This window comes from Panthera tigris, chromosome D1 (genome assembly GCF_018350195.1).
Source record: "Panthera tigris isolate Pti1 chromosome D1, P.tigris_Pti1_mat1.1, whole genome shotgun sequence".
Lineage (NCBI taxonomy): Eukaryota > Metazoa > Chordata > Mammalia > Carnivora > Felidae > Panthera > Panthera tigris.
The window spans coordinates 70,617,724-70,689,812 of record NC_056669.1 but is presented as its reverse complement, the minus strand read 5'-3'; the positions used below and the strand labels follow the sequence as shown (position 1 = coordinate 70,689,812).

General features: G+C 41.5%; 1 protein-coding gene across 4 annotated transcripts; it reads left to right on the top strand.

Moving 5' to 3' along the window:
- Positions 1-25,609: 25,609 nt before the first annotated feature.
- Positions 25,610-67,907, top strand: LOC122231152. 4 transcript variants are annotated; one of them, XM_042958376.1, is made up of 6 exons: positions 25,610-25,648; positions 26,498-26,577; positions 27,280-27,534; positions 28,070-28,210; positions 30,264-30,355; positions 40,651-40,894. In XM_042958376.1, exons 3-6 carry the CDS (start codon positions 27,352-27,354, stop codon positions 40,856-40,858), a joined length of 624 nt encoding a protein of 207 aa, XP_042814310.1. In that variant the 5' UTR covers positions 25,610-25,648; positions 26,498-26,577; positions 27,280-27,351; the 3' UTR covers positions 40,859-40,894. The 4 variants fall into 4 exon arrangements, 2 of the variants coding, with proteins under 2 accessions (XP_042814310.1, XP_042814311.1); XM_042958377.1 differs by having other exon boundaries at positions 25,626-25,648; positions 26,574-26,577; XR_006208324.1 differs by lacking the exons at positions 28,070-28,210; positions 40,651-40,894 and adding an exon at positions 67,436-67,907.
- Positions 67,908-72,089: the final 4,182 nt, after the last annotated feature.

The following is a 72,089-nucleotide window of genomic DNA, read 5'->3' as shown; positions in this document are numbered from 1 at the left end:
AGCCAGCCAGATCTAACAGACATGTACAGAATGTTCTATGCAAGAACATTCCATGCGAAAGCAGAAGCAATGGAATACACATTCTTCTCAAGTGCGCATAGAATATTCCCAGGATGAGTCGTATGTTAGGCAACAGTGTAAGTCTTAACAAATGTAAGAAGATTCAAATCATATCAGCATTTTTCTTTTTATTTATTTATTTACTTACTTACTTACTTATTTATTTCCCCAATTTACAGCCAAGTTAGCCAGCATACAGTGTGACAATGATTTCAGGAGTAGACCCCCAAATGCCCCCCACCCATTCTGCCCATCCCCCCTCCCATAACCCCTCTAGTAACCCTCTGTTTTTTCTTCATATTTAAGAGTCTCTTATGTTTTGTCCCCCTCCCTGTTTTTATATTATTTTTGCTTCCCTTCCCTTGTGTTCATCTGTTTTCTATTTTAAAGTCCTCATATGAGTGAAGTCATATGATATTTGTCTTTCTCTGACTAATTTCGCTTAGCGTAATACCCTCTAGTTCAATACACGTAGTTGCAAATGGCAAAATTTCATTCTTCTTGATTGCCGAGTAATACTCCATTGTATGTATGTGTGTGTGTGTGTATATATATATATATATATATATATATATATATATACCACATCTTCTTTGTCTGTTCATCCATCAATGAACATTTGGGCTCTTTCCATACTTTGGCTATTGTTGATAGTGCTGCTATAAATATTGGGGTGCATGTGCCCCTTCGAAACAGCATAACTGTATCCCCTGGATAAATACCTAGTAGTGTAATTCCAGGGTTGTAGGGTAGTTCTATTTTTAATTTTTTGAGGAACCTCCATCCTATTTTCCAGAGTGGCTGCACCAGTTTTCATTCCCACCAGCAGTGCAAAAGAGATCCTCTTTCTCCGCATCCTTACCAACATCTGTTGATGCCTGTGTTGTTCATTTTAGCCATTCTGACAGGTGTGAGGTGGTATCTCATTGTGGTTTTGTTTTGTATTTCCCTGATGATGAGTGTTGTGGAGCATTTTTTCATGTGTCAGTTGGCCAGCTGGATGTCTTCTTTAGAGAAGTGTCTATTCATGTCTTTTGTTCATTTCTTCACTGGATTATTAGTCTTGTGGGTGTTGAGTTTGGTAAGTTTTTATTGATTTTGGATACTAACCCTTTATCTACATCAGCATCTTTTCTGAACACAATGCTATAAAATGAGAAATAAATTACCAGGAGAAAAATGAAATATTCACCAATATATGGAGATTAAACAACATGCTACTGAACAACCAATGGGTCAAAGGCAAAAATCAAAAGAGAAATCATAAAATACATTAATACAAATGAATATCACACTACAACATATCAAAATGTATGGGATGCAGCAAAAGCAGTTCTAAGAAGGAAGGTCATATAAAGGAAGGTCATATAGAGTCATATAAAGCAGAAGGTCATATAAAGGTCATATAAAGCAGTTCTAAGAAGGAAGGTCAAGTAAACTGTCATTATACCTAATGAAACTAGAAAAAGAACAAACAAAGCCCAAAGTTACTAGAAGGATGGACATAGCAGAGATCAGAGTAGAAATAAATGAAAGAAGGCCTAAAAAAAACAAGTAAAAAGATCAATAAAACTAAGAGCTGATTATTTGAAAAGACAAGCAAAATCAACAAACTTTTAGCTAGACCCACCAAGTAAAAAAGAGACAGAACTCAAATAAAATCAGAAATGAAATTGATGATACTACACTGATAAATACAAAGGACTGTAAGAGACTACCATGAACAACTTTATACCAAAATAGGACAAACAAAATAAATGGATAAATTCCTAGAAACATACAACCTACCAAGACTGAGTCAGGAAGAAACAGAAAATCTGAACAGACTGACTTCTGAAAAGGAGATGGGATCAATAATCAAAAACCTCCCCACAAACATAAGTCCAGGACTAGACAACTACAATGGCAAATTCTACCAAACATTCCAAAGAAGAATTAATACCAGTCCACCTCAAACTCTTCCAAAGAAATGAAGCTGAGGGAAGACTTCCAAACTCATTTTATAAAGGCCAGTTTTACCCAGACACCAAAACCACACAAGGGCATTACAAAAAAATAAAATGACAGGCCAATACCCTGATGAACATAGATATAAAAATCTTCAATAAAATATTAGCAAACCAAATTCAATGATACATTAAAAGGATCATATCATGATCAAGTAGGCTTTATCGCAGATATGCAAGGATGGGTCAGCCAATCAGTCATTTTGATATACCACATTAACAAAATGAAAGATAAAGATAATATGATCAACTCAATACATGCAGAAAAAGCATTTGACAAAATTCAACATCCATTTATTATAAAAACTCTCAACAAAGTGTGTATAGAGGGAATATTTCTCAAAATGATAAAAGTCATATATGACAAGCCCATTAATTAATACTCAATGGTAGGAAGCTAAAAGCGTTTCCTTTAAAAGTAGGAACAAGCCAAGATGCCCACTATCATCACTCTTTTTCAACATAGTATTGGAAGTTCTATCTAGAGCACTCAGACAACAAAAAAGCAATAAAAAGCATCTAAATTGGAAAGAAAACCTAAAAGTGACCATCTGCAGGTGACTGGATATTATTAAATGAAGAAAATACTAAGGACTCGAACAAATTATCTTTTAGAATTAATAAATGAATTCAGTAAAGTTCAAAAAGAGAAATCAAGAAAGCAACGGTTACAATTGCATCCAAAAGGATAAAACACCTAGGAACAAATTTAACCAAGGTTAAAGATCTGTCCTCTCAAAACTATAGGACACTAATGAAATAAATTAAAGAAGATACAAATAAATAGAAACATATTTCATGTCTATGGCTTGGAAGAATTAATATTGTTAAAAAATCCATATTACCCAAAGCAAGCTGCAGATTCTGTGCAACACCTATCAAAATTCTCTGCTCTGTTCCACTGATGTGTGTGCAGAGACCGACCTTTATTATTTTATTAAATTTTTATTTAATTTACTTTATAATTTACATCCAAGTTAGTTAGCATATAGTGTAACAATGATTTCAGGAGTAGATCATCCTTAATGCCCGTTACCCATTTAGCCCATACCCCATCCCACAGCTCCTCTAATAACCCCCTGTTTGTTCTCCATATTTAAGAGTCTCTTATGTTTTTGTCCCCCTCCTTATTTTTATACTATATTTGCTTCCCTTCCCTTATGTTCATGTTTTCTATTTTAAAGTCCTCATATAAGTGAAGTCATATGATATTTGTCTTTCTCTGACTAATTTTGCTCAGCATAATACCCTCTAGTTCCATCCACATTGTTGCAAATGACAAGATTTCATTCTTCTTGATTGCCAAATAATACTCCATTGTACATATATACCACATTTTCTTTATCCATTCATCCATCGATGCACATTTGGGCTCTTTCCATACTTTGGCTACTGTTGACAGTGCTTCTATAAACATTGGGATGCATGTGCCCCTTCAAAACAGCACACCCGTATCCTGTGGATAAACACCTAGTAGTGCAATTGCTGGGTCATAGGGTAGTTCTATTTTTAGTTTTTTGAAGAACCTCCATCCTGTTTTCCAGATTGGCTGTACCACCTTGTATTCCCAACAAACATGACTTTCCACTGAACAGAACAGATTCTGTTTCAGTATTACAAATGTATTCATTCTTTTTAAATTTCATGATATGTGCCTTAATATAAAAGACCTATGCTTATGAAATTTATTTTTACTAAACATGAGTTACCTAATATCATATACAAAAACTAACTTAAAATGGATCAAAGGCATAAATGTAAGACATAGAGCAATTTATCTCCATAAGAAAACAAATTCTTGTAAGAAAACAAAAACTTCATGACATTGGATTTGGCCACTATTTTTTTAATATGACACAATGGCTAGGTAAAAATTCAAAATGGCCAAGTTTAACGTGATGAAAAATTTTTTAATTTGTCCATCAATAGAAACTACCAACAGAGCAAAATGGCAAATTATACAATGGGATAAAATATTTATAAATCATATATCTGATAAAGAATTAAATGCAGAAATTATAGAGAATTCTAAAAGAAAAAACAAAACACAAATATCCTGATTCCAATATAGTCAAAGAACTTGAAAAGACATTTCTCCAAAGAAGATACACAAACAGCCAGTAAGCAAATGAAAAGATGCTCAACATAGTTAACCTCTGGGGAAATACAAATCAAAAACACAATGAGATACCACCTGTCTCTTATTAGAATGGATACTAAAAAAAAAAAATACATAAATAAATAATAAATGTTGGCAAGAATGTGGAGCAATTGGAACTCTTGTGCACTTTTTGTGCATGACATGGACTGTAAATGACTGCATAGCCATTATATATCCAGAATGTAAAAAGGTATAGCCATTGTGGAAAACAATGTGATAGTTCCTAAAAAAATTTAGAAATAGAATTACCACATGATCTAGCAATTCTGCTTCTGGGTATATACCCCAAAAAACTAAAAACAGGGTCTCAAAGAGATATTTACATTCATACATACAGTAGTAGTATTCATAATAGATTAAAAAAATGGATACAACTCAAGTGTCCACTGATTAATGAAAGAAGCAAAATGTTGTATATCCATATAGTGAAACATTATTCGGCCTTAAAAAGGAAGGAAATTGACACGTGCTACAACATGGATGAAACTTGAAGACATTATGCTAAGTGAAAGGAGCCAGTAAAAAAAACCACAAATACTGTATGATTCTATTTAGATGAGGTGCTAAAAATACTACCAGAAATAGAGACAGAAAGTAGAATGGTAGTTGCTAGGACTGGGGGGAAGGGCTCACGGAGAGTTATTCTTTCATAGGTACAGAGTTTCAGTTATACAGGATGAAAAGGAGTTATGGAGATGGATGGGGGTGATGGTAGCACAATATCATGAATGTATTCACCACCAACCTGTACACTTCAAAATGGCTAATGTGGTAAATTTTATTTTATGTGTGTTTTACCCACACCCACACACACACACACACAGAATTGTGGGAAGAAAACACCTGCCAAAATGTGAAAAAAAAAAACAAAACATGACTTTCTGACCATGATTTCTTAAGTGCTTACTCAGCATCTCTTTGCTCTGTATTTACACATAATTCCAACAAGTTTTGTTTCTGTTCTCTTGAGTACAGATTGAGTAGTTGACCACAAAGACCCCTTTTATAGTTCTTGACCGGGATTTCCAGGGTTTCAGTTAATGCCTATTGGCTGTTTGTTTCTATACCATTATACCAAGCTTGGCTTTTATAGTTTCTGTTTTGTTGTTTCTTTCACCGCATACCCAATGAAAAGACAAGTGGAGAGAATGTTGCTAAAGACAGTTACAATGACATCAGCTAGGAGAGATCCTTGACAACCCAACCCGATGGGAAGAAATAAAATAAAATAAACATAAAAGTATATAGTTGTTAGACATCAAAAAGAACCAACAGCATGATATCTAGTTGGGGTTATCAGCCCTACATGTGTTACTCCCTTGAGGACAGCACTGTATTCAGGTCAACACATTAAGTGACGTTTTTTATGATGGTATCAATGAATCCTCAAGAAAGGATTTCAATTACGTTCCCTTTACTGTATTTAAGAAGGGAGAGGAGTGTGCAATGCATTTTACCTAGTTTTCGATTCAAGTTGGTACAATTTGTCACTTCCAACGGTAAGTTTTTGTTATAATGATAATAACAGCCCCTACTCTTGAGTGCCTCTCCCATGCCAGGCAATGTGCCAGGTGTTTAAGGTAAATGGTCATTAATCCTGCTGGACAGTGAGCCTGCAACATGGCCAGGCATGCATCTGACAGGTTTCCGGAAAGCAGATTCCTTCTACTGTGGCTTTGGCAGTTGGTTTTATTTTGAGAATTAAAGATACAGTGACTTCCTCTTAAAAAGGCAGAGTATGTACTGATTTCCTTTAATTTAACATATTGAGCTGATGCAGTTAGATAAGCTTTAGCAACAACAACAACAAAACAGCAATGGCCACCACTTTTAAGTATCTTCTCTGTGCCAAGCAACGTGCCTGGTCTTTAACATTTATTTTTATCTTTAACTTTACTCCTGCTAGGTACTTATTATATATTCCCATTTTATGTGGTGAGAAACACTGGTTCCAGGGGAGTATCATCTGCTCAAGGACAACAGGGAGTGACAGAGCCAAGACTCAACCCCAGTTGCAATAAGATTCCAAAGCCATGCTCTTACCAACTCCAGACAACTCTGGTTAGAAAGGAAATTCATTTAGCTGCACCTTATGGTTCCTGAACAGTGCCCTAAAGGAGTCACCTCTGCAAGGAGCTTTCTGGTACAGTGGAAAGGTTCCTATTTCTATCCCTCTTCTCCATGGAACAGTGTTTTCAGCCAGGGAGAGGAGAGCCATTCTGTATCGTGTGAGTCTGAGCCAAGGGAGAATTTTAATGATCGAAGAAGAACCCGGCCAGAATAATTTCTTGACGTCACCAGCTGAGTCCATCCACCTCTCAGAGTGACCTGGTCCTCCTCCACCACCCTCAGTTCTTTCCCTGGCAGCTGAGGACACCCTAAACGTGGTCTCTGGAACCTGGAAGGAACCTCCCCTGGTGCCCAGAGCAAAGAAGGTGCCTTAGGGTTGGGAGAGCAGCCCTTGGTGCAAGTTGACTCCACTCTGCAGCAAAGTCAGCTGGGTTTTCTTATTTTCCCACTGTGAGAGTCCAGGAAGGTCGCATGAACACAACATCCCATTCCTTCATTCTGCCATAAATGTCTCTCTCATTCCCTGTGTATTCTAAAATCCACTGATGTCATCCCTTTGGTTCTAGGCTCTTCTGGCTGTTGGAAGGCTAGCGCTGATTAGAGCTGGGTATTTCCCTTCCCCCTGGTCAGTTAGGGATGATATTTCGGCACATTAGTCTCTGGTTAAATGGTTTCTCCTGAGGGCAGGCCTTCTGAAGAAGCAGCTCTGGTATATTAAAAAAGTGGTTGGTTCCTTTCCCCTCCCTCTCGAGGAACAACACTAGGTGATTTTTCTGTTATTCATTTTGAGAACTGGGTACAGCTCCAGGAGGCAAATCCCACCAGTGGATTTTTCTCTCACATGTACTGTTGAGAACCTGGTCAAGTTCCTAGGGGTAAAATGCACATTTGTGGGAGTTTCCTATGAGTGAGTGTCTGTCCCTGGAGTTTTTAACTCTCAGAGTTGCCCACACTGAGCCTCCAGCAGCTTGCTGGTGACCTACCCCAGCACTAGCTCCAAGCACTGAGATTTGCCCTTGTTGAGCGTTTGCTCTGGTAAGACATAACTCCCTGCATTCATCTGCTTCTCCAATCTTGAGGGCAAAGGTTTGCTATGTGTTCAGCTCTCTTAAGGACCCTGCAGGGGTTGTTCTTTTCCCCTCAGTCTCTTCAGCTTTTCACTTATTGTTAGGACAGAGTGGCAACTTCCATGCTCCCTCCTTGGAGAACCCAGTGCAATCCATTTTCGGTGGAGATTCTCCAGGAAATTTGACAGCTCTGACTTTTCCCCAGGTTAAAGAGAATGAATTTGCGGTGTTGTTGCTACTGCTCCTGCAGTTGTTGTTGTGGTTTTGGTGTCATTGCTGAGTCTGTATCATACCCAAGCTGTGTAGAATTAAAGGAGCAACCCATTGGGTAGAATCCTTTTAAATGCATAAAAACTCACATAAGAATTTTCAATCAGGTACAAGACTCTGGCACACCCTGATAAATCATCTTTTAAAACACTAAATAAGAAAGTGCAGGAATCTGATTCAGAAGAATGGAAATAAATGTTACAGGTAGAGTTTATCAGCTTGCTGTAAAATTGTTTTTCCAAACTAGATTGTTTCTAATGTACCCTGATTTCCAGGTATAAAGCTATGAGATAAGATCATGATATCAAAGGTCAAATGGACAAATGGCTATTTTATTTTATTTTATTTTATTTTATTTTATTTTATTTTATTTTAAACCAACTGTATTATTTTTTAAATTCTAGTATAATTAACATACAGTTTACATATTACATATTAGTTTCAGGGATATACATATACATATCTATATCTATCTATCTATCTATCTATCTATATAGTGATTCAACAACTCTATTCATTACTCATCACAGTAAGAACCTATTCACTCATCTCTCCACCCACCTCCCCTCTGGCAAGCACCAGTTTGTTCTCTATATTTTAGAGTCTATGTTTTGGTTTGTCCCTTTTTCTTTGTTTGCTTTGATTCTTAAATTACACACTTGAGTGAAAGTGTATGGTATTTATCTTTCTCTGAAGGATTTTTTTCCACTTAGCATTATACCATCTAGATCCATTCATGTTGTAAATGGCAAGATTTCATTCTTTTTTATGGCTGAGTCATATTCCATTGTATCTATATACCACATCTTTTTTTTTTTAACTCTTTTTTAACATTTATTTATTTTTGAGAGACTGAGAAAGAAAAAACATGAGCAGGGGAGGGGCAGAGAGAGAGGGAGACACAGAATCTGAGGCAGGCTCCAGGCTCTGAGCTGTCAGCACACAGCCCAATGCGGGGCTCGAACCCATGAACTGCGAGATCATGACCTGAGCCAAAGTCGGACGCTCAACCAACTGAGCCACCCAGGTGCCCCTATGCCACATCTTCTTTATCCATTCATCTATCAGTGGACACTGGGTTGCCTCTATATTTGGCTATTTGCCTCTATATATTTGGTAATAATGCTGCAATAAACAGGGGTGAACTTGTCTTTTCAAATTAATGCTTCGCATTCCTTGGATAAATACTGAGTAGGGGAATTAATCATAAGGTAATTATATTTTTGGATGTTTTGAGGACCCTCCATACTGTTTTCCACAGTGACATTTTGCATTCCCACCAACAGTGCATGAGGGTTCCTTTTTTGCGGCAATATCACTAACAAATCTCTTGTTTCTTGGGTTTGTGATTTTAGCCATAATGACAGGTGTTAGGTGGTATCTCAGTGTGGTTTTGATTTGTATTTCACTGGCGATTAGCAATGTTGGGCATCTTTTCATGTGTCTGTTTGCCATGTGTATGTCTTCTCTGCAGAACTCTCTTTTCATGTCTTTTGCTCATTTTTTAATTGCATTCTTTGCTTTTTGGTGGTGAGCTGTATAAGTTCTTTCTATATTTTGGACACTAATCCTTTAATGGATGTATCATCTGCAAATATCTTCTTCCATTTAGTAGGTTGTCTTAGTTTTGTGGATTGTTTCCTTCACTGTGCAGAGCTTTTTCCTTTGATGTAGTCCTAATAGTTTGTTTTTGTTTTGGTTTCCCTTGCCTGAGTAGTCATATCTAGAAAACTGTTTCTATGGCTGACGTCAGAGAAACTACTACCTGTGCTCCCTTGAAGAATTTTTATGGTTTCAGGTCTCACATGTAGGTCTTTATTCCATTTTGAGTTTATTTTTGTGTATCACCGGTGTAAGAAAGTGCTCCAGGATCATTCTCCTGCATGCAGCTGTCCAGTTTTCCCAAAAACTTTTGTTGAAGAGACGATTTTTGCCCATTGCATATACTTGTCTCCTTTGTCATAAATTAACCCTATAATCGTGGGTTTATTTCTGGGCTCTCTACTCTGTTAATTTCATCTATTTGCAGACAGACTGACCTTTAAAGTAAAACTTGAAATGGCTGGAAGCCACTCTAGCACCTTCTGGGTACAGACCCTGATTCTTGTCACACACCACCAGCCTGTGGTTTGTAACCACGAAAGATTTCCGAGTGAGGAATGAACGTTGGCTTTGAGGGCTCAGGGCACACATGGAAGCCAGAGGGAAAGTCCTGAGCCTGCAAAGTGAGGTAGCCATGAAGTTGGCCACTACAGTAGTCATCTCTTAGCCGTTCGTCACCACTGCACTGGAGGAAGTTATGGCTGGTTCTCTCATCAGCAAAACACAGTCCACGGACGTACATATTTACAAATGATTTCATAGGGTTCTTATTTAGAAACTTCAAGACTTGGAGTGGAAATCATTTCTGTCAAAGTATGTGGCACCTGAGAGAAGTCCCCTGTGACTGCCTCATGTGGCAGAGTCCAACCCTCCTGCCATCCAGTATCTGCTTGCCGCCTTCACCAGTTTGGCCCCGCACCTCCAGGTGGAAAGCTCAGGACCTCAACTGCTGAGTCAAGGTCCTAGACTGAGTCAGCAGTGGTTGTCTGTGTAGCCTCTGGAATGCACTCACTGAGCCTGGGATCCACCATCCTGAGCCCTGTCCCTTGCTCCGCTCACCAATCTTTATTCTGTGCCTAAGCACACTTGCATCCTATTGACCATTCCCGGGTTCCCCTGCAGCCTTGCCAGCATAACCTGCACAGAGTTCTCCAGCCCCAAGCTTTTGTTCCCTGACGGCAGTGCCGCGCCAAGAGTTAAAAAGGAGGCACTCTGAATTAAAGACATCTTGGAAGCAGGCTGTCCCTGAGCACAGAGGCCACCAACCTGGGAGAGGAAGAGATGCGGCACAAGGCAGATGTGTCCTAAAACATCCTTGGGGATCGAGGATGGGGGTGCACTGTGGTTCTGGTCACTCACGGCACACTCGGAGCGGTTTCTGCAAGGCTGGGGTCTCTGCCTGCAAGCACAGCCCCGTGATGCAGGCCCACCAACCACGTTCACAGCCCGCCTTATGGGCGGGGTATTTGCAGCCCGCGGCTGCTGACGCACCTGCAGCGGTGCTGGGAGAGTGTGTAGAGCCTGAGAATCACACACTCTGCTCTTAGACTGGGAGATTCTGGCAACAATGCACAGCTTCTTTCTAGGCAATCCACCTGCTGAGGGCAGCAAGTCTGAACCTCCGACCTTCCCGGCAAGCTTGGAGAAGAAAGATCAGGTGGAGGGGTCCTAAAGGCCTCCAGGTGGGTTGGGTCCTGGAGAGGGTTGAGGTGCTGCATAACTGTGTTTCGGGAGTGCGCTTAAATTTGAGAGTTAGTGCAGGTATGATGAGAGCAGATCGTTGTCAGGCTGTGTGTGCAGGCGATCCCACGAGAAGCCCAGAGAAGTTCCAAGGATTGCCTGTCTCAGTTTAAGCCATCTGCACACAGAAATGTCTGAACTTGTTCCTTGCTTTCACTTGATAATCAGGCATGTAGCTCAGTAGAAAATGGTTTTGGATTTATTTTCTCTCTTTAAATTATTTCGTGCAAGGAGAATGAGAGGATAGTCAGCGGGACTGAGGTTATCCCTGACTCGCTGAAAATTCCCAGCTCAGCTAACAAGGCAGGACAGGACAAAAGTTAGTGGAGATTCCGGCCCCATCCAAAACTGGTGACACACAGGACCCAGAAATACCAACTGACTGTCCTCAGTCTGTCGTCCACGAGGGCATCGGTCGGATCGCTTGGGGCACAGCCCGCAGACTACCTACAATGCGGGTACTAGGGGTGCCATGGTCCTTCTTGAGAGGGGTGTGTAGGGGGTCTTACTGTGTCCTGTGTCGGAGGTGCCCCTATGGTGAAGGCATCCGCTATGCTCATGGATAAGGTCTTGTCAGGGATCTGAGTGAGGAACCTGTGAGGCACCTGTAGTCTTAGTTGTACTGGCAGATACCTTCCACCATGGCGGTGATGGCTGTAGGGGTCCCCTGATTGTGTGAAGGGGGCTGGAACTGGCTCAGAAGATGATCAGGAAGTTGTTGGCTGTTGATCTTCTAAACTTCTTGGAGAATGCACTTCCGTGGTTTGTTCACCCAGCCCGCCAGCAGCAGTGTTCAGGGCTTTGTGGGAGATGATCTTGTGGGACCTGGTGCTGGGCTCTGTGTCCAGCCAAGAGCCTGTGTACTCAGGAACTGACAGCAGGGAGGAGACATTGCTACCGTTCCCCCAGCTGATGTCGTGGCTATGAGGCCAAAGACGGGGACTCAGGAACCGCAAGATCCTGAGCTGATCGAAACCAAGAGTCCCTGCACATAACCAACTAGGCCACTTAGGTGCCCCTTCCTTGGCGATTTATATATTAGCCTTAAGTTGGGAGAGGACTTAGGGATAGCTGGACATAAGCTAGCAATCTGCACACACGATGGTCTAAATTTCCTTAAATTTACTTGGTAAATCAGGGATGGACTCAGAAGAGAACAGTTTTGTAGCTCACATGAGGAGGAAGAACCTGCTGCCCTGCCAGTCTGCCCTGGGGAGAGTGATTGTTAGCCACCCAATTCCCCAGTCGCGAACTTACTCCTTCACGTTGGGGGCAGCACCAGGAGTTAAGAGCAAGGGATGCTGAATAGAGCATCTTGGAAGTTAGGTGTCCCCAACACAGAGGCACAAAACTGGAAGGAAAAGAGACGTGGCATAAGGCAGGTGTGTTCTATGAAACGCAAGGCTTCTGGGGACTGAGGATAGGGATGCACCGTTGCCCGGGTACGTTGCCCGGATCACATAGGACGTACCCGGGCAGGATTTCTGCTCTGCCTGGGAAAACCACCTAACTGGGGTCTCTGCCTGCCCGCCACAGCCCGTGATGCAGTCCCCACCCACTGTGGCTGGAATACCAGACTTGCCGCCACGGTTATGCTTGCCGCGCTGGGGAAGTGTGTAGAGGCTGAGGCTTGGACGCGCTGCTCGCTCACACCCGGAGATCCTCGGAAACAGTGAGAAGCCGCTTTCTCGGCACTCTCCGTGCCGAGGGCAGGAAGTCAGGACCTTGGACCTCCGGGCAGGAGAGGAGTGAAAGATCAGGTGGGCGGGTCCTAAAACCCTCCAGTTGGGATAGGTCCCGGAGAGGATCTGGTGCTGAATAATTGCATGTTAGAGAGCACGCTTAAAATAGAGAGTTAGTGCGGTGGCACAGGGCGGCTCAGTCTGTTGAGCATCCGACTCTTGCTCAGGTCACGATCTCCCGATTTGTGAGTTCAAGCGCCGCATAGGGTTCAATGCTGTCTTCCTGTTAGCGCATAACCCGCCTCGAATCCTCTGTCCCCATCTCTCTGTCCCTTCCCTGCCTGCGCTCTCCCCAAAATAAATATTTTTTGAAAATTGAGAGTGAGTGCAATTTGATGAGAGCAGATCAGCATCATGCCATGTGTGCACGCGATCCTATGGGGAAGAGACTCGGAGGCAGGCTGGGCTGCGATTCAGAGAGAACCCACAGGGTGTCCCGTGTGTCAGACCCCTGTGCCTGCCTGAGCTCTGGGGAGTGGGCACATGATTTGGAGACAGAATTGAGTTTGTGTGTGTGAAAGCTTTGAATGTGAGTGTTAGTGTCTGCAGGGACTCTTCAGTACCTGCAAGCATTCTCTGCTCTCTAGAGGAGGACTGAAGTGCGGGGGATGTGGGCGCAGGGCTGGGACTGCACGCCATTGGGACAACTTGGCAAACAGCAGGTGAGAATCCCCACTCCACTTGGCTCAGGGCATCCCCTCCCTCCTGTCCTGCCAAGGAAGGCATATCCTAAGAGGTAAGACGGAACACGGCTGGACAGGAGGCCAGCACACTGCCATGGCTCTCCTCGGCCTGGGGCCCAGCTATTCTCACGCACCACTGAAAACAGAGGTCCCACACAGAGACTATGGTTAGACCACATGTAAAAAGATCCATTTCTGAAAGCAACTGGGGAAGGTATGAAATCCCTCCCTCCGGAAACTGGTCTGAAAGCAATGAGGAGACTTCCCAGCATTGGAGGAGTTAGGACTGGTAAGTGTGAGGCCAGCAGATGGACCCCACAGATCCCAGGAGATTTTAGAAATTGGTTTCTCCTTGTAAACCTGCACTTGACGTTCTCTCACATCCACATGGAGCCTTCATTGCACATTTGCAAGGTGAAGCCAAAGGCTTTGCAGAGGGTGGGGTCAGGTAGAGCAGTACCTGAGGTAGGTCTGGGGGCTTGAGATGTGTAGGATCTGTGGAGACGTGCATATTGTCATGGGGCCAGACGCCCTTCCCCAGCCCCACCTCCCCATGTCCCATGAGCCTGGAGCTCACGCCAGCCCCTGGCCTGGCCCTGGCACTGCCTGGCATGTGCTGCACCTGCATCTACCCTAAGGACCTCTCTGCAGAGCAAGAAGGACTGAGCGGCATGCGGAAGGCTAGGAAAGGGCACCCCTTCCCCGCTGCAACCCTGCCCCATGCTGCCCTGGCTCAGCAAACCTCGGAGTTCTCCTAATGGAGGATGTGTGAGCTTCCCTCCTGCCTGCCCCTCCTGCCCCCGCTCAGAGTGCCCCCTCCCTGGTCTAACCTTCTGGGAGATCACCACAGGGGCAGACCTGGTGCATGGTACCACCTGGCATGTCTTTTCCCTGCAGCCTGGACAGCTTCCGAGCTAAGCGGTGCAGTAATCTGAGCACCTGTGTGCTGGGCACATACACACAGGACCTCAACAAGTTTCACACGTTCCCTCAGACTGCAATTGGGGTCGGAGCACCCGGCAAGAAAAGGGTCATGGCCAGCAGCTTGGAGAGAGACCACGGCCCTCACGATGGCATGACCCAGGATGCCTATTAAACCCCTCCCTCTCTTTTCTAATGTCCTTTCTTCCTTCCTTCCTATATCGTGATACGTGTGGTCCTCTCGGGTTGCTGGTATCGGTGGCTTTCTTTATGGCAGTGGATGTCTGGAACCTCAGATGGGAGGAGAGCAAGAGGAACAGGCCAGAAGAGAATCACGCAGGAAGAGATGGGGGGCAGCCCTGTGCTTCCCTGAGGAATCACAGCACGGCTTCTCAGTCCTGCTTGTGAATGTGTTTGCCGATGGGGAATAAAAGTATATTTCTCAAAAGACCTGAGCGGTGGTGGTTATTGCTCTGGCCCACACCACAGGCTTCCCAGATTCAGGGACGTGTGCTTAGAAGTAGCCTCAGCCCTGTGGTAGCTGGGTGCAGGGTGGAGTAGCTAGTCCTTGGACCAACCTCAAGTAGGAAGAACAGGAGCAGTAAAGAACAGGTAAGCACCTCGGGGACCCAACGCTGTAAAATCGCCTTTTCTTCCAGGTAAGTCGGGGAAATTTTGTATTTCTAACAAGGGATATTTGATGCCTTTGAGTGGGATGTGACTTCCAGACAATCCTCGTGTTAGGATCAGTTTGGGGCCATAATTCTCTGTGTCTCATAAGCCTTTCTTGATTTGTAGTTTATTTATACAGGAAAGACAGGCTGTTACAGCTCTGTGTTCCATGGCCACTCACCCGGAGCCACCTTGGGTTTTCTGACACCCCTGGGAATGTCTGTGGAAGTGATCATGGCATTTTCCCCAAGAGCCTGTGTATTTCTGCAGTGATAATTGTGATTGAGGAAAGATGTAACGTTAACTGTTGCCTCTCAGAGCAGCAATTTTACCATGAGTAACCCATGGGGCAGATGGGATCTCTCTTAGATAGCCTCACTGAGGGGCCTCTTTCCCTCCATCCTGCAAATCAGCATCACTGCCCGGAAAAGCTCCTGAAACTCTGCCTCCTGTGTGATCCATCAGTTGGCAGGCTTGGTAGCCAGAGCTGAGCACGTGGTGAAAAACACCTTCAGTCCCACCAGTATGGGCTCTGAAGCCTTTGGCCATCACCACAGCGAACTTGAGCTTGAGCAGTGTAACGACTTCAGAAAGGTGGCTGCCCTTGTACAATCATATGGGAGAAGGAAAAGTGGGTATGGCACGGGTGCAGTCCTCACTTTAACTCTCTGTGGGCCTATTGTGGAGATATGTGTGTGTGTGTGTGTGTGTGTGTGTATGTATATATATATATATATATATATATATATATATATATATGTATATCTGCTCTAGAGAATGTGCCCCCTCCAGTGTCTGGAGAAAGAACAGACTCCCAGTAGCTGAAACCCCTAGATCTGGGTTCATTTCTCTGCATTTCCAGTACTCCCTGTGACACTGAGATACCTGGGTGGCTCAGTTAAGCATCTGACTCTAGTTTTTGGCTCAGGTCATGTTCTCACAGTTGGTGAGATTGAGCCACACATCTGGCTCTGCCCTGACAGCACAGAGTCTGCTTGGGATTCTTCTCTCCTCTCTCTGCCCCTCCCCCCACTCCCATGCCCTCCCTCCCTCCCTCCCTCCCTCTCAAGAAATAAGCAAACTTAAAAAAAAAGTAACTTTTCAGGGTGGGAAGGAAATGTCAATAAGAGGGGTATAGCCAGCACCTAGAAGGTTTTGTTTCATTGTATAAGCTACACTGTTAGTATATATTAATGAATGAATAGTATATATGAATGAATAGGTCATTATATTTGTGTTTAGTAGGAAAAAATGCCTTAAATATGGGTCTTTTGTTTTAAGGCAACTACCGTAAATTATTTCAAACGCATAAATTTTAAATACAAAAAGAGGATCTGTTCTGTTCAATGGATAGTAGGAAAAAGACCCCCAAAATATATAACAAATGCACAATTGAGAAAAAGATGTCAGTAATAAATACTCATATAGCTTTAGAATAGTGGTATATTAAAGTCATCAATTAAGAGCCAAGACTATCAGGCTGCATCATTTTAAAGGATCCAAAATGTTTTTTCCACAAGAGAAACATTCAGAACAAAAGGACTCAGAATTAATTAAAACAAATGGGTAGTAGAAGATAAGTTGAAGTAAGTTCATAATATATGATTAGAATAGAATTCAAGGCAAAAAAACAACTTATTAGAAATGGAAAGGTGTTATATAATGGGAAAAAGAACCAAATGGCAAGAAGATATATTGATAATAGACACATGTATTCAACAACATGGCCTCAAATTATGTGGAACAAAAACTGACCAAACTGCAGGTGAAATATGTATATCAAGAATTTTTACTATGGAATTAATAATGTACACCACTCAATTAGCCATTAGCTTTCGGAATCCCCTCCAAAATGCATGGTTCAAAGTTGGCTCTGCAAATACCCCCTGACGATATGATAGATTTAAGAAAACATACAGTGTTTACAACCACAAAGGGGTGATAGAGTTTATTAATAATAAGATTATGACTACTTTTCACAAAACCATTTATTAAATAAGCCAATATGTCTCATATTGATTTGTAACTCTACTCTTACATGCTAATATTCTTCTGCCCTTTTCTCCTGTATTGATAATCACCTATGTTAGTAATACACTTTTATTACTAGTAGAACAAAGGTACTTTATACTTCTCTTTTTCAAAATGCTCTTGGCAATTTTCACACATTTATTCTTCCAGAAGAAAGTTAGAATTTGCGGTTTGGATTTTTTATGGCATTGGGTTTTCTAGGTAGACAATTGTGTCATCTGTAAATAATAGTAAATCTTAGTTCACATTTTTGTTCTTTTTGTATCATGTAGAACTTCCTGATAATGTTGAGATAAAAATGATAATAGGTACCCTTGATGATGAAGGCTATTGATTTCAAATGGAACTTCTTCATCATCTTAAGAAAGTATCTTTCTTTGGGGCACCTGGGTGGCTCAGTCAGTTAACAGCTTCGGCTCAGGTCATGATCTCCCAGTTCATGGTTTGAGCCCCGCATGGGGCTCTGTGCTGACAGCTCAGATCCTGGAACCTGCTTCAGATTTGTGTCTCCCCCTCTCTCTGTCCCTCCCCCACTCGCGCTCTGTCTCCATCTCTCTCTCAAAAAATGAATAAACATTAAAAAAAATTTAAAAAAAGAAAGTATCTTTCTTCTTATTGTATACTACCAAGAGTTTTTAAAGATCATAAATGAATATAAAATATTATCAAAATATCTTTTGGTACTAACCACATAATCTTATGGCTTTTCTCCTCTTAATGATAATACATTTCCAGGCATAAAAACTAATAATAACATTTAATATATTTGAGTGCTTACTACATGCTAGGCTGTAATAAATGATTCACAGAATTGACTCCTTTAATCTTTACAGCTGCATAAAGTAAATAGTGTCAGAGTTCCATTTTATGAAGAAACTGAGATATAGGACATGAAACAGGTTGACCAAAGCCACACAGATAGCAGATCCATATCAAGATGCAAACCTGTTCCTAGGCTATCTGGCTCCATAGTCAGGTGTCTTAAATCATTACATTGCTTCTTCATGAACTCTACTAGGTGAGAGGATATGTATTAAAATACACTTGCAAATTCAATGCGCTTATGATTTATTAAGGATTTTGTACCACCATTGTTAAGTTTAATATTGGGGCTATGCTAATGTCATCAAATGAGTTTGCAAGCTTTTGAACTTTTAATGCTTTAGGTTAATGTAAGGAGTATGAAAACTATCTGAGCTTTAAGTTTTATATAATTCACCTGTAAAACTTTCTTACAGAGTTCCTTTAGGTTTTAAGTTTTCTCAGAGTTCTTAAGGTTTTTAAATTCTGCTGTAGTTATTCTATTCTATTGTTATTCTATCTATCCTTGATTTACATGTATCTTCATGAAATTTGTTATTTAAATTTCTTTGCATATATTAGCAAATTGTACTTTTTTATTATAATTTAAAATCTTCACATTTGACATTGTATTTTTCTTCTCATTCTGGATGCGGTGTATCTGTATTTTCCCTTTTCCTTTCCCTCACTTACTTTACCAGAAATTTCTATTTAATTGAAATTTTCAAGACTGAGCTTTAATATTTTCCAATTCTACCATTTCCTTGTTTTTAATTCACTAATTTCTTTGCTGACCACTCAATTCCCTTCTCCCAGATAATTGTTGAAAAGTTTGTTGAGCAGGTCTCTTCCTTGATTTCTGAGTTGAATTATTAAGTTAAACTGCATATATTTTGTCTTGATTACTTGTATTTAATCACTTCTTCGACCCCCCCCCCCCAACTCCTTCCTGATCCAAGTCTCCATTATGTTTTACATGAACTGTAACAACAATCTCCCAACTGATCTCCCTGTTTCTATCCTCTTTATATAGACAATTCTGGAGTGATCTTTTTAACATGTAAGTCACATTGTGTCTATCCCCTGGTCAAAACCTTCCAGTCTCCCCATCTCACTCAGAATAAAAGTCAGAATCCTACAGTAGCCCAAGAGGTACTGCGTGATCCGACCCCATATCATTTCTCTGATCTCCCTACCTGCCAACTAACCCACTGACTGAGGGCCTTTGAACTTACTATTTGCTCTGCCTGCAATGCTCTTCCCCCAAAGTCTGCATGACTGACTCTCTCCCTTCCTGCAGAACTCTGCTGAAACATCACCTTCTCAGAGATGGCTTCCCTGACCACTGTACAAAATAGCATTTCTTCCTGAACACTCTCCATCCTCTTTATTCAGCTTTATTTTACCCAAAGAACTTATCATTATATGAGATATTATACATATTTGGGGGGGCGGGTGGAGTTGTTCACTGTCTTCCACTAGCATGTAACTCTATGAAGGAAGTTAAAATTTTTTTAAATCTATATCCCTGGAGCATAAAAAAAATTCTAGAACAGTATAGTGTTATGCCCAGAATTCGTGATCCCCAAATACCGCCAGGGAGCCGAGTCCGATGTAAATGCTTTTACATCGGACTCGGCTCCCTGGCGGTATTTGGGGATCACGAATTCTGGGCATAACATTTGGGGGCTCGGCCCGGGATCCCCAAGACCCCCGAGGGACCCCCGACCCGGAGAGCCTGACTGGCTACGGTTAGTGTCTGTCTGTTTGTTCTGTCTTTTCTGTGTGAGCTCATTTAATTCTGGTAGTGCCCGACGCGGTCTAAGTGGACGCACTGGAGGACCACGGGCCAGGAGTTTCGGAAGACGTTCTGATCCTCCCTTCTGGAGGGACGTGGAATCCCCTCAAAGGTCTGAGACGAGGCGGGTCGCTCCCGCTGGTTGGCGTGAGGCCGTCGTCTTTGGAGGGACGTGGAATCCCCTCATCGGTTTTGGAGGGACCTGGAATCCCCTCAAAGGTCTAAGCTAGCTTTCGGTTTTGCTTCCATGGAGTTGGAAGACTTTCTAGGGGCCCTCTGTTTGTCTGTTTTTGTGTTTCTCTGTTTTGTTCTGTGGAATTACTGGATGGACGTTATGGGACAGACTCAGACTACTCCTGTAAGTATTATGATTGATCACTTTAAGGATGTGAGGGGAAGAGCTTACAACCTCAGTGTGGAAGTCTGAAAGGGTTGGTGGCAGTTTTTTTGTTCTAGCGAGTGGCCAACTTTCAATGTTGGATGGCCACCAGAGGGGACCTTCGACCTCCCTACCATCCACCGAGTCAGGAGTATCATCTCTCGGCCTAAGATGGGCCATCTTGATCAGCTCCCTTACATTATCATTTGGCAGGACCTTGTAGAAGACCCACCCTCTTGGCTTAAGCCCTTCCTAGCCCCGCTCCCTCCTGAGCCAAAACCCATTCTTGCTTTGCAGGGGACAAAGAAGAAGAAAAGTCTTATCCAGCCTTCAGCACCCCTCTACCCTGTCTTACAGGGGGGTACTGAAGAAAAATTAATTTTTTCCTCCCCGTATAACCCCTCTAGGATGCCGGAAGAACACCATCCTCCCCCTCCAGGGGAGGCAGACGCTGTTCCCAGAGCAGGAGGCAGAAACGCTCCAGTGGGAAGCCCGCCCTTTACCAGACAAAGGGCTCAGAGGGAGCAATCCGCCTCCGCCGCCGACTCCACTATTCTGCCCCTGCGAGCCACCGGACCCCCAGACGCGGAGGGGAATCAGCCCCATCACTATTGGCCTTTCGCCACTAGTGACCTCTACAATTGGAAAGCTCAGAATCCTAAGTTTTCCGAGAAACCGGCAGGGCTTATTGATTTATTAGACTCTGTTCTTTTTACCCATCAGCCCACGTGGGACGATTGCCAGCAGCTTTTGCAGGTCCTGTTCACGACTGAAGAAAGAGAAAGAATCCTCAATGGGGCCCGAAAACTAGTTCCGGGCGCAGACGGGAATCCCACCACCCACCAGGCTCAGATAGATGCCTCCTTCCCCTTAACTCGGCCCCAGTGGGATTTCAACACGGCAGAAGGTAAGGAGAGGCTCCGGGTCTACCGCCAGACTCTAATGGGGGGTCTCCGAATGGCTGCTAGAAAGCCAACCAATTTGGCCAAGGTAGGAAATGTACAACAGGGAAAAGATGAATCTCCGGCTGCCTTTTTAGAACGGATCATGGAGGCATTCCGTACCTATACCCCCATGGATCCAGAGGCTCCGGAAAGCAAGGCAGCTGTTATCATGGCCTTTGTAAACAAACGGCCATAGACATTAGGACAAAATTACAGAAAATAGATAGACTAGGAGAAAAAAGTCTGCATGACTTACTGGTGGTAGCTGAAAAGGTATATAATAACCGGGAGCCTCCTGAGGACAAGCAGGCTCGCGCCATGGCGGATGCCAGCAGTAAGCAGACTCGAGACCTGGCCAGAATACTACTAGCTACCACTGCTGACTCCCCCGAGGAATGAGACCGCCGTCTCCGGCAGCTGGCAGACGACGCAAGAAAAGGTAAAGGAACCACCAAGCGGGGGAAGCAGAAGCTGCAGAAGGATCAGTGCGCATACTGCAAGGAGATAGGGCATTGGGCCCGAGATTGTCCAAAAAGGGCCGGCGGGAAGGGAAGCAAGACTGATCGAGTAAAAGTCCTAGAGCTAGATGAACTAAGTGATTAGGGGAGTTGGGGTTCGGACCCTCTCCCCGAACCCAGGGTAACTCTTGAAGTGGAGGGGACCCCTGTTGACTTCTTTGTCAACACCGGAGCACAACATTCGGTCCTCCGCACCCCACAAGGAAAACTAGCCAGCAAGAAGTCCTGGGTACAAGGGGCAACTGGTATGAGCCAGTATTCATGGACTACCTGAAGAACAGTAGATTTGGGAACGGGCTGGGTATCCCACTCCTTTATGGTAATACCGGAATGCCCCTACCCGCTGTTAGGACGGGACTTACTGACCAAGATTGGAGCTCAGATAACTTTCAGACAAGGGGGGCCTCAGGTCACCGATGGCAAGGGCCACCCCATCCAGGTACTGACCATGAAACTGGAGGATGAATACCGCCTCCACCAGGAGGCGCTCCCGAGAGAGGATAATATAGACAGATGGCTACAAGAATTCCCCTCCGTTTGGGCAGAGACGGAGGGGGGGGGGGAGGGGGGGGGGGGAATGGGACTAGCCGCTCACAGGACTCCAGTCCTGGTAGAGCTCAAGCCAGGAGAGAGTCTGGTAAGGATCAAACAATACCCCATGTCTCAGGAGGCCCGGAAGGGGATCCAGCCACACATCCGGAGACTACGAAGCCTAGGGGTACTAGTTCCTTGCCAGTCTGCCTGGAACCCCCCCCTACTGCCGGTCAAAAAGCCTCACACAAATGACTACCGACCAGTACAAGACCTCTGGGAAGTAAATAAGAGGGTCGCAGACATACACCCAACTGTTCCCAACCCATATACTCTTTTGAGCTCCTTGGCGCCCTCCAGGGTCTGGTATACTGTACTAGATTTAAAGGACGCCTTCTTCAGTCTGCCGCTGGCACCCCAGAGCCAACCCTTGTTCGCCTTCGAGTGGCATGATCCGGAGGAGGGCTACAGTGGGCAACTCACCTGGACACGGCTACCTCAGGGATTCAAAAATTCACCCACCATCTTCGACGAGGCACTACACGAGGACCTGGGTGAGTACAGAAGGGAGCACCCTGGCCTCACCCTTCTACAGTACGTAGATGACATCCTGATTGCTGCCGACATGGCCAAAGACTGTGAGCGAGGGACCCAGGACCTGCTGGCTACCCTGGGGGCCTTAGGGTACCGGGCATCCGCGAAGAAGGCTCAGATATGCAAGGAGAGGGTAAGTTACCTGGGATATATCCTGGAGGGCGGACAGCTGCGGTTATCAGATGCCAGAAAAGAAACTGTCCTAAAGATCCCTACTCCCACCTCCCTAAGAGAAGTGAGGGAATTCCTAGGATCAGCTGGCTACTGCCGCCTCTGGGTTCCAGGTTTAGCTGAGATTGCCAGGCCCCTTTATGAAGCTACCAAAGAGGGGAAAACATTTAAATGGACTGAAAAAGAAGAAATTGCCTTTAATCAGTTAAAAAAGGCCCTCCTAAGTGCCCCAGCCCTGGGCCTACCAGACATTACGAAACCCTTCCACCTCTTTGTAGACGAACATAAGGGAATAGCAAAAGGGGTTCTAACTCAAGCCTTAGGCCCCTGGAACCTCCCAGTGGCTTACCTGACTAAGAAACTAGACCCAGTGGCTGCCGGCTGGCCGCCATGCCTAAGAATTATTGCAGCGACAGCACTCCTAGTCAAGGATGCAGACAAACTGACCCTAGGACAGGATATCTGGATCACGACCCCACACGCCATTGAAGGGGTCCTGAAACAGCCTCCTGACAGATGGATGAGCAACACATGTGTGACTCATTACCAGAGCCTCCTACTCAACCCTCCACAAGTGCGGTTCCACCCCAGTGCAGCCCTCAATCCTGCAACCCTGCTGCCCGACCCTGACCTAGGTGCTCCATTACATGACTGTGCGGGAATCCTGGAACAAGTACATGGATTCCGGACGGATCTGACCGACCGGCCCCTCCCCGATGCCGAGGCTACTTGGTTCACTGATGGCAGCAGCTTTGTGCGAGACAGACACAGGTATGCGGGTGCAGTGGTGGTCACCGAAACGGACACCGTATGGGTGTAGGCTCTACCCTCCGGAACGTCAGCCCAGCGAGCAGAGCTCATAGCCCTCACCAAGGTGCTGATGCTGGGAGCTGGAAAACGGCTTAACATCTACACAGACAGCTGTTATGCGTTTGCCACAGCTCATACTCATGGAGCAATTTATCAGGAGAGGGGGTTACTGACGGCAGAAGGACGGACTATAAAAAATAAGCAGGAGATACTTAACCTGCTTACGGCCTTATGGCTTCCTGCCAAGCTAGCCATTATCCACTGCCAAGGGCACCAAAAAGCTGATAACCCAGTAGCTAGAGGTAATCGAAAGGCGGACCAGGCAGCCAAGGCAGTCACCCTTACTTCAGTCCCCACCATGACCATACAACTACCAGACCCGGGAGACCCAGCTTTACCAGACCAGCCCAAATACTCCCAGGAGGAGTTATAGCGGATCAAGAAACTCCCCATGGCCCAGGAGATAAAGGGATGGTGGTATACACCTAACAAGGAGCACGTGCTGCCAGACCGGCTCGGAGTCTCAACATTAGAGCACATGCATCAGTCTACTCACATGGGGGCCCGAAAATTAAGACTTAATCCGACATGCCGGAATCAAGATTCACCAACAGGACACCAAAATAGAGCAAGTTGTATCTGCCTGCAAGACCTGCCAACTCACCAACGCAAGAGCCACATTAAATAAAAAAGGAACCAGGCTCAGAGGCACCAGACCGGGAGCCCAATGGGAAGTCGACTTCACTGAAGTCAAACCAGGAAAGTATGGTTATAAATATCTTTTAGTATTTACAGACACCTTCTCTGGCTGGGTGGAGGCATACCCAACCAAGCATGAAATGGCTCAGACGGTGGCTAAGAAGCTACTAGCAGACATCTTACCCAGGTATGGTTGTCCTGCCATGGTAGGATCCAACAATGGACCAGCTTTTATCTCGCAGGTAACACAGGCAGTAGCCAAGGCGGTGGGGGCAAACTGGAAATTACATTGTGCTTATAGGCCCCAGAGCTTAGGACAGGTAAAAAGAATGAATAGAACCCTAAAAGAGACCCTTACCAAATTAACCATGGAGACTGGCGGGGACTGGGTGACTCTCCTACCATATGCCCTTTACCGGGTTAGGAACACCCCTTACACCTTGGGTTTTACTCCCTACGAGATCATGTTTGGCAGGCCACCCCCTGTTATTCCCAGCCTTCGAGCTGAACTTATTGCTGAGTTTAAAGATCAAGAACTTTTTCTTTCCTTGAGAGGGCTCCAGAGGGCGCACGAGGACATTTGGCCACGCCTCCGTGCCATCTACGAGGTTGGCCCGACCCCGACACCTCATCAGTACAGGCCGGGAGACTGGGTCTACGTCAAGAGGCACCACCAAGAGACCCTCGAGCCGCGCTGGAAGGGACCCTACATCGTGGCGCTGACAACCCCCACCGCTCTCAAAGTAGACGGCATCGCGACCTGGGTCCATCGCACCTACGTTCGGCCAGCGGACCCCTCCTCGATCCGGAAGGACTTCATCACGTGATGGGCCATCAATCGGGACCAACACAACCCACTCAAGCTCAAGCTACAGCGCATTCAACCCACCTAATATTGGTAACTCTGTTAACTCTGCTTGTCATTGCTCATGCTGCTGGGAGTCCCCACGCCCCCCAAAACATCACCTGGCAGATCACAGACACCAGCTCAGGGACAATACTTAATCAGACCTCCCAGAGCCAATCCAGGGACACTTGGTTCCCAGAACTTTGTGTAAACCTGCAAACTCTGTTCCCCTTGTCACCATAAATGCAGCCGGTCCCACGATTGGGTCCGTAAGCTACATGACAAGGGGGGAATGAAAGGGCGGGCCTAAGCCGGCCGACTCCATCTTGTTCTGTGTCCTTCACCTTGACCACACCTCCTCCCCTTGAGCAACCCCCTCCCCCACCTGCCTAACAGAACTCGGACCCTTCCCCAGCCAATCAGCTGAGGCCATAGCCATTACCTCACCAACTGCCCCTAGGTCCCAATAAAACCTTTGTGCTTTTGAAACTCGCTCTCTCTCCCTGGTATCTCACCGCTGCGTCGGTGCAGGTAGGGGATTGAGCTCGAGCTAGCTCGAATAAAGGCTCTTTTGCTTTTACATCGGACTCGGCTCCCTGGCAGTATTTGGGGATCACGAATTCTGGGCATAACATATAGCCCTTCAATAAATATTATTTAGTGAAGAAATAAATAATAAAACTCTGTAAGGTTTTTCTCTGACTTCATCTTTAACCATTCATCATGTTCTGAGATGTGAAGTTGCCATTCTTAAAATTGTCTTTAATTTTCCTTTTGATATCTACCTTTAGCTCAAAAGTAATTTAGTAGGGAAATTTATAATTTTAAATAGCTTTTAAAATTATTGTTCACTTATGTAGTTCCAGGTTTTGTGCATTGAGGTTTGATACAGAGTGATCTATTTTTGCCTGGGAAATTTTAAGATTTTCTATCAGGTCTAGGATGTGATCCTTTCCTACAAATGTTTTAAATAACAGAAAATAGAGTACATTTCCTGAGGTAACAACTTTTATATCAGTATCTAGTTAGCTAGCTATGGATATGTACTTAAAGCAAATAATTATAATATTCTTATATATTATTTTTGCCTGGGTAGTTGATCTTGCAAAGACAAAGAGAGGGCAATAAAGTTTCCAAGTATTATTTAATTTTTGTGAATTATCCCTTGTATTCCTAAAAATATTTAGTTTATGTATTATAAGCTTTTTCTTACTTTTAAAATCAACTTTCATAAGGTGAAATTATAGAATATAAAATTATATACATGATTTATATTTCCATGAGTTTTACCTAAAGTATTCCATAAAACCTATGTAATTATTACAACAAAAGGTATAAATGTTTCCATCATCCCAGAATGTTTTTCCTGTCATTTTGCAGCCAATATTCCCCAAATCCCTATGCCTCACACAGTCACTGATGTGATTTCTATCTCTCTGGATTCACTTCTCTACAGATAGGTATGTATGTACTCTCTTGTATCTAGGTTCTTTCACTCAGCATAATGTTTGGGAGATTTATTTATATTGCCGCATATATCAGATATAACTATTTGGGGTGTTAATTGGATATTAATTGGCTCAAGGATTGGGGTGGGTAGTTAAACAGTATTCCATTATATACCAGAATTTGTTGGGTGGACACATGTATTATTTCCAGTTTCAGCTGTTATGCATAACACTTATGAATATTCATGTACAAGTATTTCATGAACAGTTGAAGTCATTTCTCTTGGACAATTAGCTAGAAATTATACGGTAAATGCCTGTTTTAACTAAATAGACTATGCCAGCTTACAAATGACCATGCCATTTTACTCTCCCAGCAGAAACTTATGAGCATTTGCCTTGCTCCCCACACCCTTGACAAGGCTTGATGTTTTCAGCCTTTTTAAATTTTAGCCATTCTCATTATAGCAGTGCCTCATTATAGATTTTAATTTTCCCCCCTAATGACTGGTGATAATCAAGGATCTTTTCATGTATGTATTAGCCGTTTGTTTACCTTCTTTTGTGAAGTTCCAGTTCCACTATTTTGCCCATTTTTAATTGAGTACATTATCTTCTTGAGCTGTAAGAGATCTTAATGTGTTTTAGATGAAAGTCCTGCTTCCTTTTGGAGCACCATTTCACTCACCTGCTCACACTTCTCTCCCTCTTGAGTCTCTCCTTCGTGGGAAGCCAGATGCCATGAAATGAGGCCACTCAATTCAACAGCAGGCTGTGGAGGGGTCCATGTGTCAAGGAATGGAGGCCTGTCAACAACCAAGTGAGAGAGCTCAGACATGGCTTCTTCAGCCCCACGGGAGCCTAGAGATGATTCTAGATCCAGCCGAGAGCTGGACTGCAACCTCGAGAGAGACCCTGAGCCAGAACCACCCAGCTGAGCCTCTCCCAGATAGCATACCTTCAGAATCTGTGAGATAATACATATTTGTTCTTCTGAGCTGCTAAGTTTTTAGGTAATTTGTTACACAGCTGTGGATAAGTAATATCCATTCAAACCACAATAACTGTACTTCAAACCCCAAATCTGGATATCATATTCAGGGCATGTGGCTAGATATAGAGACCTGAGTTCAAGTTGGAAACCACAGTTTTCAGAAAGGATGCAATACCAGAATTCTTTCCCCTGGTTCACAAGCCCAGGTAAGATTATGTGCAATGCCATAGGCTACTTCTACTCCAAACAAAACTAAGTCCTTCTGTTCTTTCTCATGATTGAATGATTTTTACCAACACCTCTTATCTCTCTCTGAGTTCTCAATCCTCTCCATCCTATAGCTACTTGTTTACATTATTCTTTCTGCCTCTAAGATTCTCAAGGTGGGAAGAAGCTCATGTAGACCAACCCACATGTGTGAATCTCCTCTATAACACTCCAAATGGTCTTCTAGCTTATTTTTGAAATTTGGATATCACTATCTTCAGAGGTAGTTCATTCTATCTTTAGATCACTCTCTTAGAAAATTCCTCCAGAGAATTCACTTGCTCAGCTCTCCTGCTTCACTTGGTTCTCAAGAGATTCATCATTGGGCCAACTCTCCAGGAAGAATTTGCTATGACTGAGACCACATCTCTGAAGGAAGGAATGGTTAGTAATTGTGGGGATGTAAAGCAAATCATATTTTCTTTACTCTGAAGTTCCTAGGTTGACTTGACTTGACTTTCTAAGAGCCATCTCATTACCTCATTACCATCTCATTACATTAATCATCCTAGATGATTAACTATTCATTCTCAAGAATATCTCTGGGGTTGGGAGTAAGGCTCTTCAATTATTTGGCTCCTCAGAGATTTTTTTTAAGTTTATTTGTTTTGAGAGAGACAGCAAGAGAGAGGGAGAAAGAATCCCAAGCAGACTCTATACCACCAGCACTGAGGCTCACGCGGGGCTCAAACTCATGAACCGTGAGATCATGACCTGAGCTAGAATCAAGAGTCGGATGTTTAACCAACTGAGCCACCCAGGTGCCCCAGATCCTCAGATATTTGTTCTTGGTAAAACTTTTCTGGATATTCCTGTAGCAGCTGCTGCATGTAAGTGATGGATAGAGGTAACAAAGGTCCTGTGCTTATCTCTGGCAGGGCCTGGAGCCAAGAACTATAAATCTGGGTTTCATCTCTCCTACTCAGGCTTGCCAGGACAATAAGATTGTTTCCATAAAGAGGTACTTTTAGACTTCCTGGAGAGCTTGGCTGATCCGTAGATCTAGGAAGGTATAATTTTGTGCCTTCATAAAGATAGTCAACAAAACCCTTAATATAGTCTACCAAGTTACTATTGTTCCATTCTCATTTCTCACTATGCTCTCCCTCTCACTCTAAGTTCTAGTTACATTGGCATTCTTCTAATTTGTCAGAATGTGCACCTTCTTCCTACCACAGAGCTTTTCCACCTGCTGTTTCCATGTTCCAGAGTCCCCATATCTTCCCTCTTTTCAATTAACTCCAACTCTTCTCTCAGTTTGGCTAAGCATTGCTTCCTCAAGGAAGCTTTCACAGACGACCACCCCTTGAGTCTAGGTTATATTAATTCAAAGAGTACATACACCTTTCTCTCCGATCACTCTTTCAGTTGTAGTTTACACATTTATTAGCATAATTATTTTATTAATGTCTATACCCCCTTAGACTAAAAGTTCCATTCACACAGTAACTGCATCCATTTTGTTCTCCACTGTAACACTTAACATAGTGTCCAGTAGATTAAGTGTTTGTGGCATGTAGGAAAACAATTAGAACCCATTGTGACAAATGCTATCCTTACAGTAGGCACAGGAGGGCTATGGTCTAACCTAATCCAGATTTTAAAAAAACTTTCCTTATAATATATTATATCACATCTCTAAAAATAAACAAGACTCTGTGAGATGAACAAAGGAACTGGGGAAGTAAGAGGTAACATGAGCCTGAATGAGCTGATCACATTGGATCCAGGTCAAGTCAACTATTTCCATTCTGCAAATGAGACTATTGGTCTTCTATCCAGATATAGGAAGTTACTGAAAGACCCATTAATGTTGGCAGGAGATTTAAAACTGGAAGAAAAATGAGCTTGTCAGGTGGCAGCTGGATGCCAAACAGATCCTGTCGAATAGCCAGATGCCATCTCAGAACCTCACAAGTAAGACCAGCTCTGCTAGAGAGTTATGTCCCTGATCACTGATGACTGGATTTCTGGAGATGGTAGACTATATAGGGGCCAGAACTAAGGACTCAAAAAGAAGAACAGCTGATTCCAGATCAGGGAGCATCACCAAGACTATTCATCATTCAGTTTCTTGAAGATTGGGCTCAGGACGTGACTCAGGAATGCAAAGGAAAACCCACACAACCCTAGGGAAACCAGAAATAGTGTCACATACACCAGACCTGGGGAGCTGCCAAAGAATGCCAGGCCTGTCTACAGGGCATATGCAATCTAGGAGGTGGTGCTGAGCTCCCAAGAGTAATAAATAATTCAGCCTGCTGCAAATTCATCTGTTAAAGCCCTAATCCCAAGGTGATGGTATTTATGGATAAGGCCTTTGAGCAGTAATTAGATTTAGATAAGAATATGAGAGTAGGACCATCATAGTGCCATTATAAGAGTCACTACAGAGTTTGCTTCTTCTCTTTCTTTCTCTACCATGTGAGCACACAAGGACAAGGGATGGCCATCTGCAAGCCAGCATAAGAGACCTCAAAAACCTGGCCATGCTAGCGCCTTGAGCTCAGATTTCCAGCCTACAGAACGGTAAGAAAACAAACATCTATTATTTAAGCAACCCAGTCCATGTGTTGTGCCATGGCAGGCTCCAACTAATACAGCAATGATACAGAGATGAACAGGAAAGACATGGCCTCTGCACTCATTGGTGGATTAACAGGGAAGATTGATATCAACATTAACATAAAATATGATTATTAACAGTAAAATACAGTGCAGCATAGGTATATGTAGGGAAGATAAAGCTTAGCCAAGAACTATGGAAAGAGTTCCCTTATGAGAGAAATTTTAATTAGAGATCTGAAGATTGAAAGGTTGTAGTGGGAGGTGGGGAAATTAAGGGGTATTCAGACATAGAGACCAGGAGCACAAGCATAGTTATCAGTGACAAGATAGAGCCTGCTCATCTCAGCTCATGCAAGCCATTGTTAGCATCTCTTCCCAACAGTGATAGCTTATTGGCAGCTGGAAACCAGACATGTTGGGAGTATTTACACAGTGTAAATTTTGCAAAATTTGCAAATTGGGATTCTTCTTCCTAGAGAGTTACCATTTGCAAAATATTTACCACACCCAGCTACAAAACATGTTCAAGAAATGGAGAGAATATTAAAGTTAGCACACAGAGAGTAAAAGATAAAATGGAAAGATATGAGGCTAGAATTTGACTCTTAGAGATGGTGCCTGATCCTCAGTATGTATGTATACACACACACACACACACACACACACACACACACACACACATTTATTTGGTTCTTGCAATCAATAGTGAGAATTACTGGGTTAGGTTTAGAGGGCTTTGTAACCTGTGGTAAGAGGTTGGTATCTATATTAAGTCAAAGAGGAAGGGGATTATGGGAAGATGGCAGAGTAGGAACCATGTCCAGTAATAGGGAATTAGCTAAATAATTTATAATACATAAATAAAATTGAATATAATAATGAAAATAATAAGGAAGATTTATACAGAAAATGACATGGAAAATATGCCAAAAGAATGTATAAGAAAGGAATTAAAAAAGATAAAAAGTTAATGATCCGATGAATTTCATGGATTTCATAAATAAGAATCTGATGGCTCTTACTTATGATGACTTCTTCCATGTGTATTTTGTGATTTTTAAAATTTTTAGTTTGTGTTCAGTGGTAGTTAACCAACAGGAATTTTTATTGGCCTGGGTTTAAATCTCCAAGAGATAGTTTACATTTATTTCTATTTGATGTCTGGGACCATGACCAATTCATGGTAAGTTTAAACTGAATTTCCTATTTCATTGAGGGAAATTTTCTGTGTTTAGTCAGCCCGACCACTCTTTTTAAATTTGCTGAGCTCCCGCAAATACTGGATGATTTTGTTGTTGATACACATCTACTAAACAACAGTAACTAGTGTTGGAAAATAATGTGCTATCCCCCAGTAAATATATAAGTCATTATTTGATTTATTTGAATTGGGATGGCTTCTCTGAGTAAATAAAGGTAATTGTGTACCTCTAGGTGTGAAGACTAGGCAGGCATAGACCTACTGGGAGATTTTCCAACAAGGTGCTCCAATTTGCCTCATAACATTAAAGTTTAAGTAAAACATTGTCCTTGAAATTTTGAAAGTCTGAAGTTTCAGATCATGTATCTTTCATCTTTTTCTTGGAAGCACAGAAATCTTCCTAGCCTAGGTCCTTTTCATGATTCGTAAAGGGAAACAGCTTTCCAAGTGTAACCTCTGTATTTGATTTATTAAATATGGTATACAACCAAAGTCTCTCTACACTAAAGTTATTCAATTTACTCTAATGGCTCTTATATTAGAGTTATGTCTATTCATGCAGAAAACAGCTGTAAGTCATTAGCTTGAATTATAGTGCTTATTAGTTTTCCATCATTAAAGACTTAGACTTAGGAGGCCTCCAAATTTTGTAAATCTATCCTAAAATTGCTGTCTTTCATATTAGAAAACTATAAACGTAGAAAATTATAAGGATATATAAAATAAGAGAAAAAGGAGAGAAGTTAATTGATCATGAGTGATGACCCAAAATAGCTCCATACTGGCCAGCCTTCACCCCTGATCTCTTTTCCCTGTTACTATCACTATTTATTGGTCTCAAGGATAACTGCCTAAAAAAAAATTTTGGTGTTGTTTAAACTCACTCATAAGTAATATGATACTGAGGGCTACCATACCCACTTTAGAATGCCAGATTAGGAGAAGGAAGGTTTGCCCAAAGGTTAGTCTTAGTACCTCTGCCCAAGAGCATTTCTGTTCCCCTAATCTGAAAAATAAATTTTCACTTGTCCTACAGTGCTGGTTTACAACCTTCTTCTGAAACTATGTTGACTCACAGGAGTTTGTGTCTCAGACTCACTGAACACCCCTAGTTGGGAGTTCACCCTAACAGACTGCAGGTTCTTCTTTATCCTATTTCCTGCCTCTCTCTTGATTCCTTTTGAACCCTCTCTGTAACATGAACATGGTATCCTGATCCTGCAAGAGAATATCAAATTGTTGTACCTTTATAAAGATGTCACATCTCTTTGCAATAACTTACAAACACAATGCAACTTCAACAGGGTTTTCTGTTGTATAATAAACAGAAGGGTTCTAAAGTTCATTTTGGAAATAAGTGGTTAAGAGACCTAAAAAGAACTCTGGGTTATAAATCAACTCGAACAGATATTTGAACATATTTTTTTAAAAAAGTAATTGTTAAAATACTGTTATTCTGATACAGACAGAAATGTAAATCTGAGGAACTAAATCCAAAGGCAAGAAGTAAACTCAATTATTTAGATAGATAGATAGATAGATAGATAGATAGATAGATAGATAAAGTTAAATAGTGCTAAAGGAAGAATTTGGGACAGGATTGATTCATCCATTAGACACAATAAGCCAGATTTGTGGCACATAAAAAATGTTTTAATTAAGGTATTCTAAAGAAAAAGGATCATGTAATAATGAATCCAGCCAAAATTATATTCACCCTTATAAAAAAATAGATATAAAATACAATTTCTAATATTTTTATGAGGGAGAAGCCCATGAATGCAAAAGTGCCTTGAGCCCAAAATAATCACAACTGCGTCCTGGTCTGGAAAGCATTAGCCTTTCTCTAGTCATAATCCCCATTATAATCACCCCCATCAGAAAGCTACTAAACAAGGAGCACTGTCAAAAAGAACTGTGTGATTGAGGCAGAAATGCAGTTTCAAGATAAGCAGCCTGCCCTCCCTTTGAACAAGACTGTTCCATAAGTCTCTCATATATAGACTCTAAACTTCCATGGGATTACAGTTTAGGAAAACATCAAATTATATCTAAAGTGTATACTTAAAATCACAAATTTATTAAATAACTTAATGATCATAAATTGCACATAATAGAATTGAGAGTTTTTATAGGCTTACTTAGATAATAGTTTCTGATTTTTGAAAGAATTCTGCAAGGAAAAGATCAATATATGACTTCAGTACAAGAACCAACTGATCACAGTGAAAAAGCAAACAGCAAGAAGTGTATCTTGCTCAAATGTTAGAGAAATGGATTATTAGTCACAATATATAAAATGTTTAATTCTAATATATGTAAATATCACAAATGCCCCTTGATGGTAAATAACATAAATAGTACAAGGTATACATAGTAAGCAAACACCGGAGAGGGTTCAGCCTGTAACCAAATTCAAATTAAACAACAAAGTATACTTTTATATCCTTAACTTGTCAAGAAAGGTATAATAATAACACTAGCACCATTGTTCACAGTGAAATGGATGAGACTTTATGACTGTGGATAAAAAACAGGAACACAGTAGTAGGTACTGAAACCATAGAAGGTTCCTGCCCTTTGACCCAGTAATTTCACTCACTGTAATTTAGATGAGGAGCTAATTCAGGAGAAGGGCAATCCCTCTGTATGCTGCTCCTCCCTGTAGCATTCTCTGTAATAGCAGAAATTGAAAACAACCTGAATGTCCAACAACAGGGACAGTGAAGACAGTGACGTAAATTGCAGTACATTAACTGGATAAAATATTGTGCAGTTCTCACAATAATTATGAAGAATATGAGCCAGTGTAAGGTGTTGTTCAAAATACTGTTTGGTAAAACTAAATGTCCAATTATGCAGATGTTTGATTATAGCTCTGTAAAATATGCTAGAATGTAGACAAGGACTATGAGAGAGCAGAGAAAAATAGTGTTTGCTCCTGCTCCTTCCCTCCCAGTCACGAAGCTCTCATGAAGTTTCTTTCAGCATCCACACACTCCATGTTCCCGCCTTGTTCCCTCTTTTCCATTGCTCCTTCTTCCATTCATTGAGTGGATTCCTGCTGCTCCAGGGCACCCATGTCACTTACCATTTTTTGTATTCAGCACTAGGATCCAATGAGGAAGACCTATCCCCCTCTGCTCACTGAACTCACCGTTCACACACACATGCATAAGGAAGTATTTGTGATACAGTATAGAAATCCATAAAGTGATAGGAAAAAAAGGAAGCTAAGTGAGAACCAGATTCCTTAAGAATCAATCACATGTTTTATCTCTTCAAAGGGATTTTGCATGGAGAAAGTGCTGGGGGAATTTGATCCCTTGATTACCAGACTTTCCCCACATGACAAGTTTCCCTCCTGCTGGCTCCTTCTGAAGAAAAAATACTCAAGTCTCTCCTCCAACACAAAAATCAAGTTTTTACCTCCACGTTCCCCACTCAACATCTTTTCTATAAACTCCTTCCTTTTCAGTCACAATCCATACTTCTAATTCCATACTGAGCAGTCACTGCCTACCCTGCTGCTAGTTGAGTGCATTGCGATAATAAAAACCCCAAGAAAAGATGAGGTTACACTGGAATATGTAGGGCCCTTGCAATCCAGGTGGAGGAGACAGAAATTGCAGAAAGAAGGAAGAACTCGGTATTCCAGAGCAGAGACAAGCCGGCGTGTCTAGAACATGTGAACACAGATGGGAATGGCAAGTGTTGAACCTGGAGGTGTAGGCAAGAGCCCCACCGTGTGGGGTCTGTGGGTCTGAGTAGAGTTTGAAGTTCATTCTAAGCTCAATGGAAGCCATGGAGTGGAGACGCAGCTCTGCCGTTTCTTCTCTCCCATCCTAGACTGTTTGCACAGCATCCTCATCAACCCTGATTTTTATGGCAATAATAGGAAATACGTAGATTAGGTGATGATACCCATCTTACAGGTGAGGAAAATAACACTTGACCAAGGCCACATGACTGGTAAGGGAAAGAAGAGTGGTAAATGGGACTATTAATTGTCCTGGGAACTCAAGAGATAAAATGTAAGGCCCTTTCTTTGTCACTAGTCCATGTAGGTATCTTTCCCTCTTGGGCTGTGCTTCACCTGAGAAGCTGTGCTCTGTAGGGGTCCCTCCCGCTCTCCACTATGAAATGATAAAATCTCTCCATTCCCTTCAGCCTCCTCATCTGGAGCATCCTAACTCTGATGTCCAGGCCACAAGCTAGACCAATTTAATCAGAACCTGGGTAAAACCCAGGTTCCAACATTTTGTAGAATCCCAGGAGATTCCAATGGGCATTCAAGTTTGATGGCCTGGAGAGGCACGCATGAGGGCCATCCTGATCTACCTTGCCCTGCAATTCCCTCCTTATCTTCTATTAACTGTCCCCCAGGTGCCTCCTCCCTGTCCTAGGGTTGCTGCTGAAGCTGCAGTCAGGCCACACCCCTTAAACACTTTCCACAATATTTACTGTCACCTGCCTCCCCCCACTTCCCCCTCCCCTCCCTGGCCCCAGTCCCCACATTGACAGGCTAATGGATTCTTCAGATTATATATTCCCAGTCGTCTGGAGCTGTCCTGAGATTAGCCTGCCAGACAATGGCAGAAGCGGCCCTTGGTCCTGGTTCTAATGAAATAATTCACTTAAATAGCCTCTGTTTCCTCCAGAGCCCAGGTCCTTTAGCCAAATGGAGGTGAGCAAGGGCTGTCTCCAATGGAATGCAGGAGCAGAAGTGAGCTGCTCATATGAAACAGTGGTTGCAGGAGCCACAGCATTAAGGAAGAGACATGTGAGTTCATTTATTTATTTGGAGAGAGAGTGGGGGGCAGGGACAGGAGTAGAGAAGAAAATCCCAAACAGGCTCTAGACTGTCAGCGCACAGCCTGATGCAGGGCTCAGATCCACAAACCATGAGATCGTGACCCGAGCCAAAGTTGGAAGCTTAACCAGCTGAGCCACCTATGGAGCCCCTTCAAGTCCTCCTTGTAGACTAGCCACTCCTGGTCAGGGAGGCACAGCCAAGAACCCTGCAGAAAATGTTGCAGGCACCAGGGTGGGATTTTCAATTTGGAGAGGCCCAAGGGGAAGTAATGGAGGGCTTCCCTCTTCCCTGTTCACTTCCTCCATCCCCTCTCCCCGACCCCTCATCCCTCACTCTGTCCAAGTCTCCCAAAGGACTCCTCATAATCTTAATCCTACTCAGCTTAAGAGAGAAGTTCTCACTCTTTAAAACTCCTCTTCTGGGCTCAGGTATCTTCCTGCAGTGTAGGGGAGGAGGATACAAGTTTAAGGTACCTGTTACCAGCTCTCACTGGTGTCTTCCTGGGATCCAGGACTCTTGAGTGAAGAAAGCTTATTCACCAGGGAACATTATCCATGTCCCTAAACTTTTCCATCCTCAGGTATGCTGCACAGGGTTATCCTATTTATTTATATATTATTAATTCACTTATTCAATAGATATTTATTTTCACCATAAAAAGGTGAATCCCATGTTTCTTGGACGAATTGCATACACCCCAGGGGTGGGGGGGGGAGTGGGGGTGCAGAGATTTTCATGATAGCTGCAGCTCAGATACCACAGATACATTGTCCTTCCCTTTCAATATGTTCGTGTTTGTTTTCATTTAGTCGTTAGAGATCGTATGCGTTCCAATATGCATGGAAGGGAATTCAGAAGGAAAGACAATTGAGTTGTGGCCATTCCCCTGGTTGATGTATAAATATATTGGATGGAATGGGCTGTCCTGTTCCAGGCCAGAAAGCAAGAAAAAGCCATGGCAATGAGAATACTGTGTGAGCACCCAGGGGTGGTCTGGGCCCCATGGATGAGGCCAATAGGAAGAAAAAAATGCCTCTGGGCACAGTGTGCTGCTGGAAATTGGAAAATCACAAACTAGCAGCCTATGTGTACACGGGGGAAATGAAAGAGGGTGTGACTATATTTCAGAACTGTTATAGGGGCACTTTAAGGCTGAATCTCAGAACAGAAAATCTGCCCTGCAGATGGAATCAAGACATTAGTCGCTCCCCATTGCCTGGAACCGTGACTTTCAACCACGGCAGGCCCACTGCCCAAGAGAAAGGACCATTAGCTGCCCTCCTGCCCCAGGAAAACATTACTCATGCTTAATCTTCAGGTTGAGAAAAACAATCATGATGACTCACTTCTAAATCATGTTTACTAATTGGAATGCATCAGAATCATTAATTATGTTGTCACAGAAAACATGGCAAAATGCACGAGCCAAAAGATAAACTCCACCTGTTAGAAGGTGGAGGAAGGACAGTATCCTACAAACTGAGAAGAAGGCACTTTGAAACTGAAAAATGACGCAAGCCACTCCATACCTTTTACACACATATTTATTCTAAATGTGTGACTGGACCCAGCCAACACCACATGGAAGATAGTGAGCCATCCCACCTCAGTCCTGCCCAAGTTCCTGGCCCACAGAATCACGAACGCATATGCTGTTCTGGTTTTGAGCCACTACATTTTGGGGTGCTTTGTTAGGTACCAAGATTCATGGAAACAGTGGGCTAAGCCAATCAGGGCAAATCCTTCCCTCCCGGCACAGTTGGGCCAGAACACAGGCCTAAGTCATCAGTGCAGGCTCAAGGAATCAGTGAGAACCTCAAAACCATACCCGGGACACCGGGGCAGAGCTGTTCTCCCTCCTCTGCCTACCGTGCTGTGGAGTAGAGCCAAACTATGGCACCGTTTTGCAACCTTAAAAGGAGGAGCCAGCCCAAGGAGGAAACCCTTACGTGGAAACTTCACAGGACACTGCACAGAAGCAGAGTCGAGAGCCTTGATCAACATCTCTGTCAAACTGCACCAAACCTCCAGACTTTTATAATCATACAGGTCCTAAATCCTCTCGGTTACTCAAGGCATGTGACTGAGGCTTTGGGGATTTGCAACGGAAAATGTCCCACTGACACACTCCCAAGCTGTAGAACTGTGGTTTTCGTGTCTACCCTATGAAAGAACCCCACTTCTCACACAGAACCCGGAGCAGAAGCATAAAACGAAAGCCAGTGTGTTTGAGACAGGGGTGGGCAGTCCAGAACCCTAACTGACAGCAACTTCTTAACTCCCTGTGTTAGTTTCCTAGGGCTGCCCTAAGGAAGTACCACAAACTGGGCATCTTAAAACAACAGCAGCTTGTCGTCTCCCAGTTCTGGGGACTAGACCCCAAAATCAGTGTGTCAGCAGTGCCATGCCCCCTCTGAAAGCCATAGGGGAACCCTCCCTTGCCTCTAACTTCTGGTTTGCTGGCTTCTTCGCTGTTCCTTCCTTGTGTTACAGATGCATCACTCATCAATCCTCCTTGTTCCCATGGGTTCTCCCTGAGCCCCTTCCTACCGTCTTCCCTGAGCATGTCTGCCTGTGTCCAAATCCCCCTTTCTAAAAGGACACCACACTAATGACTTCGGTTAAACCCGATTACTTCTGCTAAGACCGTATTTCCAAATACAGTCATTCTGAGGTGGTAGGGGTTAAAACTTCAACATACCTTTTGGGGAGAGACGTTTTAACTTGTAAACCTCATTATCCCAGGACAGTACCTGAGGCAGCTAAGCAGGGCATGGGGGCTCTGAGGGAGATGGTTTGTGTTTTTATTTCTCTGTGATATTTTAAATTCTGAAACTCGTCCCAAATTGTCCTTTTTACTGTTCTTAGTTTTCAAGGCTGAGGTTGAATGGCACCTACTCTTTCTGCTCCTGCCTCTACAAGAATTAATTCCTCTCTCTTCCATGTTTTGTAAAATTTGTTCATAACTCAAATAAAGCACTGTCAACATCTCATTAAGGTTATATCTGTATATATGTGCTATTTCTACACTGGACTGTGTATAACCCTGACCCAAGGTTGTCACTTGCATTTAGCTTCTTGACTGGCTTATAGTAAATATTCAGCAAGAATTAAATGAAATAGAATTATGTGTCTTGACATTTATAATTGTTGGAGGGCAGTATTTGTTAAATAGGAAAAAAAAGGTTTTATTCATTCCTTTAAAAGATACTTGCTTGGCAAAAGACTCGGTTTAGGGCTCTAAGTTTATGACATCAAAATGGTCTTAGGAATGTGTAAGAAGTGGAGGGAACTGAACATTGACTGGAAGTCACTCTTGTCCCAGTTTTCCAAACCCCATTCAACTTTTCCTTGTTGCTCGTAATCCTGTCATTAGAACACTTAGACATCAAATGTAGTATCTTACGATTTTTGTATATTACATACAGTCTTTTACAGTCTTAATTTTGTTCATTGGTGGTTCCTGAATATTCATGTAATAGTTTTATGAAAATGGTAGAATAGCAAAATCCAGTGTGGAAACATTCAGTGTGCTAAGCCTGTGTAGCTGCCATAGCGTTTGTGCCTGTGCTAGGGGGACAGGAAGGGACAAGGTTTAATACTGACATATAGGAAGTAATACTGAAAGGTGAGGCCCACAGTTGATGAGGTCAGGGAACTGGGAGAAGGAGAGGGAGCGTCCATACTGGAAGTTCTCTTCTAACCTAAACCAAGGCTCTCCTGTTCACTGGCTGCTCTGGGATCAAATGTACATCTTGCTTACATGAGTTTAAGAAATAACTCCAGCTACCTCTTCATGCCTAACAGAGTCCTCCAGCTGCTTTGCCTGCTTTCCAGGTAACTAAATATCAGAACTCTTACAAAGTAACCACTGTGTTTAGCCCAACAGGCACACACTAGGGAAACACTCCTCCAACAAGCAAATATTAACATGTGTCCCATGAAAGTGTTGTGAAGATTAATGATACAATGTATTTTAAGTGCCTGGTCACTCAGTGTCCAATGCATGGTGGATTTTAGGTTGGGTTATTGTAACCAAATCTTCATTTCTACCCTATAATGGATTTATATAATTAAGTCCTTCACTATGTGATTTTTCAGTGTCTCCTTCTTGGAGTAAAGTGTATGGCCTTGCTCCAGTATTACTGAGTTTGGTCAGCAATACGACTCACTATAGCCAAAAGAATGTGAGTAACAGATGTCAGACCTAAGGTTTTAAATGTTCTTGGTTTATCCTAGCATCTTGGAACGTCCATCCTGTACGGTTAAAAGAGCATGTGCCAAGTGTTCATTGCTCTTTCTGCTTGTGTACAAGAATGCACACAGATGGAGCATTCTGAGCCCAAGGCAAAGTCTGCAGTTCAGCCTGGCCAAGCAAGCACAGCTGAGATCAACCAGACCTGCAGAGTCATCAGCAAGAACGATAAATGTTAATGTAAACCACTGAGATTTTTGTGGCTGTTAGATATGCAGCATTTCTGCATCAATAGCTAAGTAATACTGGCTACCATTATTGTTGTTAGTATTACTATCTCTGCCCTAAGGAACATTCCATCCTTGAGAATCCCACTCCAGCACTGAGCTCAGAATATTACAGACTAGAGACAAACCACGTACGTTCATGGAATGTCGCATTTCATTTCACATATTGAAAAACTGGTACCCAGAGATATAGAATCAACTGCAAAAAGTCTCACGGCTTTTTCCTGGAAAGAACTGCAAGCAGCATATACCTCAGGGGTAGAGGGACCACACATCTCAGTTTGTCCACGATGGTCCCAGTTCACACCTGTTGCACCTCTATAATAATTAATAGCTCATAGTCTCTGAAAAAAGTTATGGTTTTACAGGAAATTATATGGTTACCCTACTTACTGGCTAACAAACATAAAATTTAATTTGGAAGTTGTCAGTGAAGATGATTTCGGTTGTAAATAAGATTTAAAAATGAGGGGAAAAAATAACACAAACTGGATTAAGTCATAAAACAGATTGATTAGCTCATTAGGAATGTGGGAACAACAATGTTTGGTTTATTCCAACTTGTCTGATCCACACACAACTTTCCCCAAGGGCTGACTCCCCTTCACTATGGCAAAGTGATCTGCTGCGATGCTTCCACATCCATACCCTGTGCTACATGTTTCTTCTCTCCTGTCACAGAAGAAAGGAAAGAATTTCTCTAAAATCCTCTCAGAAGAGCTAAGAGGCCTATTTCCCAGAGGCTCCCAGCAAATGAATCCTCATGCTCTTTGGCCCAATTTTGCCAGCATGCCCATCCCTCCACCAAACTCTGGGGCCAGACAGCAGGGTCACATTAATTTGAATCACATGTCCTGCCTTCAAGGCCAGGGGTGGGGTCAGCTTTAGCCAAGAGGGCTTGGGCTGGGTAAGGTTGGCATTAATGTCGAATATCAGGGGAATTAACAAGAGAAGGGGAAATGGATATTGGGGAGGCCACTCAACAGAGCTTGTCCATTCAATACACAGCTTGTTGTCTTCAAAAAGTAAATGGGGTTTCTGCCTTTAAACAATGAGTGCTCCATAATGCAATCCCAGAGCAGTCATCCAGTTTTTGCCAGGAGTTCCCAACATCCTACCATCAGGTTGGATGGTTAAAGAGCACAGTGGGGCTGAGAGGCATCTCCCTGTGTACTTACCAAGTGGGGCTGGAATGAAATGGGCCAGAGCATGAGACACACCTGGATTTGAATCCCAGTTCTGCTATTTACTGTGTATCCTGTTTTTTTGCTTAATCTCTATACAGGTCTCTGGTTCCCCCATGCAACCTGGGGGCAATAATGCCTACTTCATAATGTTTTGAGAGAATTAAAAAACATAAAGCTTTAAAATTTCTAGCACAATGCTAAAATACAAGGGTTATCACTGTCCTTATTTTGAGCTTTAATTACTTGTTTAGACAGAACAGAATGAGAAGAAAGAACTACAACACCCTAAGGCATTGATCTTTGCCAAGTAGAAGATTCCATTATCTGAGTTTATCAGACACAGTTTAGGCCTACATCCCCTGGTCCCTCCTGCAAACATTGCTGAAAAATTCTTATTTTGATAGCCATTTTCTGGACTTGGTTGCCAGATTCTTTTCTTGGTATGTATTTATTAATGATATCACAGGATGCCTGGGTGGCTCAGTCAGTTGAATGTCTGATTCTTGATTTTGGCTCTGCTCATGATCTCATGTTTTGGGCTTCATGAGATCAAGCACCTGAGATTGAGTTGGGTGTGGAGACTGCTTGGGATTCTTTCTTTCTCTCTTTGTCCCCACCCCCCACAAGTGTGTGCACCCATGCACTCATGCTCAAGTGCTCTCTCTCTCTCAAAATAAATTAAAAAAATAAACTTAAAGATGTCACAGTCTTCTTCCAGATCAGTTTCTTTCAGAGTCCACATCTTGGTCTCTACAGATGCCGAATCCCAAGCACTAAATGTGAGATTACTAATTTTAACATAAGGTCCTTACAAGAAGCTCACTTTAGTCCTCTATGAACTTAAGCATCTTCCTGGACTATCCTTCCTCTTCATGGAGAGGGTCAAGTGAGTCTAAAGGTGTGAAATCCTTTCATAAAATTCAAACACTATGCAGATAAGGGTAACATTATATAGGCACTGCTGGAAGGGCAAGATTTTGTGGACTCCAAATCAGACCAGCTTCCTTTCTCCCCTCCTGGTCTCCCCCACTAAATGGACACTGCAGCCAAGCCTTATATGGAATCTTTTTTTTTTTTTTTTTAATAAATTTAGATTTTCAGATGAGGTATAAAGATAGTACAGACTTCCCATATACCGTTCACCAGCTTCTCATGGTGTTACCATCTGACATAAACATGGTCCACTTGTCAAACTAAACAATTAACATTGGTACAGTAATAATAACTAAACTATAGATTTTATTTAGACTTCACCAGCCTTTCCGGTAGTATCTTTTATGTTCCAGGACACCACACTGCATTTCCTTATCATGTCTCCTTAGTCTTCTCTGATTCTTTAACAACTTCCCAGTATTTCCTTGTTTTCATGACCTTGATACTTTTGAATACACTGGTCAGGCATTTCTTACACTCCCCGCCCCCCGCCCCAAATTTAAGTTACCTGATTTTCTGTGTGTGTGATTTGACAAGAGGTTAGGAATCGTGGGGGAAGAATATCCCAGAAGAGAGGTGTCTTTCTCTTTTATTTTATCAGAGTGTCCATGATGTCAATATGTATTCCTAGTAATATTAACCTTGATCTCTTGGTTCAGCTAATGTCAGTTTTGCTGGTTAGTAAATTCACTTAAGTCCTCTCTGTCTGTTAGAGGAGACTCCTTGAGTTCTGCCCACACTTATGGCCATATGAGTACTTACTTACTTTCTGGCACTATATGATGCTAGAGACTCATCTGTACTTTCCCTGCCCCAGTCCTAGAATCAGCCATTTCTCCAAGGATTCCTCCTTCATTTTAGTGAAGAATGGTATTTAGAAATCAGTTTCTGAGTTCTAGGTGTGCTGCCTCTTTTGATCAGCTTAAATGTCAAAGAACACAAGTATTATCATAGGTGATTGATTCTCTCATCTCTTTACTCTTGATCTTCCCACTGAATAACATCCATATTGAATCTCAACATGCTTTTATTTATTTACTCACTCATTCATTCAATATTGAGATCCTACTATGTGTCAAGTACTCTTGTACTTGATATTCCTAATGCTGTCCTCTAGATAATTCATGTGCAGTGTCTGAAGTGATAGCCCTGATGAGATAGAAAGATAGGAATTAGTCAGGCAAAGGGAAAGGGGTGGAGGATGAGTTAAAAGAATGGAAAATAGGGGCACCTGGGTGGCATAGTCGGTTAAGCATCCGACTTCGGCTCAGGTCATGATCTCACAGTCTGTGAGTTGGAGCCCCACATTGTGAGTTGGAGTCTGTGAGTAGGCCTGGAGCCTACTTCGGATTCTGTCTCCCTCCCTCTCTGCCCCTCCCTGGCTAACACTCTGTCTCTCTCTCTCAAAAATAAACATTAAAAAAATTATTTAAAAAAAGAATGGAAAATAAACACATGTGCACTCTAACCATGTGCCTTCAAGGAAACTTAGAGAGTCAGGATGATTGTTTTTAATTCTATTATTTAATAGGATAATATTTATTATTTGAGAATAGCCTCACTATCCCCCAGTTATACTCACTCTGGAGGAACAGATAGGGAATTTATAAAATCTCTATCCAATAATGCTAAATGAAAGAAACTAATGGCCAAAAAACCAAAACACCAAAACCAACAAAAGCACAAACCAACTATTGTCCCAGAGCATTAGCCTGAATTCAGGTCAATGAATATTTAGAGAGCAACCACTGTGTGTTGGTTACAATGCTATGTGCTGGTGATGGAGAAGCAACCAAGAAAGGGATGGGGCTTTGCTATCAATGTGCTTCAGTCAGGTGTGACTGAGCATTATAGAAGGGAAGTCCATGGAGCTATAGGGCAGATAACAAGAGAATTTAATCACCTCTGGGGTTAAAAAGCTTCCTAGAGAAAGTGGCACTAATGTTGAGACTTCACCACTCCTAATCTTTTCCCTGAATAGGATCCTACACTGACTCTAATATCCCTTCATTCATTCATCCATTCAACATTTTTTGAGAGTAGAAGAAGAAAAGCATTCTAGGTGGAGAAAACAGCCTGTGGGAAGTCCAGGATATGAAAAAGAGCATGGTGTGTGTTCAAGGAACTGAAGGAAACGCATTATTACAAAAATGAGAGAAAGCAAGAGAAAGAGTGACAAAAAATGAGACTGGAGGTCCTGTAAGTCCTTAAAGTCAGTTGAGGGTTTTGGACATTATTCCAAGGGCAACAGAGAGCAATGGAAGGCTGTTGAGCTAATAAGTGACCAGATTGGTCACTTAGCTGCAGTGGGGAGGATGGTTTGGAAGGGAAAAGGGATTAATCTCCATAAGGCTTAGTAAGGTTAGATTCCTTCCAGCCTTAGGGTGCCTGGTGGCTCAGTTGGTTAAGCATCTGACTCTTGATCTTGGCTCAAGTCAGGATCTCACAGTTCATGAGATCGAGCCCTGAGTCAGGCTCTGCACTGACAGCATAGAGCCTGTTTGGGATTCTCTCTACCCCTGCTTGCACTCTCTCTCCCTAAATAAATAAACTTAAGGAAAAAAAAAAAAAGATTTCTTCCTGCATCACTGATCCTTTAATCATAGGGTTAAATATGTGAACACAGGGGCACCTGGGTGCCTTAGTAGGTTGAACATCCCACTCTTGATTTCAGCTCAGGTCACAGATCATGAGATTGAGTCTTTACTCCCGACTACATTTTGGTTAAAAATTTTCCTTTTAAATGTTTTATTACAATTAAAACTGAATATTGTGCTAGACACAGTGAACAAATGTGAATAAGGCCTGGGTCCTTAATACATATTTACAATGAGCCATAACATGATGTAGCATAAACCACAGTAGTGACATGAGCCAATGTGACACTTAAGCACGGACTTCTTGACTAAGCAATGCATGCTCTAGAAACTCAGAGAATGGAGCTGGAGGACTGAATGCACTGCATGTTTAATCTCTCCAGATTTCATACAGGCTCATCAAGGACTAGGACTGCTTTCTGTATATTTTGTTGATTATTATTTGGGATTATTATTAGTATGCTTTGTTTTATTTTTTTTTTTTCATGAATTTCTTGTGAGTGATCAACCACATTTTCAAATAAAAATTTTCCAATCATGGGGCACCTGTGTGGATCAGTCAATTGTCTGACTCTTGATTTCAGCTCAGGTCATGATCTCAGGGTCTGTGAGCTCGAGCCCCACATCGGGCTCTGCACTCATGTTCTCTCCTTGCTCTCTCTCAAAAATTAATAAATAAATAATTTTTGAAAAGCCTGTAGCTTGCTTCAGATTCTGTCTCCCTGTCTCTCTGCCCCTGCCCCACTCATTCTCTCTCTCTCTCTCTCTCTGTCTCAAAAATAAATAAATGTTAAAAAAATTTTCAAAATTAAGAAAACTTGAAAAGTAATTCTAATACTCTATAGCAAAACTGTACTATTTTTATGCATTTGAAAGTATTTTTATTCTAAAACCCAAACCTCAAGGTAAGAATTTAAAAGTACAAAGAATGGTGGGGTGCCTGGGTGGCTCAGTCGGTTAAACATCCGACTTTAGATCAGGTTATGATCTCACGGTTCATGAGTTCGAGCCCCGTGTCGGGCTCTGTGCTGACAGCTCAGAGCCTGCAGCCTGCTTCGGATTCTGTGTCTCTCTTTCTCTCTCTGCCCCTCCCCCACTCTCTCTCTCTCCTTCAAAAGTAAATAAACATTAAAAAAATAAATAAAAACAAATAAAAGTACAGAGAATGTAGAAAAGGAAATAGAAGTTCTTATTTCCCAATTCAATTCCACAATCCCATACCTCAGAGGTATCTTTGGTCTCCTCTCAGAAATGTTTCTCTTTGGGGCACCTGGGTGGCTTAGTGGGTTGAGCGTCCGACTTCACCTCAGGTCATGATTTCGCGGTTTGTGAGTCTGAGCCCCGCATCAGGCTCACTGCTGTCAGTGTGGAGCCCACTTCGGATCCTCTGTCCCCCTCTCTCTCTCTGCCCCTTCCCCACTTGTGCTGCTCTCTCTCAAAAATAAATAACCATTTTTTTTCAAGAAGAGATGTTTCTCTTTGAACTAGATAAATGAAATATTTGTTACACATTTTAACACAAATATGATTACTTCTGTATGCAGTTTTGTATTTTTCATTTTTCACTTGTAATTTAGATCTTTATCTTGTTTTTAGTTCCTGTATAGCATTACATGTGTTGATGTATCATATTTTACCTATTAACAATTATTTACATTTTCCTTTTTTCTTGCTATTAGAAATAGCTTGGTAATGTACATCTTCCAACAGACTTTCTTTTTAAACTTAAGCAAATATACTTAGTATATAAATTCCAAGTGAAAACCCCACATTTCTTCAGCTGAATTAAATGCTCAAATACTCCATCCTAACACCCCATAGGGTAATTTAAGAAATGATGACACATGGTATTCATATAACATGTTCTAAAGAATCGGGTATTGTTCTAGTAATCTTTTGCTACAGAACAAAATACTCCCAAACTTACATAGTTTAAAACAAAAACCGTCATTAGTTTAGCTCAGAAATCTGAAACTAGTTCAGGGTTGGGCAGAGAAAGCTTGTGTCTGATCCACACAGCATCATAAGGGCATGGCTTGACTGAGGGCTATAGAGGACCCACTTCCAAGATGGATCACTCAACTGGTTGGAGTTGGCTTTCAGTTCGGAAGCTCAGCTTGGCCTGATAGTTGGGAATCCTTGATTTTGCCTGCATGGATCACTCTTTGTGGCCTGGGCTTCCCTGCATTACAATATTGCATTCGAAGGGCAAGGATCCTGAGGGAAGCTGCTCTGCTTATTATGACCTAATCTCAGAAGTCTCATCGTGTGCTATCTGCTATAGTGTATTCATTGAGCTAGTCACAAAGGTCCTTCCAGATTTAAAAGGAGGGGACATAAACCCATCTAAAAAAAAAAAAAAAAAAAAGCAGATGGGATAGGAAATATAATTGCAGCCACTGCTGGAAAATATAATCTGCCACAGTTAAAATATACCTTCTATGACTCTAAACAGATAAATAGTTCAAAATATTATGGTATGTTGATTTTTGAATCAGGACATCAAAGTTGTATCGTATTTCCTTGATCTGATTCTGAAAAAAATATTTTATTAGAACCACCAGTTTGTTTTCTTTCTGAAGATGTAATACTCATGCTCATACTCAGCTATGACTAAAAGCTGTGGTAGTTGCATGATCACCAATTTTTCTTTAATTGGTGAGAAGTAATAAAACACTTAAAAAATAAAAATAAAAAATTTAGGGGTGACTGGGTGACTCAGTCCGTTGAGCATCGGACTTCAGCTCAGGTCATGATCTTGTGGTTTGTGGGTTTGGGCCCTACATCGGGCTCCGTGCTGACAGCTCCTGACAGCTCAGAGCCTGGAGCCTGCTTCAGATTCTGTGTCTCTCTATGCCCCTCCCCCACTCACACTCTGTCTCTCTCTTTCTCTCAAAAATAAACATTAAAAAAATTATTTGGTTTTTCCATTCACTGCCATTTAGCATAACACCTAATGATCATAGTAATAACAACTATAATAATTACAATTATTATTATTCCATACAAGATATTATATCTTCACTTACTGATGATAAAATCTAGTTATGGAAAGGTAAAGCAACTTTTTCTAAAATCAACTTAAGTGTTGTAGCTGGGATTAGAACCTAGGTCTTTGTTCTAAGCCTAAATTCTTACCATTAATTCAACTCTCTAAAGCTTTGGGTCAAGAATTTTGTACGTAAAGCTGATCAGTAAGAAAATCTTTGGTTATGGTTCATTCCAGTTTGAACTGTGATACCCTCCCAGTAACTGTATCCCAGTATCTTTCTTGCCAGGTATATAGGTTACATACAGATTCGCATTAGAATATTACTATGTCTGTTGTTCTGTGAGAGAATACTTGAACTAAGATAACAAAGCAGGAGCTAAAAATCCAATGTGGAGAGAACTAAAACATTGTACTGCTTCTTCTCCATTCTTCTACCAATTCAATTTCATGGTTGTATAAAATAACACATTCTGATTGATATCATGTTAGATAAAGAGTCAGCAGATAAAAGGACACAAAGAAATTTTGTTTATAGGTAAAAGAACTCACAGACAGCTTCCAGAAGGAAGCTGACCTCGACCAGTGAGATGAAGGAAAACAAAGATAAATTGTGAAGACTTTGACAGATAGTTACTTCCCCAAACTGGCTGTGCATCAGGATCAAACAAGGAGCATACTAACTATTCAATGCTCAGACCTGATGCCTGGAGATTCAGATGCAATTGGGATAGGGTGGGGCCTGGGATTATGTGTTTTTATCAATACCCAATTGATTCTGATGTAATAAGACTTCAAAATTTTGGAGAAAAAGCATAGGTTTAGGATACAGTCAAGAGGTTTTGTTTGTTTCTAATTTCAATCTTCAGCACTTTTTTAAAGTAATTGAGAGGCTAAGAGAAAAATTACCAGGTGTACTCACAACTGCAAAGAAAAGATCTTTCCCCTCCCCCGCCGTTCCCGAAACCAGCCAGGGCGCGCCCTGGTCGTAGTCTGACATAAAGGCGGGAACCAATCAAGTTCTGCTGAATGGTTTGAAATAAAGGCGGGAACCAATCAAGTTCTGCTGAGCGTTCAACTTTAAATGTCAACCTATAACAGCTCTGTAACCTCAAAAAAAATCCCTAACTTGTTTGTGCCTGTCTATAAAAGAAGCTGTAAGATCCTTGCTCGGGGCCTCTTAGCGTCACCGGCAACGAGTGCGTGGAGGACCGGGTTTCGAACCTGCAATAAACGACCCTTGCCGCTTGGCTTTGACTCTGGACTCTGGTGGTTTGTTTTCAGGGGGGTCTCTCGAATCGGGGCATATCATAATGATGCTTTTGTCATGATATTTTCCTGCCTTCTTTTCTTTATTTTGAAATGCTTAGAAGGTAAATGTCTGTTCTGCATTAGAAGCCAAGATTCTTGTTCATTCTTATGTAACTATCGTACTAGGTTATTGAAATATCTTTTGTGCTGAATCAGATGAAGCTCTATTTTCACTGGAATGAAAATGGGTAAGATTCCTAGAATATGTTATTGTGGGCTACTTGATATATTGACATTTACATTTTTAAAAAATCAAAGTTTTTCCACTGAACTAGATCAGTAGTATTTGGTTAAATCTTCCCTTTTAGTACAGAAATGACTGCCTCCTAGATCAACTTTCTTTCATTAAGTGTTTGCTAACAACTCTGAAAACTGGATATGAGTCCATAGCATTTTCCAAACATTACTGTGATGGTCAGTGTTATGTATCACCTAGGCTAGGCTTTAGTACTGAGTTGCTAAGTCAAACACTAATACAGGTATTAGGAGGTATCTTGTAGATGTGATCAACATCTCCAATCTAAGCCAATTCCTTGTAATAAATTTTATATATATATGTGTGTATACAGGTAAACATGTATATCCTACTGGTTTTGTTTCTCTGGTGAAATTCTGCCTAATAAAATCACTATGCCAAGTTGTATAATTATCTATATTCTTTTATATTGAAGCAGGAATGGTGTGTGTCTTTTGTTCATCTTTGTATTTTCTAGTGCCTGTAATATAGTATATGCTGAAAAGGCTTCTTCTTAGTTGAAGAAACTAATGAATTTCTTATCAAGATTGAAGAGTATAAGAGACCCAATCTTCAGTACAGCTGCAGGGAACCCAGGTTAGTGTACTATAGGGTTGGGGAAGGACGGGGCTAAAAGCCTTGTAGATGCTTATAAGAAGTTCTGATAAATATCAAATAGTAACCTTTCACTCCTTGAAGAATTGTCCTTTTGTTAAGTCACTGGAGTATCCCTCCAGTTTTCAAAGTTGTTAGCCAACACTGAAAGAAAGCAAGCTGTGGAAATAGTGGGTCAGCAAAGACCAGAGAGACAGAGCACTAGGATCTCCTATCAGATTTTTTTCTGCCCTCTCTCCCTGCCCCAGAATACCTATGAGGTGATGGTTGTTCTTTGATTCCTTTTTTTTTTTTCTTGGTAATCATTATAGTAGCTCATTGTAGGGGCACCTGGGTGGCTCAGTCAGTTAAGCAACCGATTCTTGAGATTCTTGATCTCGGTTCAGGTCATGATCCCGTGGTTTGTGAGTTTGGGCCCTGCATCAGGCTCTGTGCTGACAGCCTGGAGGCTGCTTAGGATTCTGTCTCTCCCTCTCTCTCTGCCCCTCTCTTGCTCATGATCACTCTTTCTCTCTCTCAAAAATAAAGAAATGAATTTAAAAAAAATAGTAGCTTATTGTAATGTCCTTAGTACTGGCTCAGATCAAACTCTATTTTCATGTTTTAGTTAGCATTTCCAGTTACTGGTGAGATGAAAGCACCTTTTCATATGTTTAGGGGACATTCAGGTTTCCTCTTCTACAGACTACTATTTGTAATCCTTGCACATTATTCTTTTGGGTTATATCTTATATCTTGATTGTGATGGTGGTTATATTTGTCAAACTATAAAATGAGTATATTTAATTTTATATGAATTGTATATCAATAAAGCTGATTTTTTTAGAGAAAGGTAATAGAATAATTAAATAGAATAAACAAAGGGAAGGGAAAGGATGAGAAAGAAGGAAGGCAGGTAGGAAGGAAGGAAGAAAGAAAGGAGGAAACAAGAAAGAAGGAAACTTAGTTCATAAAAAACAAAATAAGAAAAAAGAATGACTGAACAAAGGCCAGATGGGACAATGAAAAACAACTTTTATATCAGAAATTGTATTAAATGTAAATTGACTAAACATTCTCATTAAAGACAAAGATTGTCAGACTGTCTAAAAAAACACAAGACCTACCTATACACTTTAAATATGTGGAAAGAAAAGAATGGGAAAAGATATGCCGTGAAAACACTAATCATAACGCATCCATAGTGGTTATATTAATAAACATTAAGCAGACTTGAAGATAAGTACTACTAGTGATAAAAAAGGACATTTCAAGATCTTAAAATAAGTCAATTCAACAGTAAGAAAAAAATACTAAATTTTAAATAGTATAACTTCAAAATACATACAGGAAAATTTAATTGAATTCAGGAGGAATAGACAAATGCACAACTATAAATGGAGAATTTAACACATTTAGCTCGGTAGCTGACAGAAAAAGCAATAAAAAAATGCAGCATAGGGGCGCCTGGGTGGCTCTGTCGGTTGAGCATCCGACTTCCGCTCAGGTCATGATCTCACGGTCCGTGAGTTCGAGCCCCGCCTCAGGCTCTGTGCTGACCGATCAGAGCCTGGAGCCTGTTTCAGATTCTGTGTCTCCCTCTCTCTGACCCTCCCCCGTTCATGCTCTGTCTCTCTGTCTCAAAAATAAATTAAAAAAAAATTAAAAAAAAAAAATGCAGCATACTTGAGATTTAAACATCACAACTAAGCAAGTTGATCTAACTGACTTATAGACAATGCTATATTCAACAACTGCAGAAAACACAATCTTTTCAAATACATATGCAACATTCACCAAAACAGAACATATGCTAAACAGAAAACAATTCTCAACAAATTTCAAAGAATTGGAATCACAGAGTATTTCTGTAACCACTGTGAAAATAAATTAAAAATCAATAACTGAAATATGATTTTAAAATACCCAAAAATATTTGGAGATTAAGCAATGTACTTCTAAATAACCCATGTATAAAAAAGAAATCATAGTAAAATGAAAAATATTTTAAAGTGATAATGAAGATATGGAATAGAAAAATTTGTGTGCTACAGCTAAAAATTATGATACAAATGTATGTCTCTAGGGACACCTGGGTGGCTCAGCTGGTTAAGCATCCAACTCTTGATTTTGGCTCATGACATGATCTCACAGTTTGTAAAATCAAGCCCTGCATCTGTCTCTGCACTGACAGCACAGAACCTGCTTGGGTTCTCTCTCCCTCTCTCCCTCTCTCTCTTCCCCTCTCTCTCAAAAATAAGTAAATAAACATTTTTAAAAATTATGGCTTTAAATTCATACATTTTAAAAAATGAAAGATTGAAAATCAGTTTCCAGCTCAAGATGCTAAGAAAAAAGAACACAAATTAAACCCAAAGAAAGGAGAAAAACAAAAGTAATAAAGATAAGAACAGAAATTATTGAAATAGAAAATAGAGAAAAATCAGCAAAGCCAAAATTTGGTTCTTTGAGGGGAGCCTGGCTGACTCAGTCACTCAGTCACAAGAGCATGTGACTGGATCTCGGGGGTTGTGAGTTCGAGCCCCATGTTGGATGCTGGGTGTTGGGTGTACAGTATACTAAAAATAAGTAAATAAATAAATAAATAAATAAATAAATAAATAAAATGTTGGGTGTTGGGTATAGAGAGCACTAAAAATAGATAAACAAATAAGCAAACTTAAAAAAAAAAGTTGATCAGCCAGTCCAGGCTAGTTTACCCATTGCCTACATCCGGGCTAATTAAAGAGCCTGACACACCCACTTCAGCCCATCCTCCAGAGGAAGGCAGGAAGCACTGCAAGGCAAGAAGGTTATCAAGTGTCTGTATTCAGCTAAGGACAATCATTTTCACTGGAAGCTCCTACACTCACCCAGGCTCAAGGTATTCTTGATTCATGCTACACAAGAGCTGGCTGCCTCCCAGCGATCTACTAACTCATTCATTGTTGTGTCCATAAGGACTCTGGCAGAGGATCCCCAGCACGCATCAACAGAGATGGTATTCACCCTCAGTACACACAGACCACCACACTGCGTAGAGTTTAATATTTGTCTACTAGTCTTTTTTTTTTTTTTTTTTTTTAATTTTTTTTTTCAACGTTTTTTATTTATTTTTGGGACAGAGAGAGACAGAGCATGAACGGGGGAGGGGCAGAGAGAGAGGGAGACACAGAATCGGAAACAGGCTCCAGGCTCCGAGCCATCAGCCCAGAGCCTGACGCGGGGCTCGAACTCACAGACTTCGAGATCGTGACCTGGCTGAAGTCGGACGCTTAACCGACTGCGCCACCCAGGCGCCCCTCTACTAGTCTTTTTTAAGGTAAAATTTAAATACAATGAAATGTATAAATCTTAAGTGTACTATTTGATGAGTTTTGACAAATGCATACACCTGTGAAACACAAACCTCTATCAAGATATACATTACCATTATGCTAAAACGTTGCTTCATGCCTCTTCCCACCAAACCCTGCCCCTAATACCTGCCCACATGGCAGAGGCAATCAGTGTTTTCAGTTTCTTAAATCATAGTTTATTTCCATCAATTCCGGAACGTCATATCAATGTATCAATGTAATCATACAATATGTACTCTTTAGGATATGAATTAATTCACTCAGCATGATTTTGAGATTCCTCCCTACTGTTTCAAGTACCGGCAGGTTTTCTTTTCCCTTTTCATTACTGAGCTATATTCCACTGCATGCATATACCACAGGGATTTGTTGATTCTCCTGTTGATAGACACATGGGCTGTGTCCAGCTATATTTTCTGAATAAAGCTGCTATGAATTTCAGAGATTGTATTTTGCATTTGTTACCACAAGTGAGGTTGTACACTTTTATTATATATATTTACTTGTTGTAATTCCTCTTTTATGAATTATATATTTTCTCATGCCCTTTGCTTAGTAATTTCTTGAGAGTTTCAAACATAGTCTTGTATATGTATATGTATATGTATATATATATATATATATATATACACACATACACACACACACACATATATATATATATATATATATATATATATATATATAAGCTCTTACATATATTTAAGAGCTTTTTAAATAATCAAGGTATTTCCTCCACAACTATTTTACTTGTAGTTTACCACTTAACTATTTTTATAACTTTTATTGGGGAAGTAATGGCCAATTACCATAATTTAGTTTGAAAGTAGAAGTTGTATTTTATAATACATTCTAAAATAATCTGAAAGGATTAACTATTTTTTCAACACATTTTTGTTCTCTCTGGAAATTTAATACCACCATCACAGAAATACACACACACACACACACACACACACACACACACACACACAAACACATTCATAAAACTTTTTTTTCCCTCTGGCAAAGACAGTAGTGAGTTACAGGAGATTAGGCTATTGAAAAGATATTTTTAAATGATGGAGACTATCAGTGTAACCATTTGTTTTCCCGTTTGTTCTTGAGCAGCCAGAAGTACCTGAGGAATATCACACAAATCCCACCTGAGGGGTGGTTAGCTTGTGTTTAACCCTCAGCATGCCTTATGCTCTCCCTCATCAATATTATGCAGCTAAAATGCATTTTTTTCAAAGTTTTCATTTCTCCTGGGATAATAGTTACTGAAAAACTATATTTTAGGGCTTAGGTTAAAATACTGCTTTTGGATCAACTCAAGTGTGAACAAGACAGCATTTTTCTAAGCCTGGCCATTCCTCTATCTTGGCATTATTTGAAGATCTCTAATTAACTGGAGTGTTCCAAACTGCACAGAGATTATAGTTCTCAAAGAAGAAAGCCAAAAGCCTTGTATTAAAGAGTCTATTGTAAGGTAAAGCTGAAAGAAAATGAAATGGTTGCTAGTCTGCTGTATTATAGGATATTATCAAAAAGAACTATGGCACTTGTCCTTGGGGAGCTTACAAATTCAGGTAGCAGGGTACCCAAATGGGAATTTTGGTTAGTGATCTGGCAGTAATGTAATGTGATAGTTAATTTCATGTGTCAGCTGAGCTAAGGGATTCCCAGATAGCTGGTAAAACATTATTTCTGGGTGTGTCCTTAAAAGGTGTCTCTGGAAAAGATTAGTATTTGAATCCATAGAATGAGTAAAGACGACCCTCACTGATGGTGGTGAGCTGAGGGCCTGAACACAACAAAAAGGCAGAGGAAGGACAAATTTGAACTCTGCTTGGGTGGAGACATCTATTTTCTGTCCACAGACACTGGTGCTGCTGGGTCTCTTGAGCTCTTGCACTCATACTTACTCCACTGGCTTTCCTGGCTCTCCAGTTAGCAGGAAGCAGATCATAGTGATAAGGGAGCCTGAGGCAAGCTGAGGGACAAAGCACAAGCTAGCACACCCCCTCCCCCGAGGTGGGATATGTATGATATTCCTTGGACACTCCCAGCTACCCAAAAGCAGGAAAGGACAAATGGTCAAACTGATAAGAGGCTCCACCAGTTTACCAAAGGCAATCCTATCATAGTCTGAAGTCCGGGAACTCCTTACTGTCTTAATGTTATTGCTTTGCTAGAGGGGAAAAAACCTTAGCTGACAATAGCTAGGCCTCCAGTAAGTCTTTAGCATGTCAAATTCTCTTTGGAAACTCCCTCTTGACTTTATCTCCCCTGATTTCCATAAAATGGTCACCCCTCACACAGCACAGCTCTTCCTGGCTATGGGTCTTGTCCCAGCTTTAATAAAATCACTTTGCACCAAAGACACCTTCAAGAACTCTTTCTTGGCCATCAGCTCTGGACCTCATGAACCCTCATCATCCCAAAACTTCATCAATAGGATCTCTCAGCCTCCATAATGGCATGAGCCAATTCTTATAATAAATCTCCTCTTTATCAATCTGTTTGTCTCTCTGTCTCCTATTGGTTGTGTTTCTCTCAAGAACCTTAATATATGTTAATGTGCTACATTTGGAAATTTACACCAAAGAGATTATCTCAAACACAGAAAATCCTGTATGAAGAAAGATATTAATTTTAATACCAATTATGTAGCTTTACCATGAGCGAAAATGGGGGTAATTTTGAAAATGTGACTGTAAACCTAACTGTAAGATTATGTTCTAAAGATATTGACACATAAATATGAAAAGTACCCAAACTAAAACTTGAGACAAAAAATAAGATACTTACATTCTACTAATTTGTTAAACTAGCATTAGTAACAATATTCCCAATTTATATCAATCTAAAAATCAACATTTATGCAATTCCACCATAGGCTTTTTATTAAAATATATTAGTCCACAGACTTCTTTTTTTCTACCATGTTTGTTAAGATACCTGTTTTTTTTGTTTTGTTTTGTTTTGTTTTGTTTTTAGGCTAATGTATGTGCTTTTGAAAACGTAGTTAAGTTGGGGCACCTGGGTAGCAAAGTAGGTTAAGCATCTGACTTATGATCTTGGTTCAGGTCTTGATCTCACAATTTGTGAGTTCGAGCCCTGCATCAGGCTCTGCTGATGGCAAGGAGTCTGCTTGAGATTCTGTCTCTCATTCTCTCTGCCCCTCCCCAGCTTGTGCTATCTCTCTCTGAATAAATAAATAAACTTAAAAAAAAAATTATGTATTTACCCATTTATTTCAGAGTAAATCCTAAAATTTCCTAACATATAGATTGAAAGTTTCTCAACTCAATTGATTCTGTGTTAATAAATCTGGGGTTTTTTTTCAAGTTTTTATTTAAATTCCAGTTAGTTAACATACTGTGTAATATTAGTTTCAGGTGTAGAAGTTAGTGATTTGTCACTTACATACAATACCCAGTTCTCATCATACATACCCTCCTTAATACCCATCACCTATTTAACACCCCCCCCCCTTCACCTCCCATCTAGTAACCTTCAGTTTGTTCTCTATAGTTAAGAGTCTGTCTCCTGGTTTGCCTCTCTTTCCCACCCCCGCCAACAAGTATCTCTTTTTTTGCTTCTGAAGTTCCACATATGTGTGAACTCAAATGGTATTGGTCTTTCTCTGACTGACTTATTTCACTTAGCATAATACTCTCCAGGATTATCCATGACATTGCAAATGACAAGATTTCATTATTTATGTCTGAGTAATATTCCATTGTATTTCGATACCATATATTCTTTATCCATATATCAGTTGATAGACATTTGGGCTCTTTCCATAATTTGGTTGTTGTTGATAATGCTGCTATAAACATCACAGCATATCCCTTCAAATCAATATTTTTGTATCCTTTGGGTATATACCTAGTAGTGAAATTGCTGGGCTGTAGGGTAGTACTATTTTTAACTTTTTGAGGAAACTCCAATCTGTTTTCCAGAGTGGCTGCACCAGTTTGCATTCCCACCAACAGTGTAAGAAGGTTCCCCTTTCTCTGCATCCTCTCCCAACATCTGTTGTTTCCTGTGTTGTTAATTTTAGCCATTCTGACAGGTGTGAGGTGATATCTCATTGAAGTTTTGATGTGTATTTCCCTGATGATGAGTGACATTGAGCACTTTTTCATGTGTCTGTTAGCCCTCTGGATGTCTTTGGGAAAATGTGTATTCATGTCTTCTGCCAATTTTTTAACTGGATTATTCATTTTTTGGGTATTGAGTTTTATAAGTTCTTTACTGATTTATCTGTCAGATATGTCATTTGCAAATATCTTCTCTAATTCTGAAGGTGCCTTTTAGTTTTGTTGATTGTTTCCTTCACTGTGCAGAAGATTTTTTTTTTGATGAAGTCCCAATAGTTTATTTTTGGTTTTGCTTCCTTTGCCTCAAGAGACATATCTAGTAAGACGTTGCTATGGCCGATGTCAAAAAGATTACTGCCTGTGTTCTCCTCAAGGATTTTGATGGTTTCCTGTCTCACATTTAGGTCTTACATACATCTTGAGTTTATTTTTGTATATGGTGTAAGAAAGTGGTCCAGGCTCATTCTTTTGCATGTTGCTGTCCAGTTTTCACAACACCATTTGTTGAAGAGCCTATCTTTTTTCCATTGGATATTCTTTCCTGCTTTGTTGAAGATTAGTTAGCCATACATTTGTGGTTCATTTCTAGGTTTTCTATTCTGTTCCATTGATCTATGTGTCTGTTTTTGTGCCAGTACCATGCTGTCTTGATGATGACTGCTTTGTAATATACCTTGAAGTCCAAAATTATGCTGCCTCCAGCTTTGCTTTTCTTTTTCAACATTGTTTTGGCTATTCATGGTCTTTTGCGGTTCCATACAAATTTTAGGATTGTTTGTTCTAGTTATGTGAAAAATGCTGGTGGTATTTTGATAGGGATTGCACTAAACGTGTAGATTGCTTTGGGTAGTATAGACATTTTAACAATATCTGTTCTTCCAATCCATGAGCGTAGAATGTCTTTCCATGTCTTTGTGCCATCTTCAGTTTCTTTCATCAGTGTTTTATAGTTTTCAGAGTAAAGATCTTTTCCTTCTTTGGTTAGGTTTATTCCTAGGTATCTTATGGGTTTTGCTGTAGTTTCAAATGGGATCGATTCCTTGATTTTCTGCTCCTTCATTATTAGTGTACAGAAAAGCAACAGATTTCTGTAACTTGGTTTTGTATCCTGCATCTTTACTAAATTCATGTTATCAGTTCTAGGAATTTTTTTTTTTTGGTGGAGTATCATGTCATCTACAAACAGTGAACATTTGACTTCTTTCTTGCCAATCTGGATGCCTTTTATTTCTGTTTGTTGTCTGATTGCTGAGGCTAGGACTTCCAATACTATGTTAAATAACAGTGGTGAGAGTCAACATCCCTCTCTTGCTCCTGACCACAGAGGAAAACTCTTCTCTTGTTCCTGATCATAGAGAAAAGCTCTCCATTTTTCCCCATTGAGGATATCAGCTGTGGGGTTTTTGTATATGGCCTTTATTATGCTGAGGTACATTACTTCTATCCCTAGTTTGTTGAGGGTTTTTATCAAAACTGGATGCAACACTTTGTCAAATGCCTTTTCTTTATTGAGAGGACCACATAGTTATTATCCTCTTTTATTAATGTGGTGTATCATGTTGATTGATTTGTGAATACTGAACCACCCTCACAGCCCAGGAATAAACCCCACCTGATTGTGATGAATGATTCTTTTAACGTACTGTTGGATTTGATCTGCTAGTATTTTGTTGAGAATTTTTGCATCAATGTTCATCGGGGATATTGGCCTGTCATTCTCTTTTAGTGGGGTTTTTGGTTTTGGAATCAAGGTAATGCTAGCCTCATAGGATGAGTTTGGACATTTTCCTTCCATTCCTACTTTTTGGAACCCTTTGAGAAGAAGAGGTATTAACCGTTCTTCAAATATTTGGTAGAATTCCCCTGTGGAGTCATGTGGCCCTGGACTTTTGTTTGTTGGGAGATTCCTGATTACTGATTCAATTTCTTTGCTGGTTTCAGTCTGTTCAACTTCTCCATTTCTTCCTGTTTCAGTTTTGGTAGTTTATATGTTTCTAGGAATTTATTCATTTCTTCCAGGATATCCAATTTATTGGCATATAACTTTTCATAATATTCTCTTTTAATTGTTTGTATATCTATGCTGTTGGCTGTTATTTCTCCTCTGTCATTTCTGATTTTATTTATTTGGATCCTTTCTATTTTCTTTTTTTTCAGTCTGGCTAGGGGGTTATCAGTTTTATTAATTTTCTCAAAGAACAAGCCCCTGGTTTCATTGATCTGGTCTGTTTGTTCGTTTTTAGTTTCTGTATCATTTATTTCTGTTCTAATCTTTATTATTTCCCTTCTTCTGCTGGCTTTAGGCTCCATTTGTTGTTCTTTTTCTTTTTTAAAAAAAAAAAATTATTTTGGAGAGAGCGCAAGTAGGGGAAGGGCAGACAGAGGGAGACAGAGGATCCAAAGCAGGCTCTGTGCTGACAGCAGTGAGACCGATGTGGGGCTCAAACTCACAAACTGTGAGATCATGACCTGAGCTGAAGTTGGATGCTCAACTGACTGAGCCACCCATGTGCCCCTGTTGTTCTTTTTCTAGATGCTTTAGGAGTAAGAGTAAGTTGTTTGAGATATTTTTGCTTCTTGAGGTAGGCTTGTATTGCTATATACTTCCCTCTTATGACTGCTTCTGCTGCATCCCAAAGGTTTTCAACCATCATGTTTTCATTTTCATGTGTTTCCATGTATTTGTTTTATTTCTTCTTTGATTTCCTGGTTGACCCATTCATTCTTTAGTAGCATGTTGTTACCTTACATGTATCTGTGCTCTTTCTAAATTTTTTCTTGTGGCTGGCTTCAAGTTTCATAGTCTTGTAGTCAGAAAATATGCATGGTATGATCTAAATTTGTTTGTACTTTTTGAGGCCTGATTTCGGACCTAGTATGTGATCTACTCTGGAGAATGTCCCATGTGCACTAGAAAAGGATGTGTATTCTGGTGCTTCAGCATGAAATATTCTGAATATATGTTAAGTCCATCTGGTACAGTGTGTCATTCAAAGCCATTGTTGCCTTGTTGATTTTCTGCTTAGATGATCTGTCTAAAAACAATTATTATCAATGAGGCCCTATTTGTTTTTTATTAGTTTTATATATTTGGATTCTTTCATGTTTGGGGCATAAATATTATTCTTGTTGGATAGCTCCCTTTACTATGATATAGAGTCCTTCTTCATCTCCTTTACAGTCTTTGGTTTAAAATCTAGTTTGTCTGATATAAGAATTGCTACTCTGGACTTCTTTTGACTTCCATTTGCATGATAAATGTTTCTCCATCCCTCACTTTCAATATTCAGGTGTCTTTAGGTCTAAAATGAGTCTCCTGTAGGCAGCATATAGATGGAGCTTGGGTTTTTATCCATTCAGACACCCTATGCCTTTCCATTGGAGCATTCTGACCATTTACATTCAGAGTAATTATTGATATGGATTTAGTGCCATTTTATTACTTGCTTTGCCATTTTTTTCTCAAAGATTTCTCTGTTCCTCTCCTTGTTACTTTTGTTTTTCCCCCAAAGAGTCCCCTTTAATATATCTTGCAGGGCTGGTTTAGTGGTCATGAGCTCCTTTAGTTTTTGTTTGTCTGCGAAACTATCTCTCCTTCTATTCTGAATGATAGCCTTGCTGGATTGAGTATTCTTGGCTGCAGATTTTCCCCACTGATACATTAACTGTATCATGCCACTCCCTTCTGGCTTGCCAAGTTTTTGTGTAGAGAAATTCAGCTAGCCTTATGGGTCTTTCCTTGTAAGTTAGGGACTTCTTTTGTCTTGTTGCTTTTAGGATTTTTTATCAGCAAATTTTTTAATTTTTTTTTAACGTTTATTTATTTTTGAGACAGAGAGAGACAGAGCATGAATGGGGGAGGGTCAGAGAGAGAGGGAGACACAGAATCTGAAACAGGCTCCAGGCTCTGAGCGGTCAGCACAGAGCTGGACGCGGGGCTCGAACTCATGGACCACGAGATCATGACCTGAGCTGAAGTCGGATGCCCAACTGACTGAGCCACCCAGGCGCCCCCAAATTTTCTAAATTTAACTACAATATGCCTTGATGTTGACCTGCTTTTGTTGCTTTTGATGTGAGTTCTCTGTGCCTCCTGGAATTGGATATCGGTTTCCTTCTCCAGGTTAGGGACATTTTCAGCTATAATTTCCTCAAATAAACTTTCTGCCCTCCCTTCTCTCTCTTCTTCTCCTGGGACTCCTATGATACAAATGTTACTATGTTGGACCAAGTCAAGAGTTCCCTAAGTCTATTCTCATGATTCATAGTTCTTCATTCTCTTTTGTTCAGCTTCATTATTTTCCATTATTCTATCTTCCACACCACTTATTCGTTCCTCTGTTTCCTCCATCCTTGTAGTCATTACATTCAGATGGTTTCAAATCTCACTGTATTTTTCATTTCTGTTTTTTTAACTCCTTTATCTCTGTGATAAAGGATACCCTGATGTCTTCCATGATTTTCTCAAGTCCAGTGAGTATCCTTATGATTTTTCTTTAAATTCTCCACCAGACATATTACTTATATCTGTTTCGATTAAATCTCTGGCTGGTGAAGATCTCTTGGCACAGTTACGACCAACATGTTATTGCTGCACCTTCCTAATAAGCTAAACCCTACACGGGGTGGGGGGTGGAGTGGGGGCTGGAATTTGATTGTGTGCTGCCACAGGTCCTGAGCTGTCCTGTGACTCTTATCATGACTTTTGAGTGGTTTGCAAACACAAATCTGTGTTCTGTGACCAGTGAATGCTTCTTGATGTTTCTTCTAATTCTAAAATCCTCTAAGTTGCTGTAAGCTTTGTGCCATGTTGACCCTACACTACTATAATATCAGGTCACCCTCTGCCTTCTAGAAGTATGGCCAACAGATGCAAGGATGTATCATTGTGGCATGAAGCATAATCAAGAAAATTACTGCTCCATCTTCCAGATAGGAGTGAGATATACTCAAAAGAAGACATTAAAGGAGGAAAGACTGCTCTTCAGACCAGTGTCAGTAGGGCTTATTCCTGCTTCTCTGAAACAGACCTGCCTTTGTATCTGGGCTTTTGCTTCTCTGAGAACAAGTTCAATGCAAATGGTATGATGCCTTGCTGTGGATAAATGCTTCCCAAGTGTTTGCCTGATGAACCAACTTAGAGACAAAACATGCCTTCTGTTTGAGCCTGAAAAATGGCTTGCATCACTCTCCCTAGAGGGCCCTCTAGGGAGGAGTCTTAACAGAGGAGACTTTCCCAGCTGCCAATCATCCATTATAGATAGGGACCATAGTGCCTGCCTACCCATGTGGAAGGATGTTGGGTTCAAGAAAATAAGACAGAAATCTTACATCCTTCCCTCCAGAAATTCAGCATCATTCTCATCAAAATGAAACTGCTTAATAGCATAAAGTTGAACAAAAATTAAAATGGCTGCATTAATGTTTCAGTGAAGCTCAATTTTAAAGTAACCTTTTTTCCCCTCTCTTCCACAGACCTCCCCTCCTACTTTCTGAACCTTTTGTTTTAGGAATCCAGTACCACCCTGAAAACATGACAAACAAGGCTGACAGCACATACACAATTCCTGTCAAAGCTGGCTAGCTCCTGTACCTCCCAATAACGCCACTCCCCACCTCTCTCTCTGAGCAGGCTTGCAGTTTTTGAAGGCCATAGTCTACTGAAGTCTCCTTTGCCTGGCAAAGCAATAAAGCCATTGTTCCTCTTTATCCCAAAGTCTGTTTTCTCATTATATTTTGGCTCTGAAACATGGAGGTTGGTTTTCTACAAGAAATTGATTAAAAAGAGAAGGCACTGAGAAGTGAAAGCCAATCAGAGTGATAAGGGTTGTGAAGGCTGGAGTGACTCAGATGTGTAGGTTACTATGGTCCAGAGCATTTTAAGACTTCCCAGTGAAGGTACTGTGGAGCAGGCCTGGGGTGGGATGATTTGGGATAGTCAGAAAGTAGGAATCCAGGTATACCAGTGGGAAGTCTTACTGGCCCTCCATCTCCTGCAGGCCCCCAAAATTTCCCATTCCTTCTCTCATATTCAAAATGCTGGTCTTCAAACCCCACACAAATAAAACTTCTGTCCCACCAGTCACCTACAAATGTCTCTTCTGAAGAACAGGAGGTATTCCAAAGTTATTGGAAGAAAATGAGCTGAATAGGATGGCCCAAGATGCAGTGTGATGAACCAGGTTGGTCACTCTGAGAAGTGAACAAGTTCCACACATGACATCAAAGAATTGCCCAGGTCATGTTCCACGATGATTAAAATTATTTTTTGGCTTAGAGGCAAACACCAGACGAATCTCTTCTTTTTTAAAAATTTTAACATTTATTTATTATTGAGAGACAGAAAGAGACAGAGCCAGACACAGCATGAGCATGGGAGGAGCAGAGAGAAGGGAGAGACACAGAATCTGAAGCAAGCTCCATGCTCTGAGCTGTCAGTGCAGAGCCCGACATGGGGCTAGAACCCACAAACCGTGAGATCATGACTGAGCCACCCAGGCGCTCCCAGATGAATCTCTTATGCCCCCTGAGAGTACGGATCTACAAAACCAGTGAAAAGGAGCCAGGGCATACCCACTGCATCAGCAAGTCCCTGCTATGAGGCTTCATGTCATCATCATTGTACTTCATCATCACTGTCAGGAACTCAGTGGTCCTGAAGGATGTTTTCTAGGTAACTGACGTCAACCCTTCAAGTGTTAGTTTTTTCTTGGTGTTTTGGAAACTTAGTCAAACTTTCTAAAAATTTACTACATACTTCTCCTGCACTCCTATGAAAGGATGTTCTTAAATAACTTCAATCTTCTTTGATGAGCATGTTTAAACTAACAAGACCATGAATTTTTGTCTTTGGTCGTCCTAAGATGATGTCCTCAGGTTTTGAGAAGTGTGAGATTGATATTCCCCACCCTAAATAATCCAAGAGAGTTGCTTTTTGTTTTCTTACATCTGTATTTTATAATTATCCTTTCCTTTTTCATATTCAGATTGTCAGCTGTCATTTCTGACACTGGCCTGGTTATATTTAATAATAATTCAACCTACCGTTTCCTTCTTCAAAGTTACTGTTTTCATGGGAATGCAAGCTGGTGCAGCCACTCTGGAAAACAGTATGGAGGTTCCTCAAAAAATTAAAAATAGAACTACCCTACAACCCAGACATTGCACTACTAGGTATTTATCCAAGGGATACAGGTATGCTGTTTCAAAGGGACATATACACCCCAATGTTTATGGCAGCACTATCAACAACAGCCAAAGTATGGAAAGAGCCCAAATGTCCATCAATGGATGAATGGATAAAGAAGATGTGATAGATTGATACAATGGAGTATTACTCGGCAATCAAAAAGGATGAAATCTTGCCATTTGCAACTACATGGATGGAACTGGAGGGTATTATGCTAAGTGATATTAGTCAGAGAAAGACAAATATCATATGACTTCACTCATATGGGGACTTTAAGACACAAAACAGATGAATATAAGGGAAGGGAAACAAAAATAATATAAAAACAGGGAGGGGGACGAAACATAAGAGACTCTTAAATATGGAGAACAAACTGGAGGGGTTGTGGGAGGGGAGATGGGCTAAATGGGTAAGGGGCATTAAGGAATCTACTCCTGAAATCATTGTTCACTATATGCTAACTAATTTGGTTGTAAATTAAAAAAAATAAAATTAAAAATTAAAATTAAAAATTAAAAAAAGTTACTATTTTCAGGAGAACAATATAAGAATGTTTATGAAAATAATTTGCAAAGCAAGAATAAGATACCTTAAAATTAGGACTTAAGTGCCTCTGAGTGATATCTATAAACTTTAAGGGATAGATTTTGTTACATCACTTTCCTTTTCCTTCTTACTTGGCACTCAGTGTTCCATATAAGACCAGTTACTTGAGAAGAATTTCAGTAAAACTTGCAGTGAACAATATTCTGGGGAAGTGAAGTCCCTGGGTGTAAGCTAGTTCTATGGCTCAAGTGCTATTTCTGGCACCCAACACAGATCATATTTCCTATAGTATACACGTTACAGAACTGTTCTTTACTTCAGAAAACTGTAACACTGTTACTGTAAAACTGAAAACTGTAACTGTATATCTATTTGTGATTATTTGATGTTTGCATCGTCTAAGACTATAAATCCCAGGAAGGCAGGGGCCATGACTGGTTTTGTTCACCATTACATCCCTAGTAACTAATCTAGTAGGTGCCGAATAATTTTGTGATGAATGACAGAAGGAACATGTGGCAAGTCCTGAGCCAAAATTTCTGGTTGTGTTGGTGCTGTCTCGTGTGACCTCGGAGAGAACATTACACATCCTGAGTCTCAGATACAACATTTGGAAGAAGGTTTTTAACAAGATGGTTATACAGGGTTCATCCATTCTAGACTTCTAATCTATTTGAATACAAGAAAGGATAGAAAATGTCAAGATTAAAGGATGCTCCTGTAGGGAGCTGGAGGAGAGGCAGTGGCAGGGGGGTGGTCATCTGAGCATCCCCAGGACATGGCAGGAATGACTCCTGGGAGAAAGGTTATCTCTCTACAGCTGTCTAGACTTTGGAAAATTGTGAAGAAAATAAGTTTCTCATTGAAACCCTCCTTTTCTTCTCTGCACCCCTTTGTTGAAACTCCACACCCACCTCCATCATCACCACCATGCCACCACCTCCAACAAATCAGTGTCATCATGCCTCCCATTCTGTCTTGCTTCTAATAAAATGGAATAAACTCATGCATGGATAAGCACAGTTTTAGGAACTTCCTCTTGCTGTGCTCTGTTTGCATTTTCCAACGTAGCTTATTTTAGGGAATGTTTAACTCATAAATTATTTGGTAAAGATTGAACTCAAGGCAAAGGGGAGTACTTTTTTTTTTTCTAGTGGTCAAAGAGAGACTTTCATAAGGCTCCCCAAATCCCACCCAGAGGCTCAACTGCTTTGCCAGCCGTAGCTCAGTGCCTGACTCCTAGGAGTGCCAGGTAAATCCAAGTGGGCAAACCTGTTTCCATATACCACTTTGTCATCAAAATCATCATTTGGGTACTACCTCCCAGGGTTGGGACTAGTAGGAAAGCAAGGCATTTACCTTGGGAACAAAACTTAAGGGAGGCCCTAAATCTTGGTAATATTTTAATATAACTCTGTAAAATCAAAATTAATGCAAAAATCCACGATGGACAAAATATCAAAATTTTAATATGCTAACACCAGATATGTTGTTTTTCTCTTTTGTCTCAGGCTCCAATGTGACTTGGCTTGGCACTTCTTTGTCTCTTACTTCCTTCAATTCTGATGAAATGCAACCGGGAATGCACATAATGAAATGTGCAAAGGAGGCACATTGGTGCTGGCTGCATTGCTGTGCACCGGGGGAGGACTGTCAGCTAAGCACCCGGGGTTCAGGCCAGCATCTTAGCTATTCGTGAACTGACAGGGAGCCTCTGAGACACTCTCACCTGATGCTTCCCCTCAGGATGAGTCATGGAGGGGCAATTCCCAAAGGGTAAGAAAAAGGTTCTCGCTGGAGCACAGTAGCTCTCTGTTGAAACCATTACTGCTGTGCACACAGAAATGTCAGAGTCATGTACAAGGTTTTCACATTTGTTCACATACCCATTCCACCCTACATCCTGAAGTTGGGATCCCTGCCATGAAATAGTGAAATCCTTCATTTACTGTTCCACCAAACATCCCTGTCATATTAAAATCCAAGGACAAACTTTATTTATGTATTTATCGTTTTCTATAACTCTAGGAGCAGACGTGGGGACGAGGAACAAAGGGAGCTATTTCTCTTTGCTGAGCACTAACATAATATAATAAATGGTGACAAGGGAGGATCTTTATTCCGAAAGATGTTTAGTGATTTTTGAGATTTCTCCCTGCTAGCTCTCAAGGGATGGTATGAGTGAGGGAGGAGGCATCTCATCAGTGCCGTTTGTCTATCAGACGGTCTCCAGTTCTCTGAAAATACAGCTGGGGGAGCATGCCAAAGAAAGGATGGTCCTTACTTAACGTGAATGGGAGGATATTTTTGGAATGGAAATTAATCCTTTTTAAAAATGAACGATGGGAGGGAGGCACTTCTGAACGGAGTACCAATACTACATAACAGTTGTGGTTAGCCCAGGCATTACAAACCTGATGACGTTGGGGAAAGGAGGCACGACTAACCTCAGGCATCCTTCAGGTGATATTCCTCTGCTCCTGGTGCCTCAGCTTCAGAGTGTTTCACCTGCAGTCCCAATAGCCATCCTGAGTCATCTCCACTAGCCTCTGGTAAAAAATTGAGGACTGAATTTAGCATGATCTTCACAGTTACTTTTCCATTTTTCTAGAAGACCACAGAATGGAAAGATAGGTAACCTGAGTTGATCAGGTAAATGTTGTTTAATTATCACAGTCCTTAAGGGATCACTTATAAAAATGCTTCATACCATAATGTGTGCTGGGGTGGGGGGCTATTTCCCCCCTACCCTCCTAGATTCTTGTGGCTCTTCCACTAGTTAAACTGACGTAAGACAGATTAACTGGAGAAAAACATTTAATTTCATATGTGTAGGAGCACCATAAAAATATGAGACTCAAGGGCAAGTCTGGCAGTTGAGGCTCATAAACCAAACTGAGCTAAGGAATGGGATAAGGACCTGGGGCTTTCAAAGGGGAGGAGAGTAATTCACAGGGCTTTAAGAAGAGCAGACAGTTTGGTAATTAGATATCTGTCTAATGGGACAAGGAGGAATTTGAACAAACAAGTCTTGCCAACTTCCCCACAGCTTACCACACTTAGCTTGTACTCTTTTGCAGTCATGTCTTGGTGACAGGGCCCTTAGACCAGGTCCTCTAAGTTATTTTAGGCATATAAGTGAGAGGTAAAAAGCTCTTCCTGAATCTTACCAGCCTTGATTGTCTTTAGCTCAAAATAACCCACAGGCCAAACTGGCACATTTTGGTGAGGCTCATTCTGAATCCATTCAACAAGAAGGGAAGAAAATCAGATGAATAATAAAACATGCAAAATAGTAAAATTATTTTCTCTTTAGACTGATGGTCAATTCTCTGATGGAGATTTTGAAAATTAGCAGGTTCAGCTAAAGACTGCAGTGCTGATAACCTGGCCAGTTTAGGACCTTGTTCCTGAAAAGGCACCCTAATAAAGGGCTGGCTACAAGGGAGGTAGGATCCACTAGCCCAGCGAGGGAGGCTATGCTAACATGTCCTCAATGCTTTTGGCGTCAACCCTCTGTAAACGGCCATCTGGCTCGGTGTCTCACCAGGCCTAGAGCAGAGCCTAGACCCAAAAGGTCACACCTACCTCCTCACAGTCGGTTCAGAGCCAGGCAAAACCAGGAGTTACTATCCTGGGGAGCGCGAGGGCCCTTCAATCAGCCAGCCAATGGCTATGGAACCATATCAGGCCAGTGGGAGTGCGGGGAGGCTGAAGGGCGAGCTGGTCCCAGGATGGCGGGGATTTGCAGCCCCAGTTTCGGGCCTTGGGGGACCCTTGAGGGAGGTAAGGAGGACGCAGCGGTGCTCGGAGGCACACTCTTTCTGCTGCTCTTTGTGCTGGGGCCATCCCGGCCACGTATCTGCAACATCTACTCGCTGGCCGCCTCAGGCGAGCTGCCCTACGTCTGCATGAGAAAGCAGAATCAGGTGTACTGCCGCAAAAAGCTCGATGGACTACTGGCAGGGAGGGCCCCTGCCTTCCGGGGTGGACTTGACGCCTGCTTCTGGCTTCAGACAGGAGCTGCCAGGATCTTCTCCCCTTGCCCTCTCCCATAAAGGCTAGCGTGGCGCGGAGAAATCCACTTCCTGCGTTGGGGAGGGAAGTCTTTGAGGCCTCGCCCCCAACAGGAAAACCCCCGCCTACTTGTGGTCACCACGCTCCCAACTCCCACGTGAATCTGGATTTAAACTTCCTGCCCCTGTGGGCGCAGCGGTCTTGCTTCCGCGCCTGCGCATTGGTGCTCAGGCCACACCAGGCGCCGTGTGTAGGCGACCGCCGCTAGCCTCAGGGAACCGGTCCTGGATCCAGCTTCTTGGCCCTGCGGGGCTGCATGCCGTCATAGTCAGGTTTCACCCACAGCTTCTTGGGAAAAATGAGGCGTCCGAATTCTAGGAACAAATTTATGGTTACTAGGACGTTCTTGGATGTTTGCGTTTGAGGTTTAGGTGTTTCCCGTGGGGATTAGAACGCAGGTGAAGGCCCTTGGCCAGGATGGGCTCTGGAAAATAATGGTGAAAGTGAATGAATTTATCACTAAAAATCAGTGCGGAGTCTTACAGCGCAGAGTGAGCAGTGTCGCCGTGACGGGCCAGGAGCATCCGCAGCAAACACGGAGACTGCGCAGTTGCGGGCCACCCTCCCTTCCAAGGTGCCCTCAGGTAAACTCCAGACCACTGGGCCGAGCTACTTCCGGCCTCTCCTACTAAGCACTTACAGTCTCACTGTCTAGAGAAGGAAAGTTCCAGCACAGAAATGCTGAGTGACTTGCAGACAGCAGCTAGGCCCCTCCATGCAGGGGACAAGGCCAGGACTCAAGCTTGTGATTGGAAGGGTGTCCTGACCTCAGAAGGAGACAGAAGTTTCCAGAGCATTGGCCCTGGCTGAGCTCACCTATTTTGTTTCGAATCCATCCATTCCTATGCAGCAGGCTGTGCCAGGCGCTGGCAATGAGGTGAGGAAGGCAGACACGGCCCGATTTCAGGGAGTTCGAGCCAAGTGAGAGCAAACCTGAATATCGACCCCAATTATGAATGATTAGAAGGAAAAGTAGAGCATTGCTGTTTGGCAATTGTGGTATTTCAGGTTGGGGCTTAAATCCTTACCCGAACCAGTGTTTCCAAGAATTACCCTAGGTTTCTGCAGAAGGTTCCTAAGGGTTTATATTGCTAGGGGAAGCTGGACTTGTGTAAAGCACATAATTCTTAGATTTTGTTGTTTGTTCTCCAGTTCTCCAAGAATTGAGTATTTCTATTATTTCCATTTAATATATTTGACCTCTGGTGTGTTGGTACAAAGCATCATAATATTCTAGAGGAATCCCATGATGTTAAAGCGTGAGACTAGAGGTTGGTAAAACCTGACCTTCTCTGAATTTTAATTTTTCCTCATGTGCATAATGAGCACAATAACTGAAAACAATAAAGTGCTATTCAGATGTTCTTGGTCGTTAATTATAGAACAGATTTATTAGGCCAAACAAATTTTTAAGGTATTTTTAAACCAGTTATTTGAAATAGATGGTTTCTTACAGGAAAGGCAACTAAGTATTTTGTATATAAATCTTTGAACTGGAAGGAACTCAGTATTTACCATGAACGGTCTTTTTGGATGCGGGTGTAAATTTCCTATCATAAGAGATTACAAATTAAATTATAAATGTGCTGGAAGAATGCTATCTTGGGATAAGTAGATCCTAGTACAATAGACAAGAATTTGGCAGGAATCATCAGTTTTATTGCTGATACAATTATCTGAGGTGACCACGGTTCTTTACAAACTGGGCTTTTTATTGGACTAGTAAAGTTGAATAGGGGCTAAACTGTGTCATTAGGTATAAGAAACACAGAGGAAAAGGAGGAGATATTGTTTGCCTGGGTCTGCCTTAGACTTAAATTGAAAACCCCAAACATAATAACTCTTCAGGCTATGGCAGCATTTGATCTTTATCCTAGTAGTGAAACACCCCTAAAGGTCTCCCATTATCTTAGAGGTGGTTCCCAATTCTGACAAAGTCTCAGAATTAGTATTTGTTGTTAAAATACTATACCTTTTTTTGGAAGTGGGAGGAAACACTTATCTCCTGTACTCTGCTGTTTTCTGTTTTCCTCTGTTCTCTCCTGTACTTCTGGAAGGTTGTGGAAATTTGCTTATAGGACTGACTTA

Excerpts from the sequence above, each read along its gene's own strand:
- LOC122231152 (XM_042958376.1), top strand. The coding sequence starts at position 27,352 with ATGTGTCAAGGAATGGAGGCCTGTCAACAACCAAGTGAGAGAGCTCAG. Across the intron at positions 28,211-30,263 it reads CATCTCTGAAGGAAGGAATG|GACAAGGGATGGCCATCTGC; the intron begins GTTAGTAATTGT and ends TGAGCACACAAG. Across the intron at positions 30,356-40,650 it reads GATTTCCAGCCTACAGAACG|CATCTTGGAACGTCCATCCT; the intron begins GTAAGAAAACAA and ends GGTTTATCCTAG.